The sequence below is a fragment of the Camellia sinensis genome, chromosome 7 (genome assembly GCF_055761805.1).
Source record: "Camellia sinensis isolate YWXY chromosome 7, ASM5576180v1, whole genome shotgun sequence".
Taxonomy (NCBI): domain Eukaryota; kingdom Viridiplantae; phylum Streptophyta; class Magnoliopsida; order Ericales; family Theaceae; genus Camellia; species Camellia sinensis.
This window is the reverse complement of record NC_138967.1, coordinates 91,250,315-91,322,403: the sequence shown is the minus strand read 5'-3', so window position 1 is coordinate 91,322,403 and position 72,089 is coordinate 91,250,315. Positions and strand designations below refer to the sequence as shown.

Below are 72,089 nucleotides of genomic sequence, written 5' to 3'. Positions count from 1 at the left end.
GTTAAGCCCAGATGATGTTTAAAGTTAAGCCGAGATGATGCTTAACCAAAGTTAAGCCGAGATGATGCTTAACCAAAGTTAAGCCGAGATGATACTTAACCGAAGTTAAGCCGAGATGATGCTTAGTCGAAGTTAAGCCGAGATTATTCCTTAATTCACTTGTTGAAATTTGTAGCAATTTACAAGTTGGAGTTAAGCTGATTCCTTAATTCACTTGTTGAAATTTGTAGCAATTTAAAAGTTGGAGTTAAGCTGATTCCTTATCTTCACTTGTTGAAATTTGTAGCAATTTACAAGTCGAAGTTAAGCCGAGATTATTCCTTAATTCACTTGTTGAAATTTGTAGCAATTTACAAGTTGGAGTTAAGCTGATTCCTTATCTTCACTTGTTGAAATTTGTAGCAATTTACAAGTCGAAATTAAGCCGAGATTATTCCTTATCTTCACTTGTTGAAATTTGTAGCAATTTACAAGTCGAAATTAAGCCGAGATTATTCCTTATCTTCACTTGTTGAAATTTGTAGCAATTTACAAGTTGAAGTTAAGCCGAGATTACTGTTTCTCTTCACTTGTTGAAATTTGTAGCAATTTACAAGTCGAAGTGAAGCCGAGGTTATAGTTTGCACACTTATAGCAATCTACAGGTTGGTCCAACCAAAGAAGATGCTTAACACTTGTTGAAATTTGTAGCAATTTACAAGATAATGTTAAGCCGACATGTGATCATCTGTTGAAATTTGCAGCAATTTGCAGGTTGAGGTAAAAGCTAAGTATATTGTTTAAACACTTGTTGAAATTCGTAGCAATTTACAAATAGATTATTGTTTAACACTTGTTATGTTAATCCTTGTTGAAATTTGTAGCAATTTACAAGTAGGCTAGACTGAGATCACCGTTTAAACACTTGTTGAAACTTGAGAAAAAGCTTGCAAAGTTAACATTGAGTAGTATATGTTTCACACTTGTTAGAATTTATGAAAAGTTTGCAGGTCAGTATCTTGCCGAAGTAAAAGTTTTGTAGCTATTATACCCGAGGTATGTAACTCCGAGAAGATCGCACAAAGGAGGCAAAATATGAAAAACATGCAAAATATAGAATCATGCAAGAGCAGTTAGAAGAAGATCAAAACAGAATTCGTCGTGATTGACACGCCTTCACCTTACAACATCATCTTGGGAAGGCCATGGTTGCATGCAATGGGGGCAGTTCCCTCAACGTTACATCAACTATTGCGGTTCCCCACAGAACATGGGATTGAAAAAGTCAGAGGAGACCAACTGCAGGTAAAGAATTGCTCCATGGCAGTAATGAAAACTACCTGCAACATTTGGGAACCAGGGAAGGCAGAGATTGAAGACGAGGACATGGAGGTCCTAGATGATGTCGGTAAGGAGCCAGCCAAAAAGAGTGAAGAGACACTGAAGAAAATCCTCATCCAGGAGGGCGACGAAGAGCGCTTCATTCAGAGAAGGAAAGTTGAATTAGACATTCAAGAACAAGGAGGCACATCGGCCATATGCAGAGCTTACATTATCTAAAGAACAAAAAGGTACAAGAGTACAAGCGACAAAAAAAGGAAAAACTTCAAAAACTAAGATGATGCTTAACCGAAGTTAAGCCGAGATGATGTTTAACCGAAGTTAAACTGAGGTGATGTTTAACTGAAGTTAAACTGAGATGATACTTAACCGAAGTTAAACCGAAATGATGTTTAACACTTGTTGAAATTCTGAGAGAATTTACAAGTTAAAGAGTGCACAAAGTTAAATATCAGCAAAAGATTCGCTGGAGTCAAACGTCGTTTTGATTAGAACCACTAAGTGCACGCCAGAAGTGGTGACCAGAATTGTGAAAGGAATAAATGCTTCAAGAAACAACGATGATAGTTTGCAAAGGCCAAGAGAAAGAGGGTCTAAAAGGGGTGAATTAAATACCAGAAGTTTTAATACATTGGTGAAAGCAGAACACATCAGGTCTGTGACTACGGCACGAAGCCAACTTCCCTAATGTGATCCTAAGTACAACTTATGTTCACATTAGGGGGCAGGGAGAAGATGCAGGGGGAAGGAATGATAATTAAGGAGCAAAGAATGTTAACACTTGTTGAAATTTTTGAGCAAATTACAAAATGAGTTAACCGAAGATTATGAAGTCTACCACTTGTTGAAATTTGTAGCAATTTACAAGTTTGGTATTGCCGAGATAAACACTGAAAGACGTTTCCGAGATCTGATCAACCGAGATGACCAACTAGCTTGTTAAGAGCTGAGAAGGTTGGCAAGTACAAAAATGAAGACCTTAAAGAACTAGGGACTGAAAGCAAGAATGTCGGACTAATCTACTTCGACGGACAACAATGGTTCAGCCTCGACAGTCAGTTGGAGGAGCTTCTCTACCGCTACCTCGGCATCAATTTCAAGAAGGAAGCAAACCACTCGGCATCAGCGGTAGGTTGTGTCTCACCCCCAGAAGATAGTTGGAAAGAACTTCTCAGCAGCCTTCTCAGCCACGAGCTCTGCATCAACCTCCTGAAGAGTTTGATCAAAGCTCTTCTTGGCGATTGGCACCTCGGAGTTTGAAGGCAAAGATTGAAAGCAAGAATCTGGAAAAAGACACAGAAAACAGAAACAAGAATGTAATTCATAATCAAGAATGGTGATGAAGCTATCAAGAAATCAAGACAAAAAGATTACACAAGTGTGTCAAGCCACGAACAGTGGTAGAAATCAACAGATATGTGAACAGTGTGTATTCAAGACGATGATTTGGAAATAACAGGTAAAACAAGCAATGGTGATTAAACAATGAAGCAGAGCTTCTTGGAAAGCAACAAAAAATAAAACCAGGAGGAACAGTGGCTTACCAGAAAGAGGGAAGCCGGAATGAGAATTGTCGAAGTCTGACGACAATGACAGAATGGTGTAAAGCTTCACCGGAGGAGAGAAACGAAGACAGTTGTAGAAGCTTGAAAGCTTGGAACAAATGACGGATTTAAGCAAAAGACCTAGAAAGAGAAGAAGCCAGAGGATTAAATGAAAAAAGAGAAAAATAGTCAAGAAGACGACAAAGTTCAAGAATAAAGCTAAGTGCACAGGCATTAAGTAAGTATGTGAAGAACAAGAAAGTAATGACCCAGACATGTTGCTAGCAACAGAAAGCGGATATGACAAGGACAGTGCCAGGCATTCAAACAATTCAAAACTTGAAAACAGACGAAAATAGAAGGCAACAGATGGCAAGTAAACAGATTCAGAAGAGTTATGAAAGATTGAGCTTAATAGCAAGTAAAGAGTTTATGAACCTACCAAGTGAAATGAACGCCGATATGAAAATCGCCGGGGTCAAATAGGTGACTGGAAATCGGGAACTCACCAGAGAGTGTGAGTGGAGCAGTTGCAAAGCTCTTGGAGTTTACAAATTAATGGAACCAGAACCTCTGCTAGGAGGTGCGATTTCAAGCAGCTTGGAAAGCATGAAACTTGATTCTTGACTCCAGTGGACAATAAAGTCCAGGGAACTTTGAGGTCAGCGCGTTTGACCTCGGACAGAGGGGCACAGATGAACGAACAATGTAGGTTCCATCACCTCAGAATGCCAAGGTAATAGAACCTAGGGGGCAGTTGTGGGGATATATTTTCTGAGTACCAACACGTGGCAAGGTGACGCCGACGTGTCAGCTGAGGTGCCACGTGTCTTGGTCGTTGTGCCGAGGTCATCTCGGCTAGGCCGAGGTTGCCTCCGAAGATATCGGAAACTGAGATAAGCGGATAAAGGACAAGAGTCCTAGAATGAAGAGGGAACTCAACTTGGATATGGACAAGAGTCCTAGATTGGGAGAAGACTTCAGTTTGGGTAAAGATAAGACTCTTAGAGAGTTTATCCTAATCCCACTAGGGAGTCCTAAATTGGCAGTAATCCTAAGTCCATTAGGGCCAGGCTTCTATTGGGACTGGGATTGTATTGGCTATAAAAGAGACGCACCCCCATGGGTCTAAGGTATGCTTTTGATACTCAAGCTTGTGAGTTTAGTACTTGATTTATCTTTGAGAGATATACTGACTTGATCGTCGGAGTGCCCCCGGGTGGTTGAAACCATCGCGGGATTCTTATATTTCTGTTGCAGGTCAGTCAGGTGCCATCTATTCTGCCAGTGCTCTCCAGCTGGTTACTAAGCGGGCAGTGTGGTCGGAAAATCACCCACACACACATGTTTCTCATACTTTGATTGCTCAACAAAATTCCATTTGAATTTCAAAGAATAACTTATAATTCAACAGAAAATAATTTAACAACAATTCACATATTCTGCTCGAAGAAATTAATTAAGAGCATCTATGTGTGCAATTCAAATATTCTGCTCAAACATGACATCAGATCCTCCTTTATATGTTACGCCACACACACACCTCACTTCGACATCCGTGCACACCCTTATAGAAGCCATGTGGCCTTTTTACTCCAGATGTGAGTAGTGTTCAATTCTTTTTTATTTTAAACATTTGACATTAGAGTGTAGATTACCAAAATGGCACCTCACTCTCATCTATACCCATTGTGTCAACTAAGCCCCTAACTACCAATTGTCTTAATTAAGCTCTCAAACTCTTTAATTTGGTTCAATGCACATTTCATCTAGTTCCATCTAATTTACTAATGGATTAGAGTCATATGAGCCTCGCACGAGATTGATTAACCTCAAATACTCTGACTCAACTCCAATTCAACCAGTGTGCCCCACCCACTCCTTCCTTTATTTTTATGATTTCACCAACTGGTCATTGTTTTTGGCCACAAACACTAATGCCCCACCAAACCTAGCATTAGTGCTGTTCCCTAAAAACCAATCCATAAGATGTGGATGATACAATTTTATAAAACAATCTTATCATTTAATTAATAATAAAAGGCAAGTTTTATTGTCATATTTACTTTGTTTGTTATTGTTTATACATGATAAGCCCATAGAATTAAAATTGAGAAGACGTGTTCTTAAGATTTAGAATATAATACTTTACTTCTCAATGCTTTATTCTTAAATGTTCCTAGTCATACGATTATTAATTGGGCGTTAGAAACTCGATAAGACTAGCATGTGTTACGCTAGCACAATTGGAAAAGTAGCTAGTCTCAAGTCACTGGTGTGGAAAATAAGGCAGATATGTGATGTAATGCAAACATATGATATGAGTGCTTGTTAGAGAACAAATTCACTTAATGTGACGACTGATGAATATCTATATGGAGTTTTAACTACCTACCAAAACAAATGCTCATTACTTACAATGGTGCATGTAATTCTAAAACTTGAGACCATCATAGGTGTCTTATATATGTCTTATTAAGCTTTAATTGTACAATATGTTTGTATTCTAATTATAAAATATGAAAATGTATTGATCGTGCTTAGTGAGATATGCATGGAAGCATGTGAATGTTCAATAAGAGATCTATCACTCTTAAGTAAAGAGAGAGCATGTCCCATGTGACATTCTAGGATATTACTCAAGGAAGACCTTGGCCAGGGCATTGTGATATTTAGAAAGGAATTTCTAATTTCACTACCATGAGTCATATTAGTTATATTTTGAGCATACGATTTAGGGGTTGATAGTTTTTCATAATCTATTGACTTAGTCAAGACATTGTATGATTGAAAGATTAAAATGCACGGTATTTGTTAACTGAAGTGAAGGATTTACTTTGTATATTTATACAACTTTAATTTTACTTTTTTCTTCTTCAGTAAGAAATAAGAAAATATTGAAAATTATTATTGAAATTATTCTAACAATTATAGTCTAATAACATGCAAAAATTATTAAAATTTCAATTTCATAATAGTTTGGATACATGACCTAGAGTGTCTGAATGGTATCCGAAGCTTCTCAAAATTTAACATCAAGTATCGAATACATTAAGGAAGCTTCAAATATGTATCCGCGAATATGCAAAAAGTATCGGTATTCGATATGGGTACCATACAAATAGGACTCCTTTTAGAAATATACGTGCTTCATAGGCGGAGGGCCACAACCATTATCCAAGTGCCTTAGTAATACAACCTTGGAACTCCCCATCCTAGTCCTAATTTGAGAAATAATCACCTTCAACTGTCATATCATATCCGAGTAAATATCCTTTCTTCCTCCTAAGAAGATGGAGAATTCTATTCGAGCAACAAGAGGCACATGATGTAATTTGAAGACTCCCAATTATGTGAAACCCCTAATTGTGGGCAACCAACCTCTATAAACTCTCTTTCCCTAGTACCGGTGTACCTGCGTAACCAAAATCCCCTCACCACAACCACACAGACATCTTCTAAGACACTAGAGCCTATTCTTGCATGAAATATATCATATCTATCCTTGAAAAGGGGGTCGAAAACACTAGGGACAAGAACAACACAAACACAGATGCTTAATTTGTATGGAGAGGAACGGCTTGCCACCAACACCAACGGTTTTGAAACCCGAAAGACTGCTACACGAATAATAAACCTGCCACCTGGGAAGAGCTTCTCCTCCTCGCCGCCATACAGGAAACACATACGGCCATCACCGAGATGGGTGGCAAAGCACACGTAAAACTTGAGCCGAGGATTGAACATAATAGAAAGCTCACTTAGTACCCAATGAGACTTGATGAAACCATTGGCGTCCTCAAAATCATAAGCAATGTGCTGATCCCCATTTGCTAACATGGCAATGCAAAAGCCCTCAAATTCAGCTCTAGCACCGGAGGGACGAGGCACAAAACTAAGATCATCCAGCACACAAAACTGGCTTGAAAACTCCGTCCCATCCTCCCATTTATTTTTACTAGCGTGAAACATGCAGAAACCGGCCTGGGTATAAATTCTGAGCCTGTGTCCCCAAGCAAAATAGTCGAGGATTTCCCACTTTCTATCTCCTCCGTCAACGGGATTGGAATCAAAAACCTCAAAATGGAAGATCAAGTTCAAATAGGTATGAGTAGTATGAATGTCTGGAAAGAAGATAAATTTTTCCCTCAAGTGTGACCATGATAGGTCTGGGTTTGTAACCTGACAATCTGATTGGATGAGTGGTGGGATCAAAGGCAAAAGCATCTAAATAGAAATTCTTTTTGCAAGAACCATCATTTTCATCAATTACAACATTCGTACTCCCAACCATATACAATTTGGAATCCACAACCATACATCCCGTTCCCATCGGGGATCCACCACTGGTGCTAGTGCAATTGCGAAAATCGCACACAAGTTCAAGATCGGCGCCACCTTTGCATAACTTGGTAACATTGAGACGGCATAGTACTTCAGGCGACTGCACGTACATATACAAATCCTTCTTCGTCGCCATCCTGATCTGATCCTCCTCAAAATTTCTCACCGCCTACCTACGCATTCTCAGAAACCCTATCTATCCTCTGCTTTCATCAGTCCAGAGATTGCGGTGCCGGCTTGGTGGGTGATTTTCTGTAGAGAATGATCTTAGCTAGGGCTATAAACGGAGGGTCGACATTAGAATTTTTTTAAATAACCTTGCTTGTTTCCATTTTTCAAAAAACACTTTTCAGAAAATTCTACTTTTTTATTTTTTGTGTTTTTTTGTTTTTACTGAATTTTTTTAATATTTTAAGCAACTTTTTTACTTTTTAAACACACCTAACATAAATACACCTAAAAAGTAAAAAAAATTGTAAAAAAAATCTTTTAAAAATTCACTAAATACCAAAAATACAAAAAAAAAAAAAAAACAAGAATTTAGTACATTTTTTGTATTTTTATGTATCTATTAATTTTTTAAAATATTTTTTCACAAATTTTTTACTTTTTAGATACATCTAAGTAAGGTGCATCTAAAAAAGTAAAAAAAATGTTTAAAATTTAAAAAATATTCACTAAAAACAAAAAAACACGAAAACCAAAAAAGTCAGTTTTCAAAAAACTTAATCCAGAAAACTCAAACCAAACATACTGAATATTTATGCTCTACTTCTCGTCTTTTAAATTATTAAAAAAGAGTGCAATTATCATTGTAATTTTTAAACAATTAAACTTTTGAGATTTAAAAGTAATTTGTCTTGAAAAATTTAATATCTAAGTAAAATTTTTGCTATTAAAAAGTCATATATGTAAAATATAAAATTAAAATTTTCCTAACTAAATGTTAAACAATACAAAAATGTATCAAATATTTACAACAAAAAATATGTTAAGTTAGATATAAGACTTTGAATTTTTTAGAAATAAGACATTTAGTCAAGTTAAAGAGTATTTACACAAACACCTCCTAAACTATTGTTAGGTATCACTTTGACCCTTATATTAAAAAAATGAACAAACTGACCCCTAAACTATTGTCAAATATCATTTTAGGTCCTTAAACTAAAAAACATACAAATCGACACTATCAAAATGTATCACATACGCCCCCCTCCATCCTTTAGTCGTGAGTAAATCGTGAGATTGAAAGATACGTGCCAATATTTTGGTTATTTTATAGCCAATGTACTATTTAGCAATGAGTTAATTACATGAAAACCTCCTAAACTATAAAAACATACAATTTGACCTTTTAACTATCAAAATGCCACACTCCTTGATATTAATGGAAAGAGTGATCTAACCAAATTCTCTCTCTTTGTAATATCTCAGGCACTTGTTTTCTTTTTGAAATCTATCAAAAACCATCACAATTTTTTTTATTTATTTTTTATTTTTTATAAATCCATTGAAAACCCTAATCCTACCATCTTACCTCTCCTTTTCATTTCAAAAAAATTCCTGAAAAAATCATTTTATATTTTTTTATCGCCCCACCTCTCACTCCATTTAAAAAAAAAATGAAAAAATCCTTATATATATATATATATATATATTAATTTTGTAATGATTTTTAATAGACTTCAAAGTAAGAGAGAGTGTGAAAATATTGAAAAGATAAGACAATTTGGTCATTTCACCGTTTTCGTTAGCGGCATTAAGGGATGTATGACATTTTGATAGTTGAATGGTAGAATTATATGATTTAATAGTTAAAATGATATATTTTGATAGTTTAGAGGGTCAAAATGATACTTGATAATAGTTTTAGGGGTCAATTTGTACATTTTTTTTTTAGTTTATGGGGTCAAAATGATACTTGACAATAGTTTAAGGAGTGTCTATGTAAATACCGCTTAAATTTACTAATAATTTGACATGTGTAACAAAATTAAATTAGAATTTTTGAGCATGAAGTCATATCAATTATTTTAAATGGTATAGATTATATATAGAGTTAATTTTCTATTTAAATATTCTTTGAAAGGGCCATTATTAAAGAAAATTTTATATAGTGTTATATTATATAGATAGCGCTAATTTTAAATATTAATCATTAAGATTTTTATTCAATTTACATAAGATATAGTAAATGACAATGCTTATAGGAAAATTAGCAATACACCCTTTTAAATATTTTTGTAAGAGTTTAAATCCATAAAAAAATTAGTTTCTAGTTAAAGTCCCTAGTTTTTAAATTTTAGACATTTTTTCCCTTAATATTTAAACCTATTCTCTCTCTCTCTCTCTCTCTCTCTCTAGCTCTCACTCCAAAACCCCCACCACCAATAGTCATAAGTTTGGAGTACCCAACCAACGACAAGCCCTCATTGTCATTCATCACTGCCGGCGAAGCTCGCCGGAGAGAGAAAGAAAACTAGATATAAGAAAATATTGAAAAGTTACTCTTGAAATTATTCTAACAATTATACTTTAATAATATACAAAAATTATTAAAATTTTAATTTCATAATAGTTTGGATACGTGACCTAGAGTGTCTAAACGATATTCGAAGCTTCTCAAAATTTGACATCAAGTATCGAATACATTTAGGAAATTCAAATACATATCTGCAAATATTCAAAAAATATCAGTATCTAATATGGGTACGAAACGGATAGAACACTCTTTTAGAAATATATGTGCTTCATAGGCGAAGGGGATAGGGAATGCTATTCGAGCGGCAAGAGGCACATGATGTAATTTGAAGACTCCTAATTATGTAAAACCCCTAATTGCAGGCAACCAACCTTTATAAACTCTCCTTCCCTAGTACCGGTGTACCTGCCTACCCAAAATCCGCTTACCATAACTACACAGACATCTTCTAAGACACTAGAACCTATTCTTGCATGAAATATATGTCATACGAACAAACAGTGGCCAAAAGAACTTATGGCAAGCATATGTATACACTACAAGAAATTACACTTTTGGCGACCAAATTTGGCGACTAAAATTAATTTAGTTGCCAAAACTCAGCCCTTTGGTGACTAAAATTTGAATTGGTTGGCAATGTTGCATATTTTAGCTACTAAAATTTTTTAGTAGCCGTATATTACTTATTGGCGACTAAAAACACCATTAGTAGCTAAAAAATGACCCAATCAGTGACTAAAAAACAGTTAGTCACTAAAAATAGCCCAATAGGTGACTAAAATACAATTAGTAGCTAAAAAGTTATCCAATAGGTGACTAAAAAAAATTTGGTCCCTAAATATACAATCTTTAGCTACTAAAAATAATTTAGTCGGTATTAATTTAATTTTAGCGACTAAATTTTAGTCAGCAATTATAATTAAAAATTTTAACAATTGGACTTCAGATTTTGGAGGGAAAATTAATTCCTTTATTTATTATTGGCGACTAAAAAAGTTGGTCGGGAAAGAAAATAAACTAGGGTTTAAAAAATACACTACCACACACTCAAACTCTCTCATACATTTGTAGTATGCATAAGATTACTTTTTAGTTCAATATACCTTATCCTTTTCTGCAACTCTGCAAGGAAGCTGCAGTCAGAAACTTAGCAAATAGAACCTATAATCAATTCGGCTACCACCTCTTCAACTTATGGTTGCTTTCATTAAACAGGAGGAAGGATATCAAAAACAATATGAGAAGCTAAGAGAGGCTTATTGAGCTATTTCATTTATGCATGGTAGTACATATATTTGATATGAAACGCTTTTCTTAGTTTTAACAGATGATATAATATGAGAGGCTTATTGAGGTATTTCAATAATCCTTTTAGTTACACTTCTTTGCTGTCTTTTGGAATAGTAACTCATAGATGCAAACTTATATGCATTACTTGGGAAAAGGACTGCAATAGACGATGAAAAGCCTATTAAAAAAGAAGAATGAGAAGCCTGTTAAGGTTGAGGTTGGCACAGTTGCATGCATCTTTGTCGCCCACATATATTACTTATCAGTTGATTTAAAGTTTTCTCACGTCTTTTGATCTATTTTCATATATCTACAAATGTACTACTGCTGTGGATACTCTGCCAAAACCATCTAAAGAAGAACTCAATCCCTAGGCAAAAGTGACCTATAATTATGTTTGAGGCATGACATGCAATTTGGCAAATATGGGTAATATGCTTTGGTTAATGCTTTTGAATGGCTTTTGTGGTAATTGTTTGTGTGATGCAAAAAGTATGATTAATAATATTTATTATCTCTTTATGATCTTTATGGGTTTGGTGATGGCAAATAACTATTAACTTAAGTGATGCAGCCCCAGATTCGTAGTCCATCACCTCCACAACCAAACTTAATATTACATTCTTAACAATTCAAAACTTAGTCAAAAAAAGGCGTTCCGGAGGAAAAAATTCAAAACAGCCCACGAACCACCATGTGGCTCTCACGGACAGCTTCTCCTTCACAAATAGGACTTGTGACAACTGACGGAATGTAATTCGGACTCGTAGGTTAGGAGTTAGAGCCGAATACACCTTAAACTTAGTCGAAAAAGGGCGTTCCGGGGGCGAAAATTCAAAACAGCCCCCAAACCACCATATGGCTCTCACGGACAGCTTCCCCTTGATAAATAGGACTTGTGACAACTGATGAAATGTAATTCAGACCCGTAGGTTGGGAGTTAGAGCCCAATACGCCTGAAACTTAGTTGAAAAAGGGCGTTCCGGGGGCAAAAATTCAAAACAGCCCCTGAACCACTATATGGCTCTCACAAAAAGCTTTCCCTTGACAAATAGAACTTGTGACAACTGACGGAATGTAATTCGGACCCGTAGGTTGGGAGTTAGAGCCGAATACGCCTTAAACTTAGTCGAAAAAGGGCGTTCCGGGGGTGAAAATTCAAAACAGTCCCTGAACCACTATGTGGCTCTCACGGACAGCTTCCCATTGACAAATAGGACTTGTGACAGCTGACAGAATGTAATTCGGACTTGTAGGTTAAGAGTTAGAGCCGAATATGCCTTAAACTTAGTCCGAAAAGGGCGTTCTAGGGGCGAAAATTCAAAACAGCCCCTGGATCACCATGTGGCTCTTACGGACAGCTTCCCCATGAAAATTACAACCTGTGACAACAACTGGAATGTAATTAGGACCCATAGGCTTGGAGTTTGAGCCAAAAACGCCTTAAACTTAGTCGAAAAAAGGCATTCTGGGGGCAAAAATTCAAAACAGCCCCCGAACCACCGTGTGGCTCTCATGGACAGCTTCCCTTTAACAAATAGGACTTGTGACAACTGACAGAATGTAATTCAGACCCGTAGGTTGAGAGTTAGAGTTGAATACGCCTTAAACTTAGTCGGAAAAGAGCGTTCCGATGGCGAAAATTCAAAATAGGCCCCGAACCACTGTGTGGCTCTTACGGATAGCTTCCCCATGAAAATTACAACCTGTGACAACAGCTGGAATGTAATTAGGACCCGTAGGCTTTGAGTTTGAGCCGAAAACGCCTTAAACTTAGTCGAAAAAAGGCGTTTCGGGGGTGAAAATTTAAAACAACCCTCGAACCGCCGTGTGACTCTCATAGACAGCTTCCTCTTGACAAATAGGACTTGTGACAACTGATGGAATATAATTCGGACCCGTAGGTTGAGAGTTAAAGGCGAATACGCCTTAAACTTAGTCGGAAAAGGACTTGTGACAACTATTTGTTAGGTTTATCTAATATTTTTCCCTAATCAATTTGTGAAGCATCTTTGATATCTACAAGTAGATTGGATTCTTTTGAGAAAAGCAAAAAATACTTATTAGTATATAAAAATTGGATTTAATGAAACAATGCCAAAGAGATGTTATCAGTTGAATTTTGAGATTTTATTAGCATAGTTTATAGTTCATAATTTCCTTTTCTTGGCGCATTATATTTTTGTTAGTTCTTCAGTGTTTGATATATTATCTTGTCAATTTGTATTAACCTCTAGCTTTCTCATTAATTCTAAATCTTTGGTAGATATATAATTGAGGTATTGATTTTGTTGTGACTTGGGTTTTCTGGTAATTTACTGATGGATTCTGTTTATTTGTATGCTCAGGTGAAGTTGACAAAAGAATTGCATTTGGCCAATTGAGAAGATTCGCTTCGTGAGAATTACAGCTAGCTACAGACAACTTTAATAAGAAAAATGTCCTTGGAAAGGGGGGTTTTGGAAAGGTTTATAAAGGAGTGCTTTCAAATAATACTAAAGTGGCTGTGAAATGAATAAATGACTATGAGAGTTCTGGTGGAGACGCAACATTCCAACGTGAAGTTGTGATGATAACTGTAGCTGTTCACAGGAATCTATTACGTCTTATTGGGTTCTACTCAACACCAATAGAAGGCCTTTGGTGTATCCCTTCATGCAGAACGCCTTTTGATTTATTCTAGTGAATTTTTGAAGTCTTTTGATTTTATATATAGCTAGTGTATGGATGTCACTGGTAGCTCATTTGTTAAAATAGATTTGTATGAAATTATTATTTTAAGTTGGAATATACTTTGTTTGCAATGTTGACATTAAAAGTTATAATTTTGTTTGGATGGTTGTAAGTGAAATAGATGTAGATTGTGGAATGGGTGATAATATATATATGTATTGTTTTGTTTGTATACATGTTACAAGTTGCATGGAATACATATAGGCTGTGGACAAATTAATTTAAAAAAAAAAAAACAAAAAACAAAAAATTATGTTTTTGGCTACTAAACAATTGGTAGCCAAAAATGGAATAAATATTTTTAGTGACTAAATAGTTAGTAGCTAAAAAAAGAATTAAATGGAAACAAATCTTTTGGAAACTAAATATGTAGTAGCCATAAACAAAAGACTTTAGGCGACTAATGATTTAGTAGCAAAAAAAAAAAAAACAAAGAAAGAAAATTAATTGGCGACTAAAACTTTAGTAGCTAAACAAAAACTATACTTTAGGCTACTAAACCATTTAGTAGCTAAAAGAAATAAGATGAATAAAAAAAGAAAATTAGCGACTAAAAGTTTGGTCACCCTAAATGATTAAGTTTTTGGCGACAAAAGTTTTTAGTCACTAAAAATATAACGTTAAATTTATTATGAACTTTTGGCGACTAAAAAATTAGTAGCCAATTGAATATTTTCAGTGACTAAATAATTCTTAGTCGCCAATTGAAAACTTTTGACGACTAAAAAATTAGTCGCCAATTGAGGACTTTCAGCGACTAAATAATTTTTAGTCGCCAATACCTTTCCCCAACAATAATCTAGCGACAAAGTTGGCAACCAAAAAGTTTAGTTGGCAAAACGTTTTGGCGACTAAAATATGACTTTTGGCGACTAAAAGTTTAGTCGCAGAAGTATAATTTGTTGTAGTGATAATTGCTTGTATATTATATAGTTCTATTCCTTTCATTTATACCCAAGGACCTCAACTTTCACATGCCTTCTAACTTCATATAACGATCTCACAACTAGGCTAAAGTGGGTACCACTTGGAAAGACACATAGTAGTAATAAAGTTTCAAAACGCACACCAGTTAATACTGGAAGTTCTTTTGAGAAAGTAAAACACTTTTATAACATTAACTTAAAATAGAACAAGAGTAACATCAAACAAGTAACAACCAACAGAGTGAAAAGGTCTCTAACTTCGGCACAGACTAATCCAAATAATGCTCTAATTGCTAGAGGGATGTAATGCAGCACATAATTTCCGCCTTGCGCCTAAGCACACAAATATATGGAATGAAATTGTCCAATCATAATAATACTAACATTGAGAGGGAAAGGGGCGTGCAGGAAATTAATTGCCATACAATAATCTATACATCAGGATCATCATCATAATGAAAATACAAAGCCAACATAAAAAGGGGAAAACCAACATAAAAAGGTGAAGGGAAGGCAGTCATGCATATAATCTAGGGGTGGGTGGATGGGTGTTAAAAAGAAGCAATGGGAAAAATATTTGCTTACATGATGACAGACTCGATTACTCGATAAGCACAATTTCAATTTTCTGAATCATATGCTTGCAGATGCTCAATTTGTATGGAGAGGAACAACTTGCCACCAACACCAACGGTTTTGAAAACCCCGAAAGACCGCTACACGAATAATAATCCTCCCACCTGGGAAGATCTTCTCCTCTTCACCGCCATACAGGAAACACATACGACCATCACCGAGATAGGTGACAAAGCCCACGTAACGCTCAAGCAGAGGATTGAACATAATAGAAAGCTAACTTAGTACCCAATGAAACTTGAGGAAACCATTGGCATGCTCAAAATCAAAAGCAAAGAGCTCATCCCCTTTTGCTGACATGGCAATGCAACAGCCCTCAAATTCAGCTCCAACACTGAAGGGAGAAGGCACAAAACCACCATCCTCCCTCCCCCAAAACTTCCTTGAAATTATTTAGCAAACCTACAACCGTTTCTGAAATTGCAAGTTAGATCCTCAATGGCTCAAGTTAAAATGGCTTCGTCAAAATTATTTTTTGGCTTACTACAGTGCACAAAACTTATTTTTTTGGTTATTCTACTCTAATAGGGACTTGCCATTTTGGAACAACCAAATGCCAAATTCAAATTTGGGTTGTAAATTGTTCTAAGATTGTGTTCAAATTTGGGTTCTAAATTATTCTAAATTTTTTTTGCAATCTATAAACTTTCTAGTATTCAAAAAATTTGAGTGTTCCAAATTAAATTTGGAAAGTTGAATCTCTGGATGGATCTTTATTGAGTTTTTGTAATTTCATAGATTTTACTATAGTTTTAAAATTTATGGTAGAGTTTTGATTTGTAGAAGTTGTGAAACTAACAATTGGAGGTTCAAAAAAACAGCTAATTTTGGCAGCAAAACTGATTTGGCTTTGCTATTTTTTGGCATAGAATATGGCACACCATTAGAGTAGTGCTTTTGTCAAGCTAGGTTATTTTTTGGCTTTGGCAAGGCAAATAGAAAAACCATTGGAGTTGCTCTTAGAAGCCAAGTTTATACTCAACTGTGCTAGAAGTGAGGAAAAAAATCCGTGGACCTATAAAATTATTCTGTCCACTTTCTCAAATTTTTTTTTTTTGAAACCGATATTTCAAATTGTGTTTTTAGATTAAGGTGGAATGATTTAGATGCGGTTTGGTAACGTTTACATTTTATTATTTTTAGTTTATAGAAAATATTAAATATGTTTATGTTTATTTTAGGTAAAAATGAAAACAAAAAACAAATTTGATATACATGTTTTAAAAACTTATTTTGAAAACAAATGAAAGAATTGGTCTGCAGGAGGTAGTTGTAGACGGTTGAAGATGATGGCCAGATGTGGTTGTTCGCCTCCAAATGTGGTGGCCAAAAGTAATTGCCACTGGTGGGAGGTGGTTAGTGGTGGCCAAAAGTGATTGCCAACAGTGAGAGATCATGGTCGAAAGTGGTTGACGGTTCGAAATATTAGCCACTCTGTCGTCTAAAGTGCTAGTTAAAGCTTGTCTCTAACAAGAAGTGGTGACCGAATGTGGTTATCATAAGTGGGAGGTGATTGGTGGCTGAAAGTGGTTAGTGTAAGAGGCCATTAACTATGGTGAGCGGTGGTAATAATGAGTAGTGGGTGGTGATTGGAAAGGGTGGCAGAAAGAGGAAGAAATGGAGGGGAAAAATTAAAAAGTGAAACCAATTTTTTTTTGTAAACAAACAAGTTTTTATTTACAATTTCAAAAATTATGAACAGAAGAAAGAAAGAAAATCTAAATGGGGTTGGATCATGACTGCGTTTGTTGGCAAGAGCATTTGCACTGAAAACATATTGACATACGTCCCTATCTAACTTGGATAAAAATTTTTGAACACGTGATGTTATTTATCGTCAAATTTATTTTATCATAATTGTCATATATGATTGAAATATTTTAAAGCAAACTGTACTAGTAGTCCTTGAATTTTGTCCATCGTGTCATTTTAGTCCCTACACTTTTAATTTGCTTGATTTTGACCCTTGACTTTTTATATTGTGTCAATTTGGTCCATTTGATAATACTGATTATGATTTTTGTCAAAAAATGATTACTAAGTTGGTTGAGGTTAATTTACAGCGTTAGTTAAATTTATAATTTTACTCATAAAAGCATGACACATATTCTTATGTGCACATTTTCTATAAAAAAAACACTAACACTTATAATCAATTGGATCAAATTAAGACAATATCATAAATTCAAGGTCAAAATCGAGCCAATTAAAATTATAAGGATCAAAATGACATAAGTATCAAAGACTACTTGTGTAATTTGCCCAATATTTTTTCTCAACTCTTCATCTTTTATAGGCGTATAAGTGGTTTGGTTCGGTCAGGATTATGAGAAAGTTTAGCACCAAACTGAGTCTTTCAGTTTTGGTGGTTAAATAATCGAAATAAACCGCATATTACAATTCAATTTTGTTGGTTTTGTCAATTTGGTGTAGAAGAAGGATTCGCATGAAATTTTAAAATAATTTATAAAAACTTGTAAAATTCCACATTGGGAATAAATGAAGAAAAATAGTGAAAATGTCTCCCTCCTTAATTTTTATTACAAAAATTGAATTATTAATCACTTAAAATATAAAAGTTTTTAAATATAATATTTCAGTTGATTCTGTTTATATTAGTGTAAAAATTTTCAAAATCAAAAATACCACACAATATGAAAAACAGACATAAAACTAAAATTTTGATCAATTTTGAGCAATCAGTTTGGTTTCATTGATTTTTCTTACACCCCTAATCTTTCAGTTTATATTAATGTAAAAATTTTCAAAATCGAAATAAAATACCAGTATAAAAAATGCAGCAAAAACTTAAAGTTCGATTGATCTTGGGTGGTTAGTTCGATTTCATCGATTGTTTTTACACCCCTAATCTTTCATGTGACATGGTAAGTTTTACTACTTTTTTAATATGATTGTTTTTAGATATGTACATTGCTTTTATAGTATAAATACAAGAGGTGAAATGGAGCCGTTGATAAATAATAGTTCTCTCATTTTATTTCACCTTTTTACATGTACTTATGCAATAACAATAGTGTGTATGTATAGGATTTATTTTATTTAGAAAATAATAAAACATACCATACTATGAGAAAGCAAATTGTTATTCATACAAAATTTATCACTAAAATGACGTGGCAATGACATTTTTGCAATAAAACGTCATTTAAATGGGGAATTTATTTTAAAATATAAGTCCCTATATAGTTAGGGTTATTAAACGAATCAAGCTACTCAAGCTCAATTTGTGTTTGACTCGTTAAAAACTCATTTGAAATCGGTTTATTATGTAAACAAGTCAAACTTAAAAGTACAATTTATTGGACTTAATCTAATAACTAGGAATTGTTTGATTCGCTAAAACAAGTTAAAATAATTATTCCTGACTTTCGTATGAAATTATCATTCTGTTATAATATGAACGATGATTCAATTTAGGGTGCATTTTTTATTATTTTTTAGTGAATCAAAGGTGACAATAGATATTTTAATAGAATAATCATGTTATTCCACTTCATTCCAATAGTGAAGCAAATAAATCATTATCCAAACAAGACACTGCTTACCCAAACAAATACTCGTATCAATTAACTATGCTGAAGAACAATTTTCAATAAGAACAATAAAATATTTTCCTTGCTTGGCCAATTACACATTACACACATATACAAAGAATCCAGAGTAGCCCATGCAATTTTTATTCTACGGTTAAGGAGGTCAAAGTGTTGCATGCATAAAATCAAGGAAAAGACTTCGCCACTTAGGTTATATGGGAAATCAATCGTTATAAAAAGGATTAGGTATCAACTTGGCAGGTAAGCGGGGCTTTTCCCAGACTAAGCCCGTACACTAATTTATTTTCCAAACTAAGTCTAGTTTGGCCGAATTTCCTAAACTAAGCTGAAACGTGTTTACTAAACACACTTTCAGTATATTGTGGTCCAGACAAAATACACAAAATTTGAAAGCGTGTTTAGAAAAGGCGTTTTTAATTAAGGTCACACGATAATAAATCGCGTGTTTACTAATTATCGTGTCAATTAATAAAACGCAATTGAAAAACACGCAACATGAAAACGTGTTTTGAAAACACGCTTTCAATAAAATAATAATAATAATAATAATTAATTTTACACCCACATCACACACACTCACACTCACACTCTTTTCTCTCTCTCTCTCTCTCTGTGACACACTTGCACCCACGTCACTCACACTCACATCACTTCACTCTCCCTCTCTCTCTTTCACACACATCCACACACACTCATAATAAATAAATGAAAATAAAAATAATTAATTTTATTCATTATATTTATTTTAATAAAACATATATAATTTTTAATATATATAAATTTTGTTTTTATAAAATTAATACCAATAAAAAGATATCAATCATATTTTTAAAATGAGACCAATATTAAATATATGTAATAATAATTTATAATAACAAATAATAATCACTCTGTTTGATTTGATTATTATGTATTATTATAAATTATTGTTACATATATTTGATATTGGTCTATAAAAATAACAATCACTCTGTTTGGTTTGATTATCTTTAAAACGAGACTAATAATTTAAAAAATATAACCAAACCAAACAGAGTAATTATTATTTATTATTATAAATTATTATATATATATATATATTTAATATTGGCCTCATTTTAAAAATATGATTGATATCTTTTTATTGGTATTAATTTTATAAAAATAAAATTTATATATATTAAAAATTATATATGTTTTATTACAATAAATATAATGAATAAAATTAATTATTTTTATTTTTATTTATTTATTATAATTGTGTGTGGATGTGTGTGTGAGAGAGAGTGGAGTGATGTGAGTGTAAGTGTGTTAGAGAGAGAGAGAGAGAGAGAGAAAAGAGTGTGAGTGTCTGTGATGTCTGATGTCAAGTCTTATCTTTTTTTTTTTTTTGGCCACGGGGTCACTGCTGTGACCCCTTATTGCGTTTTTTATTGTACTTAAAACGACACAGTTTTGTCTTTTTTTTTTTTTTAATGCTCTTACTATGTTTTTTGGCATCATAAATTACACTTTGTCCTAAACCTTAAATCCTAAACTCTAAAATAAAAAAATAAATTTTAAGAATTAAACTATAAATTCTAAACCCTAAATCCTAAACCCTAAAATAAAAATAAATAAATGTTTAGAATTAAACCCTAAACCCAAAAATAAAAAAAAAAATTAAGAATTAAACCCTATATCCTAAACCTTAAAATAAAAAAAAAAATAAATTTTAAGTATTAAAGTAAAAAAGTGATCATTTTATATAGTTGATTATTATTTGTTATTATAAATTATTATATATATATATGTATATATTTAGGCCTCGTTTGGGAACAGACTAATTTAGTAACTTTTTTGCTATTTGGCTAAAATATGAGCTAAAAAAAATTAGTATGTTTTGGATGACTTTTTGACTTTTTACGAAAATATGTGCAAAAAGTAGAGAGAAAAGAGAATCTTTGATTTTTTGGTATGGGTTGTTGATTTTTTGACTAATTTAGTAACTTTTTTACTTTTTAACTAAAAGGAAGGATTCCCAAATGAGGCCTTAATATTAGTCTCAATTTTATAAAATAAAATTTATATACATTAAAAATTATATATGTTTTTATTAAAATAAATATAATGAATAAAATTAATTACTTTTATTTTTATTTATTTATTATAAATGTGTGTAGAAGTGTGTGTGAGAGAAAGAGAGTGGAATGATATGAGTGAGAGAGCGAGAGAGAGAGAGAGAGAGAGAAAAGAGTGAGTGTTAGTGTAAAATTAATTACTATTTTTTTTATTGAAAGCGCATTTTCAAAACACGTATTTTTCAATTTTGTTTTATTAATTGATGCGATAATTAATAAACACGCAATTTGCAACCGCGCGACCTTAATTGAAAATGCATTTTCTAAACACGTTTTCATAATTTTATTTAATTTGTCTGCCTAAACCACAAAAATGCTGAAAGTGTATTTAATAAACACGTTTTAGCTTAATTTGAAAAAATCGGCCAAACTAAATAAAATAGTGCAGGGCTTAGTTTAGGAAAAGCACCGAGGTAAGCAACAATTGAAAAAAGAAGGGATTTAATTATTGAGAGGCTCAGAAAAATAGAATTTCTTCACATCTATGGAAAATTCTACAAGTTAGTTTGGATATATAGGATTGCTCTATGAAAACCACATATTTGTTGATTAAGATAGAATAAGTTACACTTCTAATTTGACTCAAATTTCACTTTAGTCCTTACCATTTTAATTTAAATAATTCGATTCCTACCTTTTAAGTCTGATTTCAATTTAATCCTTCCATTCAAATTAAATATTAAAACTTACAATATTGTAATACGTGTCAGTCTCCCAAGAAGTGCATGAAAAAATTAGCTAGTATTTAGACAAAAAGACCAAATTAAAACTGGACTTTAAGTGTAAGAATCAAATTGAAATTTAGTCAAACTACAAAGGTGAAAAATGTAATTCCCCCTAAGATTTAAAACACCCGATATATCCAAGTCAAACATTGCTAAGTACTCGTAAGACAATAATTAACCAAACTAATTTCACCAGAAGTAATGCAACAGTGAAATAGGTTAAATACTTCTGGTTAAGTAAATTAAAAATCCAGTGCAGCAAATTATGTTTTACAGAAACATTGATTCGAGCAAAATAATTATATTCTGTAAATAGGATTGAAGTCTCCCCAAAACTGTTCTTTTGAAACATATAGCTGATAATCCCAAGACTTCATATGCTTTGATTCATGCCATGCCACCCAACTTCTAAACTTCATCTTCATCTGTAATTAAAAGTTAGAATCTTACAAAAACTTTTACAGAAAAGCAAAAGCAGAGACATCTAATTTATGCTACGAAACACATTTATAAACCAAATCATCTCCAAACAATTAGATTAGCTGGCTTATAAAAAAGTTCAAACCACAAAAAGGAAAAACTGTACGAGTTCCTGCATGAACAATGCTAATTAAAATCCCACAAGTTCCAAATCCCAAACATGGGTAAGACGAACACAACACAAAAGAGTAATTTATGAATCGTGTACCATGGGGCACATAATGGGAACGTTCAGAAAAAGAAAAAGAGATAGGAGAAAAAAAGAAAAAAGAAAAAAGAAAAAGAGTTCAAAAAAATTAAAAATTTGAGGTTTTATTTTTTTATTTTATCAAATTGTTCGATGACAACAAAATTTCTCATAACCTGATGCCCTTCCAACTTCTGACAGTCAAGACTCAAGACCGGACACTTAGTTTGACCAAATGATTAGTCCACTAAAATGCACCACATTTATGATTTAAGATATTAAACCCTACGTGTAACCAAATCTTTAAAAAAATTGTATATGCTAGAATCCTTTTTTCAGATTCTCCAATCTACAAGTAAATTCTACAGCAAAACAAATGATGGAAAGCCAACCTAACAATAGAAAGTCCATTTACTAGTGATAAATAAATCAAATGCACCAATGCTCAAAATAAGGACATGAAACCTGAACATCCCAAAGATAACCTAACAATGGAATTCCTTAGGCCTCTTTTGTGATAAATAATACAGATGCACCGATGTTCCACTATTTGGTTAGTTGTGTGCGTTGGAGTAAGGATTGGTGCCGCATCATACCATCGGTGACAACCCCTAAAACCCATGCGGGGTTGGCTTTCCCATAGTGTATTGGTCTAGTAAACCACAAATATGGGATTAGGGACTAGTCGCCTAGGTTAAAGACACAATTGTGTTCTAGTTAGATTCAATTGTGTTCTAGTAAACCATAAATACGAGATTGCTTACAGACTTATAAGATGACTTAGCTCACAGGCTTGTATTATTTTAAGGATATGTAATTAATATATTTGGGCTGTGAACACACTCATGGCTTTTTGAAGCCTAACTCTAGAGATGTTACGCTTGTAATTTAACTCAAACTATTATCGATGCCTTAGCAATTTATTCCAAGTACTTGGCATATGCAATCAAACTCATTGAGATATTTGGAAATTGGAGAAAAGTACTCCTTTATTTAAATTTCTCCCAAATTTGTTTCTGTCATCTGAGTCATTATTGACAAACTAGCAATAGCGACCTTGAGTTCCTAGTTATGTCATCTTAGTCATTATTGGCATGCCAAAGCTAATTTCACCCATCATGTGAAAGCGAAACCCTTGTCCAACATGGACCTAAGGATGTTGAATATTGGTGAAAAATTGAACAAGTGTGACCGAAGGACCCACAGGAACAATGTGATACAAAACATTGGACTCTACCTAAGCTTCCTCAAATGGAAGCTTTCCAAAATGTTTTTCTCTAATGGGAAATTGGGAAATTTTCACTGAACTAACTTGTTGAGTTACTTGACTTGCTACATCAGGACAGACTTCCTTACAAATTTCATCTTGTTGCATACAGAAATCATCCTATCGTCTACGAAATTGAGCGTCAAAATCAGAATGGATTTGATTTATGATGTTGGTTTGAAGGACCGCCATGTCTTGATTGGTTGGGACATGTGGGTTTAATGATAGTCATGAAGTTGTTTTGAATGGTGGTCAAGTCCTTATGACAGATGGCCGTGTTCATGTTCTATTCTAAGGTGCGTTTGGTCCAATAAGGCTTGTTGGTCATAGAAATCACTAATGGTCACAGTGGCGTAAGGGAGGAAAATGGTTTACGCTAATATTTAAAATGGCAAAAAATAAATAAATTATGTCCTACTCACAACACGTACAAAGGAATGTGAATGCGATGAGAGTGCCAATTCTAGAGTTTTCAACAAAAGTAGTGTGGGTATGGATGCAACAAGGGCTTTTTGGTAGGGGAATAAAAATGGAAAAGGAAAAAGGATAGAAAATTGTTGATATACCATTTTGTCCTACGTATTTTTATTTTTTTTTAAACAAGGAAAAAGGGTAAATATACCATTGCCTGGACTTTTCCATTCTTATTATTTACATTCCAGCAATCTATACATATGTAAATATACATCGCAGTATTATATTATTGTCCCTAGTATAGTATGTAGTAAATAAATATACTATCGTCCGAACTTTCTAACTTAATAAATATACAAAATATATATAGTAAATATATGTAATATTATACTACTATTTGCCCTAGCGCAATATATAATAAATATGCTGCCACCTAGGCTTTTCTTTTCCCACACTAAAAATAATATATTTTATCACTCATACACCATCTAGGCATATTAAAGCCATCATTCCATCAGTTTGGCCTCATTCCATCAGTTTGGCCACTATAGAAAGATACATGCTAATATCACCATGGAAAACATAAATTCGATAAACTTCACAATCAATACAATGTCATCTTCACAGCAAGTCTATAATCAATACTAGTACAGGAAGCTCACATTGATATTATCATAGAAAGAACAAATTGAATAAATTCCACAATCAATACATTGTCGTCTTTCTAAAGACATGTTCTTTTAAATATAACAGGTAACAGGTCATCCAAAAACCCAAGTCAGCATTCATAGGAATTAACAAGGTTTAGGGAAGTCAATACCAAAAGGGCGATGTAGGGTGCATAACACCTTCCCTACTCGTAACATAAAACCCGCGGACTCAACTTTGATTTACATTGACCAAAATGAGAATCACTAATATGAAACATACCCAATCTAGCATGCTTGTAAACAAAAATACAAAGTATTGGCTCAAAAACAAAACTATTTACTCTATGTTAGGTGGTGACTCTAAATTTTCAGTAAATTAAAAGGCCTGATTAAAGTAATTGGATATTATTTCCATCGTTGCAATAAAAACTTCAATTTTTAGTCTAGTTTTCTTATAAACAATTGATTGTCAAAATCCGAGCACGACAAAAATAAATTAGAACCTAATTTGCAATTGACTTGAAAGCAATAAATATTGATACTAGCCAAGATTTAGTGTAGAAGAGTCATAGCTTAGCAAGGAATTAGTAGCCCATTGATAATGCAACAAACTCCAACTAGAGGTGATAAATGAAGAGGGATAGCAATGGAACAAAATTTAAGATTCTTTTTTGTTTCTCCGATGTTCAAAGTGTACTTATGGGATATAAAAAGTGGAAACTGTAAATAAGGTAAAGAAAGAAAGTCATTGTTGAAGATGTGTTGGACAATGGGTTAATTTTGTTGGTTCGGATCTTGGTTTGGATATTGGATTTGGGTCAGATCCTGATCTGACCTTTCAACTAATGAATCAGGGGCATGCCAAGACTTATAAACCAATTGTGGAAAATGGATCTTCTCCTTTATGATAAAAGACACGATTTGATTCAAAAATAGACCCAAACTGCTACCCCTCACTAATGAACATGTCAGTGGCAACAAAGAAAGCAATGATCACGACAAACAATTAGGAAAGATGGGTATGGTTTTGTCTCGAATCTTCTAGCGACAATGGAACGCAATGACAACAATCTTGATTACACAAACGACAACCAAACCAAAACAAAAAAGAACGAAGGACTAGTCATTGTCCTAGTGATGAATGGCAACACAAACTGAAGCAACAATGTAAGAGTTGATAGTGGAACTTTGGCAGTGGCAAGCAATCACAAAGACTATGATTACTGGTTAACAACTATGGATCAGATTTAGCTGACACTATTGATGTAGTCCTGTAGGGGAAAAGGCAGAGAAGAGAAAAAAAATATATAAAGAAAGAAAAATAATAGAGCTCTTATTCTAAATTCAATGTCCATTCTTAATATAAAAAATCTCTCTCAATGACAATAGCCGTAGTATCTACAGGCTGCCCATAAAGCCAAAATATACAGATAAATGGAGCTTCTATTTGCACACCACAAGTTGTCTCAATACACACATTTCCTAATTTTTTTTTTATTACAATTGTATCCCTTGAGCAAATTACCATCAAGGATTAAATGGACACACCTTCCCTCCAGCCACCTTCACCGCCAGTCACAACCCTCTGTCGCTCCTGACCTCCGCTTGCTATCGCCAGCCTTATGAACGACCCCCCTCCCCCAGTAGAGATGAAGCTCAAAAACTAGTAGCAAAAGAAAGTTCCAGTTTGTTGTCTATGCACCGGTTCATTAAGTGACAAAAATGGGAATGGTGTTCATGTTGGTGGGAAAAGAACACAATGCGAAAAATAACATCCAGGAACCTATGAAAGCATTGATTGAGGAATTGCATGATGTCTTTCTAGATGAGTTGCCTCCAAGGTTGCCATCCTTGAGGGACATACAACATCAGATTGATCTGATTCCAAGAGCAAATTTGCCAAATCGTCCCCATTATCGAATGAGTCCAAAGCAACATGAAGAGCTTCACCGTTAGGTAGATAAGCAGGTGGCAAAGGAACATGTTAGAGAGAGCCTCAGTGCGTGTGCAGTACCAACAATATTGACTCCCAAGGTAGAAGCAGTGTGTCAGTGACCAATACCAAAGAATATTCATGATGTGTGTAGCTTTCACGGGCTGGCCTCATTCTATCAGAGGTTCATTCCTAACTTCAGTAGAATCATGGCGCCTATTACAGACTGCATTAAGGCTTAGAGGTTCTCTTGGATAGAGGCTGCAACAAAAGCATTTCAATAGATCAAGCAAAAGTTGACTTCAACATCTGTGCTCATATTGCCAAAATTTTCTTAGCCCTTTGAGTTACACTGTTACATATCAAAAGTAGGTATTGGTGTTGTTTTGAGTCAAGATGGCCAGCCGATTGCGTACTAGAGTGAGAAGCTTAAGAGCAATTACAATACCTATGACATAGAGTTCTACTCCACTATTGAAGCCTTGAAGCACTGATATTCTTATCTGTCCCAAAGTGAATTTATTATGTTTTCTTACCATGATGCTTTGAAGCACATAAACAGCCAAGATAAGCTCTCATCGAGGCATGCCGATTGGATCGCATACTTGCAGCAATTCACTTTTGTTATCAAGCACAAGTCGGGGCCTGAACAAGGTGGCTATTGAAACTTAACCAACGTTCCCTTTTGCTCACTACTATAAGGACCAAGGTACTTGGGTTTGATTCCTTTCAAGAGTTATTGGTTGCTAATCCCTATTTTTCTAATATTATTGCTGAAATTGAATTAGGTCAATGGCCTGACTTTATTATCTACGACGGCTTTCTCTTCAAAGGCAACCAGTTGTGTGCTCTTAAATTGAGCCTACGATTGAAATTTATTAAGGAGTTGCATAAAGAGGGCCATGTTAGGCACGACAAGGCCTTACAATTACTGGTCAGCTCCTACTTCTGGCTTTCCATGAGGAAAGAAGTTGCCAAGTTCATGGACGGGTGTTGCACCAGCCAAGTGTCAAAGGGAACAACGGCAAACGCGGGATTATATATGCCGCTACCAATACCTTGTCAACCATGGACTGATGTTAGAATGGATTTTTTTTTGGGGCTTCCATATACACAATGAGGTTGTGATTCCATCTATGTGGTCATGGACAGATTTTCTAAAAGGCCCATTTCATTGCATCGAGAAGACAATAGATGCTATAAATGTGGCACAATTGTATTTTTGAGGAGTCTATTGCCTACATGGGCTACCACAATCCATTGTGTCAGACAAGGATAGCCGATTTCTCAATCATTTTTGGAGATGTTTGTCTAATACAAAGCTTGACTTTAATTGTTCCTTGGGAAATTCATTGCGGTGTTTGGTAGGGGATCATTTGAAATCATAGGACTAGAAATTGCACTTGTAACCCTTCAGAAAATTGAAGTTTTGATTTCAGTCCCTTTTATGTTAACTATGGTTATTAACCACGAGCTCCATTGGACTTGGCACCTGTGCCAAACTGAAAGCGTGTCAATGAAAAAGCAGAAGATCTTATTAGCAACCTATAGGAAGTCCACAAATTTTGTTTATGTCGTTCTCAAAGAAGACAAAATTTTAGCCTGCAAGTACAACAAATTGGTAGCCAGAAAAATTGGGCCATTAGAGATTGTGAAAAGATCTCATTCGCACTACCGACGTGTTCCACATCAAACATCTCATTAGGAGTGTTCATAAAACTAAATCACTTGAGCAAACTGAGCCAATCCAACCGATCTAACACCATTTTGGACGATTTCAATGGTTGAACAATCAAAAATGGATTGAAATTAAGAATTTTGTGCGGATTTCGATCGAATTATGAGCGTATTAATTGAAAAACTACATAAACTGATCTGACTGAATATAATTATAATTAAATTAATAATGGTGTTTACACATGTTGCCTTTTAATGGTGGATTATGTTTCCCAAGAACCTTAGTTGTACACACACAACATTTTCATCAATGACTTCTGCAATCAATAGTTGGGCAATGGCCTTACCTAGTCTCAGAGACTTTAATTTTCACTCCAACTCTCTCTTTTCATCTTCTTTTTCACCATTTCATCTACCTTTTTGTCTCTATCACCTTGCCATCTATCCTACTTCCCTCTCTCTCTCTCTCTCTCTCTCTCTCTCTAAAAGACAAACTCTAATAGAAAACTATGGGACTTAGAGTCCTTGGAACTTCAAGATAAAATACTCTCATCTCTCAATCATTTCTGCGTCTCTCGCTCTTCCCTGTCAATCTTCAGTCTTCCTCTCTGCGATGGTGGCAAATGTTGGTAGTTATCAATGTTGGTAGTTATCAACGGTGTGGCAGTGGTGGTGGTGGTGTCGATGAGCGATGGTCATGGCATGGTGAGTCTCCCTTCTCTCTTTTCTGTATTTTCTTCCTCCATTATCTTAATTTCAATTTGTTTGTATGTATATGAGTTTATGGTTTTATTTTTATTTTTTTTTAACTTTGAATCATATTTTTCCCATTTTTTTCCTTCAACCTCTTTCTATAATAGATTTGTGAAATCGACCAAACCTACCACCTAATCGATTGTCTTGACTTGGTCGATTTCGAATAGTAGGTCGGTTGACAACGGATGAGGGTAAACCCCGACATGCAAACACCCCTACATTCCATATTGGGGAGACAATTTTGATGACAAGGCTACGAATTCGAGGGTTAATTCTTCCTACCTTGGAGGTGATGGCGCAGCGTGTGGCCATAAAATTTGTAGATCAAATGGATAGGCATGTGCCCAAACAAGGCACAAGGCATTAGCAGGAATCAAACGGCACGTGCCCAAAATCGCGCAAAATTTGGTGGGTTGATGGAAAATATTGTTCTGATCAAGATCCGTTGCTATGCCATGGACCACAATAGATTTTGGAAAATTCCATCATTTAGGCCATCAATTTCGAGATTTAGCCATTTTTGGAAAGATTTGCAACTTCAATTACTCTTAGCGCACAAGTCAGAATTCAATTCCGTCGAATTTGTGATTATCGTAGTAGCCTAAATTACTAATTTCTTTGTTTTATTTCAATATTTCTATTTTTGGAAATTTTTATTGTATTTGCTTATTTTTTGTTTTGCTCATTAAAAAACTGTTGATTTTGGTTGTTCCTAGTACATTAGGGTAGTTGTCATTATAAAAAATCATTGTAAGCCTTACGAGTGAATAGTTTAAAGAATTAATACAATTTTGAGTTTTTATTCTTTTTCCAACCTTTGGTATTTATTTCAAATCAACCATTGTTGAGCCTTTATTCTTTGTATTCCATTTGAATCAACGAGTTTAGAGAAGGATCTTGTTTCTGGGTAATCATCTCTGAATCAACAGACCATAAAATCGTCACTATCACACATTCTTGCTACATCACTTAGGTTGGGAGTAGAGCTCGAATACCTCGCTCATAAACACTAGAGGACTTGTGAATTAGAGGCTAGAATACAAGTTGAGTTGGGGCACTAAAACCAGTTTGTTAGAGGGGCCTTAACCAAGACGCGACACCCTGATGGTCGTATCATATCTCTAGGCCACTCGACACACCCAAAAAGGGATGTAACAAGCCTACCTATGTCCACGTATCCAAGTATGTTACATCCCCGAGGCCTACATCAAATGTTGTAGAGTTGATCCAATTTCCCTCCAATTTGCCAAGCCTAAAACAGTGATCCACCTATCATCAGTTGAGTTGGCTATGCAAGACAACACATCTACATTTCCTTGCTCTTCTGACATACAAGCTCTCCACTGCCACCCCTCTTTTCCAAGGCTACCGTTGGCTCTCTCCTCTGCCACCTCTAGTCCTTATTAGTGCCTGCTTACCATCTTCATAACTCCTCTACAACCATTACACAATGATCAACCATTTCTACCCCTAACGTTTTGCGAAAGTACTTTCCTCATCTTACCACCCATTTATTTTAACATCCTCATTTATGCTACACTCAATTTTACAAATTTATTGTTTCGTAGTTGCCTAACACTCAAAGTTAAAGATTTTTCTTTCAAATTTGTTGCTATCTAGCACATCTCCATTTGAGCCAACCTACTTTGCTACACTAAAGTTTCATCATTTTCAATCTTTCCACTTTCTGGTATCTCTTTTCAATCTACACTATTTTACTGTTTCTACTTGTGTTAGTAACAAAGTTACATTTCCATGCAAAAAGACTCGCAAGAAAACATACCCGAGGAATCAATGGACCGCGCTCTTCTATCTATAGCATGACGACTCAAGAAAACATTTTGAACAATAACTACCAATAATCAAAAGTCACTAGCATCCGTATCATTTAAATTTCTAAAAATTTTGATATTCTAAGAAATGGAAGCCTCGCGGGAACTGGCAAGAAAAGTGATGGGAGCATTGTGACTTGTGAGAGCAAGATAAACGGAAAAGGCACATAAACAAATGATCAAAGGAGTCCTCCACAATCCAAACATTCTCTCAAAGAGAGATTCTCTCAATTACCAACCATGAGAGGAATGAAATTTTAAAAATATAAAATCCCTCACAAATGCACAATGCATTTCCATCGAGATCTAGAGTTGGCCCAAAAAACCAAATGAATCCCAACCATTGTGTTGGATCCCATACTTGGTAGGGTAAAAGACTATTTTACCCTTGATGTAATAGAAAGAAGGTAATGTCACATCAAAACTTTTTGGTCGAGTAAAAGGTAATTTTGGTGGTTGCTTTTTTAGAGGATGCCAAACTCATTTTAGAGGTGTTCTGGATTTTTTTTGGCTTTTTGGTTTTTTCAGAAGAACCTAGCTTATTTAGAACAAGGCATTATTAGTCACAGAATGCCATGAAGTATCTTATTTAATAAAAAAAATCCCCATAACCATTACCCTAATAATGCCTTGTTCTTAGCAATAATATTCCCAATGGAAAAACCCTCTCCCTCTTGACACTTTGCAATAATACTCTTAGCAATTAAAACTTGTTCTATAATTGTGCAATATCAAGGGTTATCAAGGGTCATATGTTCTCGAAACCATAGGATCAAATCCTTTCCTACTATCTTGTTTCAACATTAATCTTGACCAAACTCATATCAGTTTGCCTCACTGGTGCAAATCTATTATGGCTAGACAAATCGATGGTACTGTTCATCTCTCCAACTTTACTTTCTTCAATTGTCTAGATTCTCCCTCACCAACAAGTGCCACTTACTTGCAACAAAAAAATCAACGATAACTTCAGAAAAGTGACATAGAATCCATGACCTACTTTTCACTCTTCTTTGTTCTCTTCATATACTCTGAAAAATCAAAAAGTCAAAAAATCACCATCCTATTTAAATCACAAATATCACTTCTTTAACACATCACTTCAAACCCAACCCATATAAAAAGTACACTTATTTAGAACATCCCAAACAACCCCTTAATCATGCCTTAGTTGCTAAGTATTTGAACCCATAACCCTAAAACTGTCATTCTCAATCCTAGACGTTTCTTTAAGTATTTAATTAATTAATAAAGATTAAGTGATATGATTGCCATGGCACAACTGAACGGTTTGAAGCCATATCATCTTCCCACCAACTTCAACTAGGTGCTTAAAATATGTGCTGGGCAAATCTTGACGAGGCACGGCACCATTCTATTATAATAAAATTAATGTGTTTGTACAAAAACAATAATCATTTGTTATATATATACAAAATTTTTGACAAAAATAATGTTGTAGTGACATTTTTTAAAATATCACAAAAATTCATATCATTTTTTTTAAAATATCACAAAAATTCATATCATTTGTTATATATATATTTTTTAATCTAGAAATTCTAATTATATAACACTACTCCTGTTGTTATTATTATGAGGATCAGGATCACGTTAACAACCACCATCTGATTTGTGGTTGAGACCAAAATTTTCACAGCTAATTCATACACCATGGATTTGCTAGACAACCAATTAGATTGTGCACATCGGCCAAATTAGCAAAATTCTGTCCTACATTTACATACACAGTCCCCACGTTTATAATTTTATATATAAAATTTTAGATTTTTCGATGAATAAAAAAGATTTTGCAATTGAAAATTTTTGAGCAATTACAAATTTTATAGACAATTTTGGAGGAAAAAAATGTGATAGACCTGAAAAAATATTTATGAGTTGTGTGTCATATATTTAATCATGTGAAGGTTTGAGAAGTGGGAAAGATCTTACAAAGGAAAAAGATTGGTCAGCGGTGGTCGATGGTGGCTCTAAGTAGAAAAGAACAAAATGGGAAAGAGTTTGACTGCAACATTTCAACGCCATATACAAGCAAAGTGATTTTTCTTAATTTTCTTCCCATATTTTTGGGATATTAACTTGGTACGTTAGTTTATAGGATATTCTGTCATATCAAAAAAGGATTCCCTTCATTTACTTACATGATGACGGACTCGATTACTCAATAAGCACAATTCCAATTTTCCAAATCATATGCTTGCAGATGCTCAATTTCGTCGAAAAGGTTTTGGAAACCCGAAAGACCGCTGCACGTATACAAAACCGCTCGCTTGGGAAGAGCCCCTAAGGCGATCACAGAGATGGGTGACAGCCTACGTAACGCTTGACCAGAGGATTGAACATAGTAGAAAGCTCACTTAGTACCCAGTGAGACTTGAGGAAACCATTGGCCTCTTCAAAATCATAAGCAGTGAGCTCATCCCCTTTTGCTGACAAAGCCCCCCTCAAATTCAATTCCAACACTGGAACTTCCTTAAGAACCCCGTCAAACAAGCAAAAACCAGCCTGGGTATAAATTCTAAGCCTGTGTCCCCAAGCAAAGTAGTCGAGGATAGTTTCACCACCAGTTTTACCGAAGCTGAGAGGATTGGGCAGGAATATCAGTGATGGGATCAAAGGCAAAAGCATCTAAACAGAAATGGTCTTTACAAGATCAAGACCAATTCTCCACAATTTATAGAATATAATTGACAAAATTCCATATAAACTGAAAAGAGAAGGAAGTGAGAAATATTACATCTGTTAGGTCACCAACAGATACAAACGACATATGATTAATAACAAAAATAATAACAATCAAGTTTGATAGTTAAACCAAAAAATAGTAATAATCGAAGTCGTATCATTAAAAGTACCAAGCTTGGTGAGGAAGGCTTGAATTTTGGAAGAAAAGAACTCAAATCCACAACAAAAGTGGAAGGCACCACAAAAAAAGAACTCAAATCCATGAATTCTAGAAGAGGCATCATTTCACTAGCTATGTCAGTAGTTAATGAGACGTGCTATGGGACAAGTTTGGGAAAAGTGGAAGGCATGCACAGGGTTTTGATGCTGGGAAAAGTGGGGGTGTCTGTTTTGTTCATTTGCAACCTCGTACTCGTGAGAAACTCGATTATAAGGCTGTACGTTGTGTCTTTATTGGTTATTCTACTACTCAGAATGCTATGATCTTTACACTTGCAAAGTGTATGTTAGTATGGATATTACTTTCCGTGAATCTAAGAGATGGCCTTCTTTCCTTCTTCTCTGCCATCTTCTTCGGGGGATAGTGTTATTGCGGATGAGGAGATGGCCTATCAACATAAATTATCTTTTTTCCTTTCTAGTCAGCGAATGGTGGTCGTTTGGATAGGGTTGATCTTATTCTCGACGTCCGAAAGCGCAAGCTTCCCTTGTGCCACTAGACCCATCATCATAGGTAATGCACCTCAGTCAATTCGGATCTGCACAGGCCCAGCATTAACTTAAATATGATGTTGGACCAAGCCCAGTTCAAGGGATTATTAATTGGAGGTCTAAACCACATAAGAAGTGAATGGAAATTGAAACAGGATGAAGCCCAAATCACAAAATATCAATCACCAGCCCAACCCTCCTCAATACCAGCAGACCCATCATTAACTTAAATATGAAGCCCAAATCACAAAATATCAATCACCAGCCCCCACCGAGGAAATCAAGAGGTCCAATGGGATCAAATAAGCAGAAATAAAACAAAGAAGAGTAATCAATACGAACCAAGACTTGGTACGTGGTTGTTATTTTTGCAATAAAACTACTAAATCCTTTTAATTTTTTTTCGTCATTGTATGCTAACATTGAGAAGATTTAATCATATCCTTATTGTACTTATAGTTCACTGGATTTAAGGAGATTAAGTGGTAGCACTAGCAGTTTGTTATTCTAATCTGTTAGATAGGGTGACCCCATTTTAAAGTTGCTGATTTTGATTCAAGATGGCTGTTCATAGTATGTTTCGTCCTTTCGGGATATATGTTTGAATCCTCAATTTGTTTTCCCTCTCATTGATTTTGAGTTTCCTGAAAGGTTGAGTAAGCCTTTTATTGGCATCTTGGGATAAGTGCATGTCTATGTCATATTTGCTATTTATCAAAGTAATTCATTCATTTGTTTTTTTGTCTTTTCATTCAAATTTTTTTGGTCATTTACTCTGTAGCGATATATTTAATGGCATCATATACTTCAAATGTATTGAGACAACCACATGGAGAAATTTGTGCAAACAATGTCTACTTGATTTATGAAAATGCCAAATTGGGCAAAACTATAAATCCTAAGTGGTACGAGAAGACATTTGGGGATGACATGGACAAGTTCTGTGGCATGTTTGCACAAATTTCTCCATGTGGTTGTCTCAATACATCTGAAGTATATGATGCCATTAAATATATCCCTACAGAGTAAATGACCAAAAAAATTTGAATGAAAAGACAAAAAAACAAATGAATGAATTACTTTGATAAATAGCAAATATGACATAGACATGCATTTACCCCAATATGTCAATAAATGGCTTACTCAACCTTTCAGGATACTCAGAATCAATGAAAGGGTTTTTCATCACCCAATCGTCTACCACCTCTGTGAAAAGCATCTCATTACCAACAAAATTACTCTCAGTAAATACAGGCTGCAGTAACTCGTCGCAAACTTGTATCACCATTGTATATCTTTTGATTGTGACTCAAGGTGGTACACCACTTTTATGCTATTTTGTGTCCTCAATTTGTTTTCCTTTTGAAAATTGTATTTCAAATGCTCTAGCAGGCTAGAGTCTTATAATTAACGATAATTGGATAAAATATTCTACAAAATGGAAGTAATGAACAACCATCTTGAATCAAAATCAGCAACTGTAAAGTGGGGTCACTCTCTGTAACAGATTAGAATAACAAACCACGATAAAGAGTCAACATCCTGCTAGTGCTACCACTTTTAATCTGTTACAGAGAGTGACCCCACTTTACAGTTGCTGATTTTGATTCAAGATGGTTGTTGATCCAAAAATACCATAGTATGTTTCATCCATTACCTCCATTTTGTAGAATATTTTGCCTTCCTATTCTTACTGTACTTATAGTTTGCTAGCTTTGTCAATGGTCTGGATTTAGGAGATTTAAGTGGTAGCACTAGCAGGATGTTAACTCTTTATTGTGATTTGTTATTCTAATCTGTTACAGAGAGTGACCCCACTTTACTGCATAAAATATGGCTGTTCATTACCTCCATTTTGTAAAATATTTTATACATATTATCGTTAGGTAACTTTTTATCCATATATTTTGTTTTAATTATATGACTCTAGCCTGCTAGAGCATTTGAAATACAATTTTCAAAAGGAAAACAAATTGAGGATTCAAACATGTATACTGGTTACATTGGAAGTACACAAAATAGCATAAAAGTGGTGTACCACCTTGAGTCACAATCAAAAGATTTACAATGGTGGTACTACTTAGGATATACTTATTTAGTCTTCCCAAACTAGGCCCAAATGTATTCTCGTACTACTTAGGATTTACAGTTTTGCCCAACTGCATTTTCATAAATCAAGTAGACATTGTTTGCACAAATTTCTCCATGTGGTTGTCTCAATACATCTGAAGTATATGATGCCATTAAGTATATCCTTACAGAGTAAATGACCAAAAAAATTTGAATGAAAAGACAAAAAAACAAAGGAATGAATTACTTGGATAAATAGCAAACATGACATAGAAATGCACTTATTCCAAGATGCCAATAAAAAACTTATTCAACCTTTCAGGATACTCAGAATCAATGAGAGGGTTTTTCATCACCCAATCGTGTAGAGTTCATTCACCACCTCTGTGAAAAGCACCTTATTGCCAACAAAACTACTTTGACACTTTCCAATTACTCTCAGTAAATACAAGCTGTAGTGACTCGTCGCAAACTCGTACCACCATCGTAAATCTTTTGATTGTGACTTAAGGTGATACACCACTTTTATACTATTTTGTGTACTTCCAATGTAACCAGTATACATGTTTGAATCCTCAATTTGTTTTCTTTCTGAAAATTGTATTTCAAATGCTCTAGCAGGCTAGAGTCATATAATTAAAACAAAATATATGGATAAAAAGTTACCTATACGATAATATGGATAAAATATTCTAAAAAATAGAGGTAATAGATGAAGCATACTATGGTATCTGGATCAACAACCATCTTGAATCAAAAAATCAGCAACTGTAAAATGGGGTCACTCTCTGTAACAGATTGGAATAACAAACCACAATAAATAGTTAACATCCTGCTAGTGCTACCACTTAATCTCCTAAATCCAGACCATTGACAAAGCTAGCAAACTATAAGTACAGTAAGAATATGAAGACAAATTAGATCTTCTCAATAACGCATACAATGACAGAAAAAATTAAAAGGTTCTGATTCAATAGACCGGCAAAGGATCTAGCAGTTTTATTGCAAAAATAACAACCACGTCAGTTCCCCACATCACCAGCAATACATGTACCAGATGTGAACTCATAAAACTAAACTAACAAGTAACAAATTACTCTACTAAACAATAATTGTACCACCAAAGTATAGACTAATGAATCTCATGAAAATGTTAGCGTCTTAAATTGTAATATCCCTACGGTTATCATCAATTTTTCAGACTTGAGTGCACATACGAAGATGAATGCAGCTGCATGAGCTTAACTTAGAGAATCAAAGGTAAAAGAATCAATATATAGTAAAGAAACCTGATGCATGATTGCAAGGCTAAGAAGGTCAACTTAACATTCTGCGCTGATGTTTCAAGCTAAGATAGTCCAAGTGATCATAGTCTTTATTTCAAGGTCAATTAGAAGAAATGGACACAAGGTCTGGAATTTAGTATTATAATTTAAAACAGTTAAAAGAAAAATATAAATCTCTCTTTCTTAGGTCCACATAGACACAAGTACATACCATATGTATTGATCGTATAGGGAGGGGTGGGGGGGTGGGGGAGGAGGGGAACTATTAGATCACCACTAGTCCCAAAAACTTGAGATGTTAAGAAATGAGCTCAATAAATACATCAAGCTCAAAAGCTTAAGTTGTCTTGAAATGAGCTCAACAATGTATATCAAGCTCTTCAATAGGGACAAGTGACTTTTAGAATGCTGTCATATCAGCATCCATAGAGGAACAAAGCCCATTATATGGCTCCCATTCATCTTAGCACCCTTACCTTCATCATAAATCTTGGAACCCTCTATTTCCAAGCCCCTTAGATTGGATAAGCTTGGATGCTACCTGGCAAAAGTAAAAGGTTCCAATCCTATTGAACAAAAAGATGTCAAACCTAAGGTAGAAAACAACAACATTATTCAAAAAGTGATGTAAATCAAAAGATCAAAACCAGTTCGTTTATGTAAAACACTTTATGTAAAACTCTTTGCCAAAGTAAACCTCAATAGAACACATACACACACAACAAATACAAGTATTTCAAATTGAAAATCAACCCATAAAAGAAGAGGAATGCAAAGGGCAAGTCATATAATATCTATTAAAAAAGGAATATCTCCATAAAATAAGAGAAAAGGGGGCAAGTCATATAATATCTGACTACATACAACATTCTATTCCCTCTCCACTTGCTATTGCAAAGAACCAATTGCAACATGATGCCAAGCTCAGTTGATGAAAAACCATAAGAAAACAAAAGAAATAAAATTCAAACCAATGGCTCAAATTTTCCATTGGCTTTCTTCCTCCGAACTTTCTCAACAACCCTTTTTGTCTCAATATTCAAATTTTATAGTAGATGATGTACTATTATATATCATGTGAGATTATATTGTATCCCATTGTAGTAGATGTACTATTATAGTAGATGTACCATTAATTAAAAAATATGATTGTTAATAATATTTGCCCTTAATTAAAAAATAACAAAATAAAAAGATGCATTTTATAATCCAAATTTTAAAAATAAAATAGCATGTATCATCCATCTATTAATGTTATATAAGATTTGGAGTAATTAGAGTTTGATGGAATAAAAAAAAAATTCGTCCAACTTAACTTGAAATAATACTCAGATGGATAAATATTTTCAAAATTTTCAATAATTAATTCTTTATTATAATGGCCCTGTTTGGTAGAGCTGTGGGAAAGTGCTTATAGCTTATGCCTAAACAGCTTATAGCTTATAACTTTCAGCTTAAGCTGATTTCCAGCTTATTCTTAAAGCATCTCCTGCCCCACTCAAAGAATAAGCTGTTTTCTGACTTCCACAAAGCTATAAGCTATAAGCTATAAGCTAAACCAAACGCATCAAAATAGCTTAAATTAAGCTGAAAACTGAAATAAGCTGAAATTAAGCTGTACCAAACAGGGCCAATTTTATCCCTAATATTGATTGGACCTAACTAATAATCCAAGTTGTTTTGTTAATTATTGTAACAATCATATTTAAATAATCATATGTATATATTTTTTCTCATTAAAAGAAAATGGAAGGAAGGGTGAACAATGCATGGAAACCCTCCTTAGATGTGATCATAGAAGCCCCCACCAGCAAGAAGCCAAACAAGAGGGACGAGCCCACAAGCACAGGAGATCCACATGCCCTCCTTCAAGTACTCAACAACGTATTACAACAATATTTTTGTGGCTATAAACAGTTACCTATTGTTACAAAATAGTTTGTCACAATATGTCCTAAAACAAATTTATTGTGATGAAACTAATTCATAGCAGTATTTAACTCCCACTGGCTTTAAAACTTCCGACCATGGAATTTGTGACGAACTATAAGGACAAAATAATTTTCATCACAATAAATTTACTTATTGCGAAAAATTAGTTTCGTAACAATAACCAAATTTTGTTTAGTGCAAAAACAAAGGTTATAAAAGCTTTAGACTAATCAACTGAGTGATAATCAAAATTACTACATTGAATTCTATCTGCCTATACAATTTCTTAGCTGCTAAGTTCGATCAAGTAGAAGATCAAATGGCATTTACATGAAGTGTCTCAACAAATGGCTACAATGTCGGTGGTAGTATTTGTGATTGTATTTGTGTCAAGTGGGTGAGTGAAAAATTTCTTCTTTCTCCCATAATCCTATTCAATGAATTTAATTAAAATTTGATTACTAACTTTGTACACACATTAGATAAGTTAGTATTTAAAACGGCAAATTTGCTGATTACGGCAAATTTGCTAATTACTTTTTTGGCTGATGCATCAAATGTTGATAAAGCAAACACGTTCATTAATACCTAGGCTGGCAAGTTTGGCAGGCTTTTCACTCCACCACGAAGGCGATAACCTAAATGACCACAATTAGCATAATAATCAACGTTATACACGTCAAAGAAACTATAATTTAATCCGTGAAACCAATAAATTACCTCTTAACAATGAATCAAGCAATTAACTTCATGACAAATGCCTAATTAATTAAAAATTCCAATTGAAATAGCTAGGACTATACCAGTCATGAAGTTGAATGATGAAAGAAAATTCAAAACTAGCCTTTGGACAAGCATAAGTGTGTCAGTTTATTAACAAAAAAATAGTGAATTTACGTATTCGGTGATATGAAAACAGTTTCTTATCGGATTCTTATAATTTTTAATTTCAAAATAAGTATCAGTTTCTTAAAACAATTATTGTTGTTATTACTATGAAGTAGGTGTCCTGCTTCTTTTGTATTTGTACAGATTTTTAGTATTTACTATTTACAAAACCAATAATATAACAAAGAAGCATATGGAACATTCTTTATTGGAAGTCACTGGAACTAATTTTCAACTAGGACATTTGTTAAGTGGGAAAAAAATTTAGCTAGAACCATAAGCGTAATTTTTTTTCTTTATGTATTGACGTTTACTTTGTTGGGCATATTTGTTGGGTTGAGAAGGCTTCAAATGCCGGTGGCACTAAGCAAAGGAGTGGGAAGCCCTAATGCAATCAAATGGGAAGTATGTCAAGATAAGCACCACGAAACCACAATGTAGCCTTTTGTATGACACATTATTAAATTAGCTCAGATAACTTCAAAGGAAAAAGGTGATAGCTTTTGACATTTGCCGTTTAAATGGAAGAACCAAGAAACAAGGACATGAAAGACAGAAATGGTGGTTTTTAATGCTCCATTGTTGTCTTCTTAGTTCTCTGGTTTTCTTTTTCTTTTTTTTTTTAATTTTGTAGAGGCGAGACGAGGCGAGGCGAGGCGAGGTGAACATAACCACTCTCTTGCTACTTGCTAGTTGCACGTTTCATTGTTGTGCAATTCTATAACTACATAGGAGGAATTGCATGCGAACCGGAAAGAGAAATACAGATATATACCATCAAGGAAAACGACCGGTTGCTTCTTTCCTAGACCAATCTTTTTTCTCTTTTGATACTCAGACTTCCTCTTTGATATTCTCTCTTCAGTCAGCCATGGAGACAGGGACTCGCAGTAAAAGATAAAAAAACAAAAAAAAAACACACCCACAAAAGGTGGGGTAGGGTTTCCTTCCGCTAAATTCTCGCCCAAAGAGAGGGGTAGGGTTTTCCTTCAATTACAACGGAAAAAGGCTTCCACTCATCAAGTTCACCTTTGTGGGGCCTTTCACATGACCCATTTTTATAATATTATCATTCATTCTTTTGGCCCATTTTGATAATCTGATTTATTTATTCTTTTGATATTTATATGTAAATTATTCACAGACAAAATTTATTTAGTTCGATAATTTTAATCATATTTAATTACTTATTGTTTTTTTTTTCTCTAAATAAATGATGAAAATACATAGGTATAATCACCAACTATATCTGATTTTTTTTAATTAATAGTCTACATACAAGAAATTGGAAGTTGAATGATTCATATCATTGAAATAGACCCCAATGACTTGACTAGATAGTCCAAATCGTTTATGAGAATTGGATACAAATCCTTCCAATCATAACCGGCCTTTTTGGTTGTTAATCTATTCTATTATATCAAACCTACAAATAAATTAGTGTAAATTGCCAAAAAAAAAAAAAATTCCCAAAGTAATTCTAAACTTGATAGTTGTTCCTCTCATATTTAACTGCTTCAAATATAAGTGTCATAATTATGAAATCTAAGTACTTTAAACAATTGTCATGATACACACGTTATGTGTGTACCCTTAATATTATAATATACAACATAAAGCTTACAATTAAATTAGTGCAGACATGTCATATATATATATATATATATTAAAAATGCCCACAAGAGTCAGCTATGCTATTATTCAAATTTTTTAAAATATTTAACGCACGTGATTTTTTTCAACCACAAATTATGTGCTCTCAGCCTTCTAGTTATTTATAAAATACTATAGCTTGGAAATTATTTAGCAAACTCACAACCGTTTTTGAAATTGCAAGTTAGATCCTCAATGGCTCAAGTTAAAATAGCTTTGTCAAAATTATTTTTTGGCTTACTACAATGCACAAAAATTATTTTTTTGGTTATACCATTCTAATAGGGACTTGCCATTTTGGCACAACCAAATGCCAAATTCAAATTTTGGTTGTAAATTGTTCTAAAATTGTGTTCAAATTTGGGTTCTAAATTGTTCTAAAATTTTGTACAATCTATAAACTTTTCGTATTCAAAAAATTTGAGGGTTCCAAATTAAATTTGGAAAGCTGAATTTCTAGAAGGATCTTTATTGAGTTTTTGTAATTTTATAAATTTTACTGTGGTTTGAAAATTTATGGTAGAGTTTTGATTTGTAGAAGTTGTGAAACTAACAGTTGAAGGTTCAAAAAAACAGCTAATTTTGGTTGCAAAACTGATTTGACTTTGCCATTTTTTGGCATGGCAAATGACACACCATTAGAGTAGTGCATTTGTGAAGCCACGTTATTTTTTGGCTTTGGCAAGGCAAATAGAAAAACCATTGGAGTTGCTCTTAGAATCCAAGTTTATTCTCAACTGTGCTAGAAGTGAGGAAAAAAATCCGGGGACTTGTAAAATTATTCTATACACTTTCTAATTTATTTTTACTTTTTTGAAACTGATATTTCAAATTGTGTTTTTAGATTAAGGTGAAACGATTTAGATGTGGTTTGGTAACTTTTACATTTTATTATTTTTATTTTACAAAAAATATTAAATATGTTTATGTTTATTTTAGGTAAAAATGAAAACAAAAAACAAATTTGACGTAAATGTTTTAAAAAACTTATTTTGGAAAAAAGTGAAAGAATTGGTCTGTTTAGACGGTTGAAGATGATGGCCAGATGTGGTTGTTTGCCTTCGAAGGTGGCGGCCGAAAGTAAGTGCCACTGGTGGGATGTGGTTAGTGGTGGCCAAAAGTGATTGCCAATAGTGAGAGGTCATGGTCGTAAGTGGTTGACGATCGGAACTAATGGCCGCTTAGTCATCTAAAGTGCTGGTTAAAGCTTGTTTCTAAAAAGAAGTGGTGACCGAAGGTGGTTATCACAAGTGGGAGGTGATTGGTGACCAAGGGAAGTGGTGGCCGAAAGTGGTTGGCGGAAGTGGTGGAAATAATTAGTGGGTGATGATTGAAAAGGGTGGAAGAAAGAGGAAGAAATGGGGGGCAAAAATTAAGGCCTCGTTTGGGAACAGGCTTTTTTAGTAACTTTTTGGCTTTTTGGCTAAAATGTGGTGGGAAAAAAAAACTAATATGTTTGGATGGATTTTTGACTTTTTACGAAAAGTTGTGCAAAAAGTAAAGAGAAAATGAAATTTTTGACTTTTTGGTATGGGTTGTTGGCTTTTTGATTTTTTTGTGACTTTTTGGCTAAAAGAGCCATTTGCCAAACAAAGCCTAAATTGTGAAACCAGTTTTTTTGTGTTTAGAAAATTTTTGTAAACAAAAACATAAACCAAACAAAATTTTATTTACAATTTCAAAAATTCTGAACGGAAGAAAGAAAGAAAATCTAAATGGTGTTGGATCACAACTGTGTTTGTTGGCAAGAGCATTTGCACTGAAAACATATTGACATGCATCCCTATCTAACTTGGATAAAAAATTTTGAACACGTGATGTTATTTATCGTTAAATTTATTTTATCATTTCATCATAATTGTCATGTATGATTGAAATATTTTAGAGCAAATTACACTGTTAGCCTTGAATTTTGTCCATCATGTCATTTTAGTCCCTACACTTTCAATTGGCTTGATTTTAACCCTTGATTTTTTATTTTGTGTCAATCTAGTTCAATTGATAATACTGATTGTGATTTTTGTCAAAAAATGATTACTAAGTTAGTTGAGCTTAATTTACTGAGTTAGATAAATTTAAAATTTTACTCTTAAAAGCATGACACATATTCTTATGTGCACATTTTTCATAAAAAAACCAATAACAATTATAATCAATTGGATCAAATTGAGACAATATCATAAATTCAGAGCCAAAATCGAGCCAATTGAAATTATAAGGATCAAAATAACATGAGTGTCAAAGAATACCGGTGTAATTTGTCCAATATTTTATCTCAAGTCTTCATCTTCTATAGGGGTGTAAGTGGTTTGGTTTGGTCTGGTCAGAATTATGAAAAAATTTGGCACCAAACTGAATCTTTCAGTTTTGGTGGCTGAAGAATTGAAATAAACCACATATTACAATTCAATTTTGTTGGTTTTGTCAATTTGGTGTAGAAGAAGGATTCACATGAAATTTTAAAATATTTCATAAAAACTTGTAAAATTCCACATTGGGAATAAATGAAGAAAAATAGTGAAAATGTCTACCTCTTAGTTTTTATTACAAAAATTGAATTATTAATCACTTAAAAAATAAAAGTTTTTCAATATAATATTTCAATTGATTCTGTTTATATTAGTGTAAAAAATTTCAAAATCAAAACAGACCACCCAATATGAAAAATAGACATAAAACTAAAATTTTGATCAATTTTGAGCAATCGTTTCGGTTTCATTGATTTTTCTTACACCCCTAATCTTTCAGTTTATATTAATGTAAAAATTTTCAAAATCGAAATAAAATACCAGTATAAAAAAAATGCATCGAAAACTTAAAATTCGGTTGATCTTGAGTGGTCAGTTTGGTTTCATCGATTTTTTTTACACCCCTAATCTTTCATGTGACATGGTAAGTTCTACTATTTTTTTAATATGATTTTTTTTACACATGTACATGTCTTTTATAGTATAAATACAAGAGGTGAAATGGAGTCGTTGATAAATAATAGCTCTCTCATTTTATTTCACGTTTTTATATGTAACAATAGTGTGTATGCATAGGATTTATTATATTTATAAAATAATAAAACATACCAGACCATATGAGAAAGCAAATTGTTATTCATACTGTTAATGTAAATGTAAATTACTACTACACATTCCACCAAACCTACCTCCACCACTCACTCCTATCACCTACTACACTCCACCAAACCTACCTCCACCACTCACTCCTATCACCCACTACACTACACCTACTACCACCTTCTTTTCTATTTATAGAAGTTGTAATTTGTAATCAAATCAATACATCAATCAATAATAATACATCATTTATTTTACATGGTATCAGAGCAAGGTTAAGAATCTAGTAATTTCGCTTCACCGGCGGGCGGCAACCTCGCCTTGGCCGCCCGCCGGACCTCAACCTAGTCTGCTTGTTTTTTTTTTTTTTTTTTTTCACACATACCTTCTTCCATAATTAAGCTCTTCTCTGCACCTGGTCTCTCTCTCTCTCTCGCATGAACTGGTTTGGAGATGAAGAGATCACACGCATACACACATGCATCTGATGCAAGCAAATCTCTCCATCACATGCAAGCCAATCTCTTCACAACTGCCATGGACGCTGCTGCTGTTCGAGGGAAATCTCTTTCACCCTCCTTTCTTCGTCACACAGCCCAGCCCCCCGTCGCTTGGAGGTTTTGGTGCCCGATTTGGATCCGAGTGACCCGTTTGTCATCTGAGCAGACAACGTGGTTCCAGTTGCATGGATCTGGGTCGGACCACCCCATGCATTCGGGTGGGTTTAAGGTGTTCTTGAGAGCTCACATCACTGCAGCATCAGATGGGTTGGTCTGGGACACTCCGTATGTGAAGAATGAAGACAACCCAATAACAAAGATGGCTAACAGATTCGGAACACCTGAACTTCATACACTTTCAGCCCGCGTAAACAACAACCTAGCCACCTCAGGTTGATGAGCCTTTACGGCCATATGCAACGTTCTCTTGGACTACTTCGGCACCGCTTCCGGCTCCTCTGGATTCGTCCATATCACGGCTCTCAAAGGCGGTAAGGTCGGCTTCGAAGCCCAGGATAACGGCGGCAACGTCGACGCCGTCTTCATCCAATCGTCGGGTGAGGTTCCGTAACACATGTCCGTCATTCAGATCAGCAAGATCTTGCCGTCGGTTCAAGCCAAAGCTCCGACTCCTGGTCCGAGTCAGATGCATATGACGGCTTTGATGTCGGCTCACGGCTGTAACGTGTTCACCGAGATTCTGCAGACCTCCGACGCCGAGCAAACGTTCCACGTTGGTCTTCACCACCTTCTTCACTACCTCTTCTTTGATCATTGCCTCACAAACAGTGCTTTTTTCCAACCCATCATCCACTACCATATCCACCAAATTTTGTCCCCTTTTCTTTCAGTAGACCACAGCACTTTTATTTTATTTTATTTTATTTTATTTTACAAACTCTCATCATTGTCCCACCGAAAAGTGAGCAAAACCCCAGCTGGAATGTCATAGTCGGAATCATCCTGTCGGCTCCAGCACCAAGACAGGGCAGACTGCATTATCTTTTCTCTCTCTCTTCCTTTTGGCAGTTTGAAAACACATGGGCATGTCTCTCCGCCCATGCTCCCATCATTTTTTCTTTTTTTTTCGTATATATATTTATTCCATTATCTTTTATGTTTTATGTATCTCTCTACATATATATATATATATATATCTATGTACATTTCAATCACTTCTGATTTTTCAACATTTTCTTTTATTTTCTTTCCACAAAAAAACAAAAAAAAAAAAAAAAAAAAACAAACAAACAAACAAACCAATTTCTTCCAAAAAAAAAAAAAAAAAAAAAAAAAAAAAACACCAAAAGATTTGTTTTCTTTTCTGCAGACGGCCTACCACCGACCTCACTTCCCCTACTCTGCCGCCGGTCTCTTCTTTTTGCCTCCGTCCTGGACAGTCCTTGCCGGTGCTGCCTCCGTGTTTCCCACTCCACTGGGCACGATCACTACTCCCTGCTCCTCCACTGCAGCATATGGTGGCCCTCCAAATCGGAACATCACGGTGGCCTTCCGCTTCAGCTCCTTGTTTTCTGCCCTTAGCACGCTTATCTCTGCTCGCGCATCCTTATACATGCGTTGGAGCAGAGCCAGCTGGGAGTTTAATTGCTGCACCTCATTTGTCCTACTCTGCAGCCGGTGCGACAAGTTTGTGACCGCCGTCATGGACTCCACACATGTCTTCAACGTATACTGATTAGCCTCCACATCCGTTTGCACTGCCATTTTTTGCTCCACCGACTGCATCGGAAAGTTCAACGGAGCAAACCCAGTGGTGTTTGGTTGCGGTTCACTGGCCACCGCACCAGTTATTTCTCTTGTGGACTCGTTCAGTTCGGGAAAGAGAGTGAGCAGACCACGGGAAGAAGAGGAAGAAGAGGCCATTTTCTGGGCAACAGAGTGTTACAGAATATCTCTCACAACAGAGTGTTACAGACTATCTCTCTCAGCAATCTCAGCAAAACGACCTCTCTTTCTCAGCAAAACGAAGAATTTTTCAGAGGTTTCTCTCAGTTTTTTCTGTCTCAGTTTCTGCCTCCTCCGCTTCGGTTTATAAAGACCATGACACAGAGGCAGCCACGCGCATCGCGCGCCTCTTCTCGCCGACAAACTGGCACGCCTTTTCATGGCACGCCTTTTGATGCATTCGGGCACGCCTTTTGATGGCACGCCTTTTGAGGGTGCGGGCACGCCTTTTTAGGGTGTGGCACACCTTTTGAGGGCACGATTTTTGAGGGCTCGATATCTAGATCCATGTATATCTTTTGGGCAGCCTATATACACACTCATACAGTGTCTTCTACACCGGCCAGCTTTATCAATCCCTTTGTTTCAACCTCAAATAGGTTTCTCTCTTCACACCTATTTGAGTTTGAGGGGGGGTTATACCAGTATCATGTATAAGTCGCTCATGGCGCACTCCCTAAGTCGCCTCCTCGGTGCACCACCACAGCTTCTACAACGGTCCGACATGACCTCGTAAACTGTCCTGCTACATCGGTCCGACATGACCCCATAAACTGTCCCGACATTGATTCCGGTCAGCTTCTACAACGGTCCGACATGACCACGTAAACTGTCTTCTACATCGGTCTGACACGACCACACAGTGTCTGCTACAACGGTCCGACATGACCCCATCAACTGTCTGCTACATCGGTCTGACACGACCATACCGTGTCTCCTATCCTGTTTTATTTATCAGTTTATTTTTCTGTTTTGTTACTCTCTCCAAACTCAAGTTGGCTAGTACCTATCCTCCTTGAGTTTGAGGGGGGCTGTTAATGTAAATGTAAATTACTACTACACATTCCACCAAACCTACCTCCACCACTCACTCCTATCACCTACTACACTCCACCAAACCTACCTCCACCACTCACTCCTATCACCCACTACACTACACCTACTACCACCTTCTTTTCTATTTATAGAAGTTGTAATTTGTAATCAAATCAATACATCAATCAATAATAATACATCATTTATTTTACACATACAAAATTTATCACTAAAATGACGTGGCAATGACAATTTTGCAATAAAACGTCATTTAAATGGGGAATTTATTTTAAAATATAAGTCCCAATATAGAAACAGTAGAAAATCCAAAAAATTCAGAATCAAACCCAATTTATACAATTTTTTTTGCCAAGTTCACAAATTTCAGAATAAATTTGACAAACCCAAATTCGGTTTCTCTTTTCTTTTTTTTTTAATCATTTATCACCAAATCAGTTGATCCAAATGGAGTGTAAAAATCAGATGGCTATTATCACAATAAACCAAACCAAAATCAGATGGATGTTCTTTGAAGATCAAAATAAATATCAAAATAAAATAAATGGATGAACAAAAATAGTTGGATGAACAAAAATTAAACCAAAAATCAAAATAAATAATTACGAAAAATCGGAGAGCACAGACCTGAGTTGTTTGAAGATCTGGAGACGCTTGAGTTCTTTGAAGATCCGGTTTGAAGCCATCGCGAGACCTGAGTTTGAAAAATCGCGATCACCTCCACATCAACAACCAGAAAAATAAACAAAAATCAAAGCATATATATATATAAATGATGTGTATATAGACGGAGAGCGAGAGAGAGAGAGAGACAGATCGGAGAGTAAAGAGATCGAAGAGTATAGAGATTGGTGAAGAGAGGGAAGACAGTGCGAAAGTGAGAGAGAGATCAGTTTGAGGAGAGGGAAGATAGTGCGAGAGAGAGAGAGAGATCGGTTTGAGATCGGTTTGAGGAGAGAGAGGGAAGACAGAGTGACTGGAAGAGGGAAGACGGTGTGATGAGAGTGAGAGGAGAGGGTTGGATGATTCTAGAGAATCATCTCAACCATTGAACTTTTTAGACGTGGACGGTTGTGATCTACCACTCTGCCCTTAAAACAGCCGTTGTGTTCTGTTTGATTTTAAAAAAAAAAAAATTTAATAACAACAGTTATCTTTAAACGGCTATTTTTTTTTCAAACGGTAATATTTCAAATTTCTATAGCTAATTAGTAATTGTTTATTTTTTTTATATAGTTAAAAAAATTTATTAAATATGTAATGATATATTTTTTTGTGGGGTGAATTATATTTAAATTTTTTTTCAATTTCTCATTTTTTTTTCATTTTTTATATTTGTCTAGATAGAAATAATATAAATATATAATTTTTTTTACAAACAAGTAAAAAAATGTCACAAAAGAAAAAAAATAAACAAAAATAAAATTACAAAAAAACCTATATCCAAACAACACTTACAAATTTAGAAATAAAGTTAGTTAAGATTTGCTAAAATAACAAATGACTATTTGAGTACCATTGTTATAATTTGACAAAATAACACTATTCATTGCCAAATTATAGCAATAGCAATGGCAATAACATTATAGCAGCAATGGTTGTCGTTCAAAATCGATTTATTATGTATACAAGTCAAACTTGAAAGTACAATTTATTGGACTTAATCTAACAACTAGGAATTGTTTGATTCGCTAAAACAAGTTAAAATAATTAGTCCTTAGACTTTCGTATGAAATTATCATTCTTTTATTATGTGAATGATGATTCAATTTAGGGTGTATTTTTTATTATTTTTTTAGTGAATCAAAGGTGATGATAAATATTTTAATAGATTAATCATGTTATTCCACTTCATTCCAATAGTGAAGCAAATAAAGCATTATCCAAACAAGACACTGCTTACCCAAACAATGATTGGTATCAATTAACTATGCTGAAGAATAATTTTCAATAAGAACAATAAAATATTTTCCTTGCTTGGCCAATTACACATCACACACATACAAAGAATCCAGAGTGGCCCATACAATTTTTATTTTATGGTTAAGGAGGTCAAAGTGTTGCATGCATAAAATCAAAAAAACGACGTCGCCACTTAGGTTATGTGGGAAATCAATCGTTATAAAAAGGATTAGGTATCAACTTGTCAGGTAAGCAGCAATTGAAGAAAGAAGGGATTTAATTATGGCAGGCTAAAAAAACTAGAGTTTCTTTACATCTATGGAAAATTCTACAAGTTAGTACTCGTTACATGTGTAGGATTGCTCTATGAAAACCACAGAGATGTTGACTAAGATAAGATAAGTTAAACTTCTAATTTGACTCAAATTTCACTTTAGTCCCTACCATTTTAATTTAAATAATTCGATTCCTGCCTTTTAAGTCCGATTTCAATTCGATCCTTCCATTCAAATTAAACATTAAAACTTACAATATTGTAATACGTGTCAGTCTCCCAAGGAGTGCATGAAAAAATTAACAATTTTTTAGACAAAAGGACCAAATTAAAACTGAATTTTAAGTGTAAGAATCAAATTGAAATTTGAGTCAAACTACAAAGGTGAAAAATGTAATTCTCCCTTAAGATTTAAAACTCCCGATATATCCAAGTCAAACATTGCTAAGTACTTGTAAGACAATAATCAACCAAACTAATTTCACAAGAAGTAATGCAACAGTGAAATATGTTAAATACTTCTAGTTAACTAAATTAAAAATTCACTGCAGCAAATTATGTTTTACAGAAACATTAACTCGAGCAAAATAATTATATACTGTAAATAGGATTGAAGTCTCCCCAAAGCTGTTCTTTTGAAACATATAGCTGATAATCCCAAGACCTCAGATGCTTTGATTCATGCCACCTAACTTCTAAACTTCATTTTCATCTGCACTTAGAAGTTAGAATCTTACAAAAACTTTTACAGAAAAGCAAAAGCAGAGACATCTAATTTATGATACAAAACACATTTATAAACCAAATCATCTCCAAACAACTAGATTAGCTGGCTTATAAAAAAGTTCAAACCACAAAAAGGAAAAACTGTACGAATTCCTGCATGAACAATACTAATTAAAATCCCAAAGGTTCCAAATCCCAAACATGGGTAAGACGAACACAAAAGAGCAATTTATGAATTGTGTACCATGGGGCACATAATGGGAACGTTCAGAAAAAGAAAAAGAAAAAGAGATAGGAGAAAAAAAGAAAAAAGAAAAAAGAGTTAAAAAAATTAAAAATTGAGGTTTTATTTTTTTATTTTATCAAATTGTTCGATGATATCAAAATTTCTCGTAACTTGACGCCCCTCCAACTTCCGGCAGTCAAGACTCGAGACTGGACACTTAGTCTGACCAAATGATTAGTCCACTAAAATGCACCACATTTATGATTTAAGATAATAACCCTACGTGTAACCAAATCTTTAAAAAAATTGTATGTGCTAGAATCCTTTTTTTAGATTCTCCAATCTACAAGTAAATTCTACAGCAAAATAAATGATGGGAAGCCAACCTAACAATAGAAAGTCCATTTACTAGTGATAAATAAATCAAATGCACCAATGTTCAAAATAAGGACATGAAACCTGAACGTCCCAAAGATAACCTAACAATGGAATTCCTTAAGCCTCTTTTGTGATAAATAATACAAATGCACCGATGTTCCACTATTTGGTTAGTTGTGTGCATTAGAGTAAGGATTGGTGCCGCATCATACCATCGGTGACAACCCCTAACACCCATGCGGGGTTGGCTTTCCCATAGTGTATTGGTCTAGTAAACCATAAATACGGGATTAGGGATTAGTCGCCTAGGTTAAAGACACAATTGTGTTCTAGTTAGAGTCAATAGGGTCTGTCTAGGTGTAGACACCCCATTTTTGACCGTCCTCAAGACTTGGACGTCACCGTTTGAACACTCGGTGATTATCCATGTTCGTGTTCGTTTGGAGTTCCCGGAGGCCTCGGCTACGCGCCTTGCCTCAGGATCTCCGAACTTGACTGTTTAGTGTCTGGTTTCACACCAAACACTTGTGTTTTGCCTTTGAGAGGCAGGGTAGGGCTTGTAGACCATCCCCACCCACCACCGGCAGTGGCTAGAGGCCACCGGCTGGTTTTTGCTGCCACCGGCACTATTTGTTGCCGGTCAGCACTATTTAGTGCCGGTCGGCACTAATTTTGGCCAAGATGGCATTTTTGGCCGGCCGACTACTGTGCATCTGCTTTTGCAGATATTTTAAGACAGCTGTCTTGCTTTTTGCTCCCCTCCATACACGTATGGAGGGATCTCCCTCTTATGAAGCTTGTCTTGTAAGCTTTACAAGACAAGAAGTTCCATAAAGGGAGGGGCTGGTCTCTTGGCTTAAGAGGTTAGAGACTTGAGATATTTTGAGAGCTTAGACAGCCATTGTTAGGGTTTGAGTTCTAGGGTTAGGGTTAGATACACATCCTATCTCTCTTTCCCTCTCTTTTGTGCTCTAGGTGTTTTGTGTCTTACTATTGCACATAAACACCTAGTGTTTCACCTTTGTCTAGCTATTGAGGTTCTAAGGGACTGATTTTAGTACTTTGGTGTTGGATTCAAGCCAAGGAAGGCCATTGGAGCATCATTGTTGAAGGAGGCTTCAAGGGTAAGAATCTCACCCCTTTATTCCCCATTTTTGCACCTTATTTCTACCTGTCTTAAATTCGTTTTTGAGCTTGGTGTATAATACAAAAAAGTTCTTTTTTTAGACCCTCTAGATTGTTTATTAAGGGTGTTTTGTGATTTGAGGGTGTTTGACCCCTCTTAGGCCTTGAAAGGCCTTATTTTGTGCTATTTTGTGCTAGTTTCGGGACTTTGATGTTTGGGCCTCTTCACCACTGAAATCTTGAGGGATTTCAGTGGTGGAGATGGTGCCTTGAAGTCTCTAGAAGGAGAGGGCCACCCCCTCTCCTTGTTGTCCTTGAAAAGGGCATGTTTTGGCCTCTAAAGGGAGCCTATGTTTGAGTGTGTGTTGAGCATGTATAGACTGTTTTTCATGCTTATATTTCCATAATATAACATGACTTTAAATTGGTTTTGGTACTCCATGCATGCTTAGCATAGTTGCCATGTAATGCCTTGTGATCCCTTAACATGTCTTAGGTTGTGTGCCTTTGTTTCTAGCATGTTTTAGGCTTACATTTGTGAAGATTTTGTGCTTATCTTGACATGTTTTAGGTCTATCCATAAGTGTTTGGGTTGATCTTGGCATGCTTAGTATAGTTCCTTTGCATTTTGGCTTGTTGGCCTTAAGTATGTGGGTGTGTAGCATGCCATTTTTGCATTGATTTGGTGTTTTGGAATCATCCACCATGTCATTTCAGTCCTATTTGCATGCCTATATGTTTACCTTGGATGCATCTTTAATGCCTCTTAAGCTTGTGTAGCAATGCTCCTTGTTTTGGTGATTATGCATGCTTTTGTTTTTGAGTCATTTGGATGCCATCTAAGTGATCCTTAGGCCTTGTATTAATGTCCTAAAACTCTGTTTTTGGTCAATAAGTTCATGCCATGTTTGGTCTTACTAAGTGTAATTCAATACTCCATTGGTTTGCTTTGAGCACTTAGGCCATTAGTTGCATGTTTGGCTTTATTTATTGCTTGGTTTGGCATCATGTTTTAGCATGATTTTAGGGCTCATGTTGCATGCTAATTGTCCATGAAATCCCTTGTCAAGTGCGCTTGAATGTTGCTTACTTAATGCTTGAGGTTTGGACCATAACATGTGTATGTGTGCATGTGTGTTTAGCCTCCATTTTTGGGCATTTTGGCTACTGTTTTGGGCCTTATTAGAGCTGCCCAAATCTTGTATAAGTCCATCTTTGCATCCATTTGCATGGCCCCATGATTGCTTGTATGTTTGCATAAGTTTGTTGCCATGTCATGTTGCATCCTTAGCGAGCATGCTTAGATTGCATTGCATCAACATGCATTCCTTGCCCCTTGATTTGGTGATAGGGATTGGGACTTTGGTTTGATTTGGTTTGCATGCATTTGACATGAAAATTGCATACTTGACTCTTTGGGCCATCATGCATGGAAATGCGTGATTGGTGGTCCGAGAATCGAGACACATGCCCCTTTGAGTCACAAACATGATAAGGGACATGAATGGTGCATATATGCCTTGAATTGTGCTGCCATGCTTTGCCTTGCCCTCTGTTGCTGTCATTTGCAGATTCTGTAGGAACACTCTGCCGACCGGCAGTGTAAAGTGCCGACCGGCAATAATTTCTATGCCGACAGCTTTGTTTTGTGCCGGTGGCCATACCACACTGCCGATGGCAATTCCATGCAGCCGGTGATGTCTCCCAGCATCCAAGGAAGCAGTCCTGAGGTTTTGGCAACCTCTAGAGGAGTGAAGGAAGGAAAACAGAGGCAGTTCACGCATGGCGGCGCATTTCCCGAGGCGATTTACTGCTTTCTTAGTTTAATTAAATTTGCTTAGTTGATTAGGCAATTTGTAATATTAATTAGCTTGCGTAGTTAATTAATTTGTAATATTTATTTGGTCCCTCTGAGTGAGGGCAAATCTGTAATAAGTGTGTGTGGGTGGTGTGTATGTCTTCCGATCCCCACTTCTTTCTTCCCTTTTATTTACCTGCTTATGATGGTAGATTAGGGCATCTTTAAAATTAGCATACCTTATGCTATGCATGCGTGCATCCATACATTTGTATTACATACATTAGGCTCGGTACATCACGCTAACTACATCTGTACTTCAATTCACAAATTGAATATGTGGTAGTTGATCGCATTTCACATGCCATGTTTAGGGTTAGCCGAGCCTGCCTAGATTGCATTTTTGCATGTGATGCATTAGCCATTTTCAACATGAACTAGGACATGCATGTTTGCTGACTAGTTTACTGTTTTGGCACGGAGTACGATGTAAGTATTTATGCTTTAGCATCCTGCATGTGTGTAAGTGTTGCCATGACAGTATGCCTGCCATGCGGCTAAGTGCTTATATGAGATAAACTGTTTTGAATGCCTGTGGGTGAAGGTTGGATTGTTTGAGTTGGAAAAACTCGTTGAAATCCGTATTTTAGCCTACTTACGAGTAGCAAATTCCAAAACATTTTCCAAAACAAACGGATATGCAATGCTTATTTCCAAATTAGGCAATCTAGTCTATACTTGTTTGTTGCGCGCATAACATAGTAATTCTATGCTAATAAATGGAATAAGAACACATAATGTTTTCAAAAACGGATATCATAGTTAGTAGAGGCCGGTCTTCGGACCGGGCGAAAGGGGGTGCTCATAGCTGACCTTCCCCGATCGTACCCAAGCTCCCGAGCCGAGACAACTCCGGTGATGACGGACATGTGGCCTTCGGCACCGAGTCAGGGTTTCCTAAATTTCCCCATTTAAAAAATATTTAGGTGGCGACTCTGTATCTGGCAAAGCAGTCCATGTTTGGCACTACTTTTTCAAAAAATCTGTTTCTCAAAATGATTTGCCAGATTTGGACTCTTTGGTTCAGATTAAGAACCGCAACAATAAAATCGCGAGTCCGAACTGTAGTAGCATAAGGCCCCCCTCCGCGGGCGCGTCTACACTAGGTTATCGAGATGTTTCATTGATTTTTGGGTGGTATTGATTTTACCTTGAATTTCATAATATTTGAGCAATTGATGCTTACAGTGGTGGTATGTGAATTTTAAGATAATTGTGTAATATGGCGTCATCCTTATAACATTTAATATATTGGCTACTCATTTTCAATGTCTTGGATGATTATTTAGTGAGCTTTAATCTTTGCTCGTCCTTTACATTTACAGGTACTCCACCACTGTAAGCATAAAGTTGGGTGGCCATGCCATATATTCAAATCTTTTTCAGAGTTATACATGTATACCCATGCTTAATCGTATTTACCTTTTTTAAGTTGCCATTATTTTGGAGACTGGCGTGTAAACCTAACTAGTTTGCTTATAGACTTATAAGATGTGTTAGCTCACAAGCTTGTGTTATTTTAATGATATGTAATTAATATATTTGGGCTGTGAACACACTCATGGCCTTTTGAAGCATAACTCTAGAGATGTTACGTTCGTAATTTAACTCAAACTATTATCGATGCCTTAGCAATTTATTCCAAGTACTTGGCATATGCAATCAAACTCATCCAGATATTTGGAAATTGGAGAAAAGTACTCCTTTATTTAAATTTCTCCCAAATTTGTTCCTGTCATCTAAGTCATTATTGACAAACTAGCAATATCGACCTTGAGTTTCCTAGTCATGTCATCTTAGTCATTATTGGCATGCCAGAGCTAATTTTACCCATCCTGTGAAAGTGAAACCTCTTGTCCAACGTGGATCCAAGGCAGTTGAATATTGGTGAGAATGGATTTTGTTAGAATGGATTGATGTTAGGATGGATTTTGTTTTGGGGCTTCCATATACACAATGAGGTTATGATTCCATCTACGTGGTTATGGACAAATTTTCTAAAAGGCCCATTTCATTGCATCGAGAAGACAATAGATGCTATAAATGTGGCACAATTGTATTTTTGAGAAGTCTATTGCCTACATAGGCTACCACAATCCATTGTGTCAGACAAGGATAGCCGATTTCTCAATCATTTTTGGAGCTGTTTGTATAATACAAAGCTTGACTTTAGTAGTGCCTATTATCCTCAAAGTGACAGTCAAATGAGAGTTGTCAATTTGGGAAATTCATTGATGTGTTTGGTAGGGGATCATTTGAAATCATTGGACTAGAAATTGCACTTGTAACCCTTCAGAAAATCGAAGTTTTGATTTTAATCCCTTTTATGTTAACTATGGTTATCAACCACGAGCTCCATTGGACTTGGCACCTGTGCCAAACTGAAAGCGTATCAATGAAAAAGCAAAAAATCTTATTAGCAACCTATAGGAAGTCCACAAATTTTGTTTAGGTCGTTCTCACAAAAGACAAGTTTTCTGCCTGCAAGTACAACAAACTGGCAGCCAGAAAAATTGGGCCATTAGAGATTGTGAAAAGATCTCATTTGCACCACCGACGTGTTCCACATCAAACATCTCATTCCATTAGGAGTGTTCATAAAACTAAATCACTCGAGCAAACCGAGCCAATCCAACCGATCTGACATCATTTTGGACAGTTTCAATGGTTGAACAGTCGAGAATCAATTGAAATTATAAATTTAGTGCGGATTTCGATCGAATTATGAGCGTATTAATTGAAAAACTGTATTAATTGATCCAACTGAATATAATTATAATTAAATTAATAATGGTGCTTACATACGTTGCCTTTTAATGGTGGATTTTGTTTCCCAAGAACCTTAGTTGTACACACACAACATTATCATCAATGACTTCTGCAATCGATAGTTGGGCTATGGCCTTACCTAGTGTCAGAGACTTTAATTTTCACCCCAACTCTTTTCACCTTCTTTTTCACCCGTTCATCTACCTTTTTGTCTCTATCACCCTGCCATCTATCCTACTTCCCTCCCTCTCTCTCTCTCTCTCTCTCTCTCTCTCTCTCTCTCTCTCTCTCTCTATCTCTTACAAAGACAAACTCTAGCAAAAAACTATGGGACTTGTCTCTCTCTTCCTTGGAACTTCAAGATAAATGCTCTCTCATCTCTCAATCATCTCTGTGTCTTTCTCTCTTCCCTCTCAATCTTCAGTCTTCCCCTCTGCGATGGTGGCAAATGTTGGTAGTTATCAATGGTGTGGCGGTGGTGGCGTTGAGTGATGGCGGTGGTGGTAGTGTCGATGAGCAATGGTCGTGGCATGGTGAGTTTCCCTTCTCTTTTTCCCTTTTTTTCCCATTTTCTTTCCTCCATTATCTTTATTTCAATCTGTTTGTATGTATATGAGTTTATGGTTTTGTTTTTTTTAAACTTTGAATCATATTTTTTCCATTTTTTTCCTCCAACCTCTTTTTATAACAGATTTGCGAAATCGACCAAACCGACCACCTAATCGATTGTCATGACTCGGTCAATTTCGAATAGTAGGTCGGTCGACAACGGATGAGGGTAAACCCCGACCTGTAAACACCCCTACATTCCATATTGGGGAGACAGTTGTGATGACAAGGCTACAAATTCAAGGGTGAATTCTTCCTACCTTGGAGATGATGACGTAGCGTGTGGCCATAAAATTTGTAGATCAAATAGATAGGCATGTGGCCAAACAAGGCAAAAGGCACCAGCAGGAATCAAACGGCACATGCTCAAAATCGTGCAAAATTCGTTGAGTTGATGGAAAATATCATTTTGATCAAGATCCATAGCTGTCCCACGGAACTCAATAATTTTGGGAAAATTCCATCATTTAGGCCATCAATTTCGAGATTTAGCCATTTTTGGAAAGATTTGCAACTTCAATTAATCTTAGCGCACAAGTCAGAATTCGATTCCGTCGAATTTGTGATTATCGTAGTAGCCTAAATTACTAATTTCTTTGTTTTATTTCGATATTTCTATTTTTCGCAATTTTCATTGTATTTGCTTATTTTTGTTTTGCTCATTAAAAAATTGTTGATTCTGGTTATTCCTAGTACATTAGGGTGGTTGTCAATATAAAAAATCATTGTAAGCCTTACGGGTGAATAGTTTAGAGAATTAATACAATTTTGAGTTTTTATTCTTTTTCCAACCTTAGGTATTCGTTTCAAATCAACCATTATTGAGCCTTTATTCTTTGTATTCCTTATGAATCAACGAGTTTAGAGAAGGATCTTATTTTTGGGTAATCATCTCTGAATCAACAGACCCTAAATTGTCACTATTACACATTCTTGATACATCACTTAGGTTGGGAGTAGAGCTCAAATACCTCACTCATAAACGCTAGAGGACTTGTGAATTAGAGGCTAGAATACAAAAGGGTTGCCCGAGTAACTCATTACCACCCTTGAGTTGGAACACTAAAACCAGTTTGTAAGAGGGGCCTTAACCAAGACGCGACACCTTGATGGTCGTATCATATCTCTATGCCACTCTTGACACACCCAAAAAGGGATGTACCAAGCCTACCTATGTCCACGTATCCAAGTATGTTACATCCCCAAGGCCTACATCAAATGTTATAGAGTTGATCTAATTTCCCTCAAATTCGCCAAGCCTAAAAGATTGATCCATCTATCATCAGTTGAGTTGGCTCAACCTAGATTATCACCCAACATAAAGGAGGGTTCAAAATGCATGCGAGACACAACATAACTGCATCTCCTTGCTCTTCTGACATACAAGCTCTCCACCGCCACACCTCTTTACCAAGGCTACTGTTGGCTACCGTTGGCTCTCTCCTTTGCCACCTCTAGTCCATATTAGTGCCTGCCTACCATCTTCATAACTCCTCTACAACCATTACACAATGATCAACCATTGCTACCCCTAACGTTCCACGAAAGTACTTTCCTCATCTTACCACCCATTTATTTTAACATCCTCATTTATGCTACACTCAATTTTACAAATTTATTGTTTCATAGTTGCCTAACATTCAGTGCCATAAAGCATTGTAGGCCTCAAAGTTACCCTATAAGATTTTTTTTTTTCAAATTTGTTACTATCTAGCACATCTCCACTTGAACCAACCTACTTTGGTACACTATAAGTTTCATCATTTTCAATCTTTCCACTTTCTGGTATCTCATGGTTTTCAATCTACAATATTTTACTATTTCTACTTGTGTTAGTAATAAGGTTACATTTCGATGCAAAAAGACTCGCAAGAAAACATACCCGAGGAATCAATGGACCGCGCTCTTCTATCTATAGCATGACGACTCAAGAAAAACATTTTGAGCAATAACTAACAATAATCAGAAGTCACTAGCATCCGTATTATTTAAATTTCTAAAAATTTTGATATTCCAAGAAATGGAAGCCTCGCGGGAACTGGCAAGAAAACTGAAGGGAGTATTGTGGCTTGTGAGAGCAAGATAAACGGAAAATGCACATAAACAAATGATCAAAGGAGTCCTCCACAATCCAAACATTCTCTCAAAGAGAGATTCTTTCGATTCCCTACCATGAGAGGAATGAAATTTTAAAAATATCAAATCCCTTATAAATGCACAATGCATTTCCATCGAGATCTAGAGTTGCCCCTAAAAACCACATAAGAATCCCAACCATTGTGTTGGATCCCATACTTGGTGGGTGTTTGGGAACTTCTAAAAACGCTACTTTTTGTCTTTTTAGTTGCTTTTTTAAAAAGTGTTTGGCTGTGGCTAAAATTATGAATTTTTTTGGTATTTGAAAAAGTGGGATCAAATGTCACATCAAAAATTTTTGGTGGGGTAAAAGACCATTTTACCCTTGATGTAGTAGAAAGAAGGTAATGTCACAGCAAAATGTTTTGGTCGAGTAAAAAGTAATTTTGGTGGTTGCTTTTTTAGAGGATGCCATACTCATTTTAGGGGTGTTTTTGATTTTTTTTGAATTTTTGGGTTTTTTTAGAAAAAGCTAGCTTATTTAAGACTTACCAAATGGGGCCTTACTAGTAATCACAGAATGCCATGAAGTATCTCATTTAATAAAAAAATCTCCATAACCATTACCCTAATAATGCCTTGTTCTTAGCAATAATATTCCCAATGGAGAAACCCTCTCCCTCTTGACACATTGCAATAATACTCTTAGCAATTAAAACTTGTTCTATAATTGTGCAATATCAAGGGTTATCAAGGGTTATATGTTCTCGAAACCACAGGATCAAATCCTTTCCTACTATCTTGTTTCAACATTAATCTCGACCAAACTCATATCAGTTTGCCTCACTGGTGCAAATCTTTTATGGCTAGACAAATCGATTGTACTGTTCATCTCTCTAACTTTACTTTCTTCAATTGTCTAGATTCTCCCTCACCAGCAAGTGCCACTTACTTGCAACAGGGACAATGAGAGAAAATGGGAAGGTCATAGGTGAAATTGATCGCTAAAATAAAATAATCAACGATAACTTCAGAAAAGTGATATAGAATCCATGACCTACTTCACTCTTCTTTGTTCTCTTTATATGCTCTAAAAAATCATTATATGAGCTGACACCTCACCACCAAAGGAGACCTTGTAGATGTGTATATGGACTTCTGACTATTAAGCCATTCTTTTTTTTTTTGAGTGGCTATCAACCCATTAATAACCCACAAAACACATGTTTCTCATACTTTGATTGCTCAACAAAATTCCATTTGAATTTGAAAGAATGACTTATAATTCATCAGAAAATAATTTAACAACAATTCAAATATTCTGCTCAAAGAAATTAATTATGAGCATCTGTGTGTGCAATTCAAATATTCTGCTCAAACATGACATCAGATCCTCCTTTATATGTTATGCCACACACACACCTCGCTTCGACATCCGTGCACACCCTTATAGAAGTCATGTGGCCTTTTTACTCCAGATGTGAGTAGTGTTCAATTCTTTTTTATTTTAAACATTTGACATTAGAGTGTAGATTACCAAAATGGCACCTCACTCTCATTTATACCTATTGTGTCAACTAAGCCCCTAACTACCAATTGTCTTAATTAAGCTCTCAAACTCTTTAATTTGGTTCAATGCACATTTCATTTAGTTCCATCTAATTTACTAATGGATTAGAGTCATATGAGCCTTTCACGAGATTGATTAACCTCAAATACTCTGACTCAACTCCAATTCAACCAGTGTGCCCCACCCACTCCTTCCTTTATTTTTATGATTCACCAACTGGTCATTGTTTTTGGCCACAAACACTAATGCCTCACCAAACCTAGCATTAGTGTTGTACCCTAAAAACCAATCCATAAGATGTGGATGATACAATTTTATAAAAAAATCTTATCATTTAATTAATAATAAAAGGCAAGTTTTATTGTCATATTTACTTTGTTTGTTATTGTTTATACCTGATAACCCATAGAATTAAAATTGAGAAGACGTGTTCTTAAGATTTAGAATATAATACTTCACTTCTCAATGCTTTATTCTTAACTGTTCCTAGTCATAGGATTATTAATTGGGCGTTAGCAACTCGATAAGACTAGCATGTGTTACGCTAGCACAATTGGAAAAGTAGCTAGTCTCAAGTCACTAGTGTGGAAAATAAGGCAGATATGCGATGTAATGCAAACATATGATGTGAGTGCTTGTTAGAGAACAAATTCACTTAATGTGATGACTGATGAATATCTATATGGAGTTTTAACTACCTACCAAAACAAATGTTCATTACTTACAATGGTGCATGTAATTCTAAACTTGAGACCATCATAGGTGTCTTATATATGCCTTATTAAGCTTTAATCGTACAATATGTTTGTATTCTAATTATACAATATGAAAATGTATTGATCGTGCTTAGTGAGATATGCATGGAAGCATGTGAATGTTCAGTAAGAGATCTATCACTCTCAAGTAAAGAGAGAGCATGTCCCATGTGACATTCTAGGATATTACTCAAGGAAGACCTTGGCTAGGGCAATGTGATATTTAGAAAGGAATTTTTAATTTCACTAACATGAGTAATATTAGTTATATTTAGCGCATACGATTTTGGGGTTTGATAGTTTTTCATAATCTATTGACTTAGTCAAGACATTGTATGATCGAATGATTAAAATGCACGGTATTTGTTAATTGAAGTGAAGGATTTACTTTGTATATTTATACTACTTTAATTTTACTTTTTTCTTCTTCAGTAAGAAATAAGAAAATATTGAAAAATTATTATTGAAATTATTCTAACAATTATAGTCTAATAATATGCAAAAATTATTAAAATTTCAATTTCATAATAGTTTGGATACATGACCTAAAGTGTCTGAATGGTATCCAAAGCTTCTCAAAATTTAACATCAAGTATCGAATACATTAAGGAAGCTTCAAATACGTATCCGCGAATATCCAAAAAGTATCGGTATTCGATATGGGTACCATACAAATAGGACTCCTTTTAGAAATATACGTGCTTCATAGGAGGAGGGCCACAACCATTATCCAAGTGCCTTAGTAATACAACCCTAGAACTCCCCATCCTAGTCCTAATTTGAGAAATAATCACCTTCAATTATCATATCATATCCGAGTAAATATCCTTTCTTCCTCCTAAGAAGATGGAGAATTCTATTCGAGCAACAAGAGGCACATGATGTAATTTGAAGACTCCCAATTATGTAAAACCCCTAATTACGGGCAACCAACCTCTATAAACTCTTTTTCCCTAGTATCGGTGTACCTGCGTAACTAAAATCCCCTCACCACAACCACACAGACATCTTTTAAGACACTAGAGCCTATTCTTGCATGAAATATATCATATCTATCCTTGAAAAGGGGGGCGAAAACACTAGGGACAAGAACAACACAAACACAGATGCTTAATTTGTACAGAAAGGAACGGCTTGCCACCAACACCAACAGTTTTGAAACTCGAAAGACCGCTACACAAATAATAAACCTCCCACCTGGGAAGAGCTTCTCCTCCTCGCCGCCATACAGGAAACACATATGGCCATTACCGAGATAGGTGGCAAAGCACACGTAAAACTTGAGCCGAGGATTGAACATAATAGAAAGCTCACTTAGTACCCAATGAGACTTGAGGAAACCATTGGCGTCCTCAAAATCATAATCAATGTGCTAATCCCCATTTGCTGACATGGCAACGCAAATGCCCTCAAATTTAGCTCCAACACCGAAGGGACAAGGCACAAAACTAAGATCATCCAGAACACAAAACTGGCTTGAAAACTCTGTCCCATCCTCCCATTTATTTTTACTAGCGTGAAACATGCAGAAACGAGCCTTGGTATAAATTTTGAGCCTGTGTCCCCAAGCAAAGTAGTCGAGGATAGTATCACCACCAGATTTACTGAAGCTAAGAGGGTTGGAGAGGATTTCCCACTTTCTATCTCCTCCGTCAACGGGATTGGAATCAAAAACCTCAAAATAGGGTGCCTCAATTTCAAGTTCAAATAGGTATGAGTAGTATGAATGTCTTGAAAGAACATAAATTTTTCCCTCAATTGTGACCATAATTTTCATCAATTACAAGAACCATCATTTTAATCAATTACAACAGTCGTACCCCCAACCATATACAATTTGAAATCCACAACCATACATCCCATTCCCATCAGGGATCCACCGTTGGTGCTAGTGCAATTGCGAAAATCACACACAAGTTCAAGATTGGCACCACCTTTGCATAACTTGGTAACATTGAGACGGCATAGTACTTTAGGTGACTGCATATACATATACAAATCCTTCTTTGTTGCCATCTTGATCTGATCCTCCTCAAAATTTCTCACCGCCTACTTGCGCATTCTCAAAAACCCTATCTATCCTTTGCTTTCATCAGCCTAGAGATTGCGGTGCCGACTTTGTAGGTGATTTGCTACAGAGAATGATCGTAGCTAGGGCTAAAAACGGAGGGTCGATATTAGAATTTTTTTAAATAATAATATTTATGCTCTATTTCTCGTCTTTTAAATTATTAAAAAAGAGTGTAATTATTATTGTAATTTTTAAACAATTAAACTTTTGAGATTTAAAAATAATTTGTCTTGAAAAATTTAATATCCAAGTAAAATTTTTGCTATTAAAAAGTCATATATGTAAAATATAAAATTAGAATTTTCCTAACTAAATGTTAAACAATACAAAAATGTATCAAATATTTACAACAAAAAATACATTAAGTTAGATATAAGACTTTGAATTTTTTAGAAATAAGACGTTTAGTCAAGTTAAAGAGTATTTACACAAACACCTTCTAAACTATTGTTAGGTATCCCTTTGACCCTTATATTAAAAAAACGAACAAATTGACCCCTAAACTATTGTCAAATATCATTTTAGGTCCTTAAACTAAAAAACATACAAATTGACACTATCAAAATGTATCACATACCCCCCCATCCATCCTTTAGTTGTGAGTAAATCGGGAGATTGAAAGACACGTGCCAATATTTTGGTTATTTTATAGCCAATGTACTATTTAGCAATGAGTTAATTACATGAAAACCTCCTAAACTATAAAAACATACAATTTGACCTTTTAACTATCAAAATGCCACACTCCTTGATATTTAATGGAAAGAGTGATCTAACCAAATAGCGCTAGTTTTAAATATTAATCATTAAGATTTTTATTCAATTTGCATAAGATATAGCAAATGACAATGCTTATAGGAAAACTAGCAATACACCTCTTTAAATATTTTTGTAAGGGTTTAAATCCATAAAAAATTTAGTTTCTAGTTAAAGTCCCTAGTTTTTAAATTTTAGACATTTTTACCCATAATATTTAGACCTATTCTCTCTCTCTCTCTCTCTCTCTCTCTAGCTCTCTCTCCACTACCAACGGTCATAAGTTTGGTGTACCCTACCAACGGCAAGCCCTCATTGTCATTCATCACAGCCAGCAAAGCTCGCCGGAGAGAGAAAGAAAGCCAGATTTAAGAAAATATTGAAAAGTTACTCTTGAAATTATTCTAACAATTATACTTTAATAATATGCAAAAATTATTAAAATTTTAATTTCATAATAGTTTGGATACGTGACCTAGAGTGTCTAAATGATATTCGAAGCTTCTCAAAATTTGACATCAAGTATCGAATACATTTAGGAAATTCGAATACATATCCGCAAATATTCAAAAAAATATCAGTATCTGATATAGGTACGATACGGATAGAACACTCTTTTAGAAATATATGTGCTTCATAGGCGAAGGGGATGGGGAATGCTATTCGAGCGACAAGAGGCACATGATGTAATTTGAAGACTCCCAATTATGTAAAATCCCTAATTTCGGGCAACCAACCTTTATAAACTCTCCTTCCCTAGAACCGGTGTACCTGCCTACCCAAAATCCGCTCACCATAACTACACAAACATCTTCTAAGACACTAGAACCTATTCTTGCATGAAATATATGTCATACGAACAAACAGTGGCCAAAAGAACTTATGGCAAGCGTATGTATATACTACAAGAAATTACACTTTTAGCGACCACATTTGGCGACTAAAATTAATTTAGTCGCCAAAATTCAGCACTTTGGTGACTAAAATTTGAATTGGTCGGCAATGTTCCATATTTTAGCTACTAAAATTTTTTAGTAGCCGTATATTACTTATTGGCGACTAAAAACACAATTAGTAGCTAAAAAATGACCCAATCAGGGACTAAAAAATAGTTAGTCGCTAAAAATAGCCCAATAGGTGACTAAAATACAATTAGTAGCTAAGAACTTACCCAATAGGTGACTAAAAAAAATTTGGTCCCTAAATGTACAATCTTTAGCTATTAAAAATAATTTAGTCAGGATTAATTTACTTTTAGCGACTAAATTTTAGTCGGCAATTATAATTAAAAATTTTAACAATTGGACTTCAGATTTTTGAGGGAAAATTAATTCCTTTATTTATTATTGGCGACTAAAAAAGTTGGTCGGGAAAGAAAATAAACTAGGGTTTAAAAAATACACTACCACACATTCAAACTCTCTCATGCATTTGTCGTATGCATAAGATTACTTTTTAGCTCAATATACCTTATCCTTTTCTGCGACTCTGCAAGGAAGCTGCAGTCAGAAACTTAGCAAATAGAACCTATAATGAATTTGGCTACCACCTCTTCAACTTATGGCTGCTTTCATTAAACAGGAGGAAGGATATCAAAAACAGTATGAGAAGCTAAGAGAGGCTTATTGAGGTATTTCATTTATGCATGGTAGTACATATATTTGATATGAAATGCTTTTTTTAGTTTTTAACAAATGGTATAATATCAGAGGCTTATTGAGGTATTTCAATAATCTTTTTAGTTACACTTCTTTGTTGTCTTTTGGAATAGCAACTCATAGATGCAAACTTATATGCATTACTTGGGAAAAGGGCTGCAATAGATGATGAAAAGCCTATTAAAAAGAAGAATGAGAAGCTTGTTAAGGTTGAGGTGGGCACAGTTGCATGCATCTTTGTTGCCCATAAATATTACTTATCAGTTGATTTAAAGTTTTCTCACGTCTTTTGATCTATTTTCATATATCTACAAATGTACTACTGCCGTGGATACTCTGCCAAAACCATCTAAAGAAGAACTCAATCCCTAGACAAAAGTGACCTACAATTATGTTTGAGGCATGACATGCAATTTGGCAAACATGGGTAATGTGCTTTGGTTAATGCTTTTGAATGGCTTTTGTGGTAATTGTTTGTGTGCAAAAAGTATGATTAATAATATTTATTTTCTCTTTGTAATCTTTATGGGCTTGGTGATGGAAAATAACTATTAAGTTAAGTGATGCTGCCCCTAGATTCTTAGTCCATCACCTCCACAACCAAACTTAAAATATTACATTCTTAACAATTCAAAACTTGGTAAAAAAAAAAGCGTTCCGGGGGCGAAAATTCAAAACAGCCCTCGAACCACTGTGTGGCTTTCATGGACAGCTTCTCCTTGACAAATAGGACTTGTGACAACTGATGAAATGTAATTCGGACCCGTAGGTTGGGAGTTAGAGCCAAATACGCATTAAACTTAGTCGAAAACGGGCATTCCGGGGGCAAAAATTCAAAACAACCCCCCAACCACAGTACGGCTCTAACGGACAGCTTCCCCTTGATAAATAGGACTTGTGACAACTGACGGAATGTAATTCGGACCTGTAGGTTGAGAGTTAGAGCCGAATACGCCTTAAACTTAGTCGAAAAAGGACGTTTCGGGGGTGAAAATTCAAAACAACCCCTGAACCACCATATGGCTCTCACAGAAAGCTTTCCCTTGACAAATAGGACTTGTGACAATTGACGGAATGTAATTCGGAACCATAGGTTGGGAGTTAGAGCCGAATACGCCTTAAACTTAGTCGAAAAAGGGCGTTCCAGGGGTGAAAATTCAAAATAACCCCTGAACCACCGTATGGCTCTCACGAACGGCTTCCCCTTGACAAATAGGACTTGTGACAACTGACAGAATGTAATTCGGACTCGTAGGTTGAGAGTTAGAGCCGAATATGCCTTAAACTTAGTCCGAAAAGGGCGTTCCAGGGGCGAAAATTCAAAACAGCCCCTGAATCACCGTGTGGCTCTTACGAACAGCTTCCCTATGACAATTACAACCTGTGACAACAACCGGAATGTAATTAGGACTCGTAGGCTTGGAGTTTGAGTTGAAAACGCCTTAAGCTTAGTCCAAAAAAGGCGTTCCAGGGGGGAAAATTCAAAACAGCCCCCGAACCACCGTGTGGCTCTCACGGACAGCTTCCCTTTGACAAATAGGACTTGTGACAACTGACAGAATGTAATTCGGACCCGTAGGTTGAGAGTTAGAATTGAATACGCCTTAAACTTAGTCGAAAAAGAGCGTTCCAGTGGTGAAAATTCAAAATAGCCCCCAAACCACCATGTGGCTCTTACGGACAACTTCTCCATGAAAATTACAACCTGTGACAATAGCTAGAATGTAATTAGGACCCGCATGCTTGGAGTTTGAGCCAAAAATGCCTTAAACTTAGTCGAAAAAAGGCATTCCGGGGGCGAAAATTCAAAACAACCCTCGAACCACTGTGTGACTCTCACAGACAGCTTCCCCTTGACAAATAGGACTTGTGACAACTGACAGAATGTAATTCGGACCCGTAGATTGAGAGTTAGAGCCGAATACGTCTTAAACTTAGTCAGAAAAGGACTTGTGACAACTATTTGTTAGGCTTATTTAATATTTTTCCCTAATCAATTTGTGAAGCATCTTTGATATCTACAAGCAGATTGGATTCTTTTGAGAAAAGAATACTTATTAGTATATAAAAATTGGATTTAATGAAACAATGCCAAAGAGATGTTATCAGTTGAATTTTGAGATTTTATTAGCACAGCTTATAGTTCATAATTTCCTTTTCTTGGCGCATTATATTTTTGTTAGTTCTTCAGTGTTTGATATATTATCTTGTCAATGTGTATTAACCTCTAACTTTCTCACTAATTCTAAATCTTTGGTAGATATATAATTGAGGTATTGATTTTGTTGTGACTTGGGTTTTCTGGTAATTTACTGATGGATTCTGTTTATTTGTATGCTCAGGTGAAGTTGACAAAAGAATTGCATTTGGCCAATTGAGAAGATTCGCTTCGCGAGAATTACAGCTAGCTACAGACAACTTTAACAAGAAAAATGTCCTTGGAAAGGGGGGTTTTGGAAAGGTTTATAAAGGAGTGCTTTCAAATAATACTAAAGTGGCTGTGAAACGATTAAATGACTATGAGAGTTCTGGTGGAGACGCGGCATTCCAGCGTGAAGTTAAGATGATAAGTGTAGCTATTCACAGGAATCTATTACGTCTTATTGGGTTCTGCTCAGCACCAACAGAACGCCTTTGGTGTATCCCTTCATGCAGAACGCCTTTTGATTTATTCTAGTGGATTTTTGAAGTCTTTTGATTTTATATATAGTTGGTGTATGGATGTCACTGGTAGCTCATATGTTTAAATAGGTTTGTATGAAATTATTATTTTAAGTTGGAATATACTTTGTTTGCAATGTTGACATTAAAAGTTATAATTTTGTTTGGATGGTTGTAAGTGAAATAGATGCAAATTGTGGAATGGGTGATAATATATATATGTATTGTTTTGTTTGTGTACATGTTACAGGTTGCATGGAATACATATAGGTTGTGGATAAATTAATTATTTAAAAAAAAAACAAAAAACAAAAAATTATGTTTTTGGCTACTAAACAATTGGTAGCCAAAAATGGAATAAATATTTTTAGTGACTACATAGTTAGTAGCTAAAAAAAGAATTAAATGGAAACAAATCTTTTGGAGACTAAATATGTAGTAGCCATAAACAAAAGACTTTAGGCGACTAATGATTTAGTAGCTAAAAAAAAAAAAAAACAAAATAAAGAAAATTAATTGGCGACTAAAACTTTAGTAGCTAAACGAAAACTAGACTTTAGGCTACTAAACCATTTAGTAGCTAAAAGAAATAAGATGAATAAAAAAAGAAAATTAGCGACTAAAAGTTTGGTCGCCCTAAATGATTAATTTTTTGGCGACAAAAATTTTTAGTCACTAAAAATATAATGTTAAATTTATTATAAACTTTTGGCGACTAAAAAATTAGTCGCCAATTGAATATTTTCAGTGACTAAATAATTCTTAGTCGCCAATTGAAAACTTTTGACGACTAAAAAATTAGTCACCAATTGAGGCCTTTAGCAACTAAATAATTTTTAGTCGCCAATACCTTCTGCGACAATAATCTAACGACAAAGTTGGCGCCCAAAAAGTTTAGTTGGCAAAACGTTTTGGCAACTAAAATATGACTTTTGGCGACTAAAAGTTTAGTCACGAAAAGGGTAATTTGTTGCAGTGATAATTGCTTGTATATTATATAGTTCTATTCCTTTCCATTATACCCAAGGACCTCAACTTTCACATGCCTTCTAACTTCATATAACGATCTCACAGCTAGACTAAAGTGGGTACCACTTGGCAAGACACATAGTAGTAATAAAGTTTCAAAACACACACCAGTTAATATTGGAAGTTCTTTTGAGAAAGTAAAACACTTTTATAACATTAACTTAAAATAGAATAAGAGTAACATCAAACAAGTAACAACCAACAGAGTGAAAATGTCTCCAACTTCGGCACAGACTAATCCAAATAATGCTCTAATTGCTAGAGGGATGTAATGTAGCACATAATTTCCGCCTTGCCGCCTAAGCACACAAATATATGGAATGAAATTGTCCAATCATAATAATACTAACATTGAGGGGGAAAGGGGCATACATGAAATTAAATGCCATACAATAATCTATACATTAGGATCATCATCACAATGAAAATACAAAGCCAACATAAAAAGGTGAAAGGGAAGGCAGTCATGCATATAATATAGGGGTGGGTGGGTGTTAAAAAGAAGCAATGGAAAAAATATTTGCTTACATGATGACAGACTCGATTACTCGATAAGCACAATTTCAATTTTCTAAATCATATGCTTGCAGATGCTCAATTTGTTCGGAGAGGAACGGCTTGCCACCAACACCAAATGTTTTGAAAACCCAAAAGACCACCGCTACACGAATAATAAACCTCCCGCCTGGGAAGAGCTTCTCCTCCTCGCCGCCATACAGGAAACACATACGGCCATCACCGAGCTGGGTGACAAAGCCCATTTTAATGCTCAAGCAAAGGATTGAACATAATAGAAAGCTCACTTATTACCCAATGAAACTTGAGTAAACCATTGGCACCCTCAAAATCACAAGCAAAGAGCTCATCCCCTTTTGTTGACATGGCAATACAAAAGCCCTCAAATTCAGCTCCAACACTGAAGGGAGAAGGCACAAAACCACCATCCTCCCACCCCCAAAACTTCCTAGAAATTATTTAGCAAACCTACAACCGTTTTTGAAATTGCAAGTTAGATCCTCCACGGCTCAAGTTAAAATGGCTTTGTCAAAATTATTCTTTGGCTTACTACAGTGCTCAAAACTTATTTTTTTGGTTATTCTACTCTAATAGGGACTTGCCATTTTGGAACAACCACATGCCAAATTCAAATTTGGGTTGTAAAT

The 72,089-nt window shown here is 35.2% G+C and overlaps 1 protein-coding gene across 8 annotated transcripts; it reads right to left on the bottom strand.

The window, feature by feature from the left end:
* Positions 1–21,739: 21,739 nt before the first annotated feature.
* LOC145795194 (uncharacterized) lies at positions 21,740–49,586 on the bottom strand. Of its 8 annotated transcripts, none has more exons than XR_014335621.1 (3): positions 49,111–49,586; positions 40,164–40,213; positions 21,740–22,099 (listed from the first exon to the last, which is right to left on the bottom strand). XR_014335621.1 is itself a non-coding variant. In XM_082878729.1 (3 exons), exons 2-3 carry the CDS (start codon positions 49,167–49,169, stop codon positions 33,184–33,186), a joined length of 345 nt encoding a protein of 114 aa, XP_082734855.1. In that variant the 5' UTR covers positions 49,170–49,177; positions 49,297–49,586; the 3' UTR covers positions 32,869–33,183. The 8 variants fall into 8 exon arrangements, 2 of the variants coding, with proteins under 2 accessions (XP_082734855.1, XP_082734854.1); XM_082878729.1 differs by lacking the exons at positions 21,740–22,099; positions 40,164–40,213 and adding an exon at positions 32,869–33,469 and having other exon boundaries at positions 49,111–49,177; positions 49,297–49,586; XR_014335625.1 differs by lacking the exon at positions 21,740–22,099 and adding an exon at positions 37,712–38,209.
* Positions 49,587–72,089: the final 22,503 nt, after the last annotated feature.

Coding starts and splice junctions, on each gene's coding strand:
- LOC145795194 (XM_082878728.1), bottom strand. CDS start 49,169: ATGGCTTCAAACCGGATCTTCAAAGAACTCAAGCGTCTCCAGATCTTC. Junction 33,470..49,110: donor CAGATCTTCAAACAACTCAG/GTCTGTGCTCTC, acceptor CAATCCTCTCAG/CTTCGGTAAAACTGGTGGTG.